The sequence below is a fragment of the Phyllostomus discolor genome, chromosome 2 (assembly GCF_004126475.2).
Source record: "Phyllostomus discolor isolate MPI-MPIP mPhyDis1 chromosome 2, mPhyDis1.pri.v3, whole genome shotgun sequence".
NCBI classification, from domain to species: domain Eukaryota; kingdom Metazoa; phylum Chordata; class Mammalia; order Chiroptera; family Phyllostomidae; genus Phyllostomus; species Phyllostomus discolor.
The window spans coordinates 167,348,409-167,415,764 of NC_040904.2; the positions used below are offsets into that span (position 1 = coordinate 167,348,409).

A 67,356-nucleotide genomic window follows, 5' to 3' on the forward strand; every position below is an offset into this window, starting at 1 on the left:
TGGACCCTGGGTGCGCAAGATGGTGGCTGGCAGACCCTGAGTGTGGGGTGGAAGCGGAAAGACCCAGTGAGGCACACAAAGCAGCTGGCTGACCTGGCGGTCCCACATTCACGCATAGATAAACCAGGTGAAACTGGGGAGCAAGACAGACCACGAAACCCAGGGCTCCAGCTTGAGGAAATAAAGCCTCAAAACACCCACTGAAAACACCTGTGGGAGTTGAGGCACAGGGAGATACTCCCAGCCTCACAGGAGAGCTTGTTGGAGAGACCTACAGGGTCCTAGAATGTACACAAGCCCACCCACCCAGAAATCAGCACCAGAAGGGCCCAGTTTGCTTGGGGGAAGTGGTGGAAGGGACTGAAATCCAACAAAGAGCAGAGCAAACACCATTGTTCCCTCTCTGACCCCTGCCCCACATATAGCGTCACAACCCAGTGACTGGGTTAACCCGCCCTGGTGAACACCTAAGGCTCCACCCCTCATACATAACAAGTGCGACAAGACAAAAAAAAATGGTCCAAATGAAAACAGATCAAAGCTCAGAACAAATACAACTAAGCAGTGAAGAGATAGCCAACCTATCAGATGCACAGTTCAAAGCACTGGTGATCAGGATGTTCACAGAATTGGTTGAATTTGGTCACAAATTAGATGAAAAAAATGAAAGCTACACTAAGTAAAATAAAGGAAAATGTACAGGAAACCAATAGTAATGGGAAGGAAAGTGGGACTCAAATCAATGGAGCGGACCAGAAGGAAGAAAGAAGCATCCAATCAGAAAAGAATGAAGAAACAAGAATTCAAAAAAATGAGGAGAGACTTAGGAATCTCCAGGACAACTTTAAATTTTCCAACATCTGAATTATAGGGGTACCAGAAGGGGAAGAGGAAGAGCAACAAGTGGAAAAGTGATTTGAACAAATAATGAAGGAGAACTTCCCCAAGCTGGCAAAGGAAATAGATTTCTAGGAGGTCCAGGAAGCTCAGAGAGTCCCAAAGAAGCTGGACCCAAGGAGGAACACACCAAGGCACATCATAATTGCATTACCCAAGATTAAAATGAAGGAGAGAATCCTAGAAGCAGCAAGAGATAAGGAGACAGTCACCTACAAAGGAGTTCCCATCAGACTGTCAGCTGATTTCTCAAAAGAGACCTTGCAGGCAAGAAGGGGCTGGAAAGAAGTATTCCAAGTCATGAAAGGCAAGGACCTCCATCCAAGATTGCTCTATCCAGCAAAGCTTTCATTTAGAATGGAAGGGCAGATAAAGTGCTTCTCAGATAAGGCCAAATTAAAGGAGTTCATCATCACCAAGCCCTCATCATATGAAATGTTAAAGGGACTTATCTAAGAAAAAGAAGATAAAAAATATGTATAGTAAAATGACAGCAAACTCACAATTATTAACAACCACCTCTAAAACTAAAACAAAAACAAACTAAGCAAACAACTAGTACAGGAACAGAACCACAGAAATGGAGATCACATGGAGGGTTAGCAACAGGGGAGTGGGAGGAGAGAAAGAGGGAAAAGGTACAGAGAATAAGTAGCATAGATGGTAGGTAGAAAATAGACAGGGGGAGGGCAAGAACAGTATGGGAAATGTAGAAGCTAAAGAACTTATGACACATGGACATGAACTAAAGAGGGAGAATGTGGGTGGGAGAGGGTGTGCAGAGTGGAAGGGAATGAAGGGGGTGGAAATGGGACAACTGTAATAGCATAATCAATAAAATATATTTTAAAAAAAGAAAAAATATATTGCCGGGGGCCCATGATACCGAGCCCATGATGCCTCTCTGGTCAGTGACATCTCTTGCCATTCTCTCTTCACAATTTTCTAGTCACACTCTTCTTTCTTCTCCCAGGGACTTTTTACTTGCTGTTGTCTCTGCCCTGAATACCCTTGTGAGTTCACATACACCTCTCCTTTCCCCAGGCTGGCCCCCACTCAGCCTTCATTTACTTATTTATTCATTTACAAATGCTATCCAGTAGCAGCTTTTAACAAAATTTTTTTAAAAGATTTTATTTATTTATTTGTTTTCAGAGAGGGGAAGGGAGGGAGAAAGAGAGAGAAACAATGTGTGGTTGCCTCTCACGTGGCTCCCACTGGGGACGTGGCCTACAACCCAGGCATGTGCCCTGACTGGGAATTGAACCTGTGATGCTTTGTTTCACAGCCCGCACTCAATCCACTGAGCTATGCCAGCCAGGGGTGCTTTCAACAAATTTTTTATTCATCGATTTTAGACAGAAAGAAAGAGAGAAACATCAATTTTTGTGGGTGTTTTAAAATATTTTATTGTTTATGATGTGACTGGGGTTGCTCAGTGGATTGAGTGCTGACCTGCAAACCAAAGGGTTGCCAGTTTGATTCCTAGTCAGAGCACATGCCTGGGTTGCAGGCCATGTCCCTAGTTGGGGGTGTGCAAGAGGCAACCACACACTGATGTTTCTCTTCCTCTCTTTCTCACTCCCTTACCCTCTCTCTAAAAATAAATAAATAAGGGCCCTGGCTGGTGTAGCTCAGTGGATTGAGCTCGGGCTGCGAACCGAAGTGTCGCAGGTTCGATTCCCAGCCAGGGTACATTCCTGGGTTGCAGGCCATAACCCCCAGCAACCACACATTGATGTCTCTCTGTCTCTGTCTCTCTCTCTCTCTATCTCCCTCCCTTCTCTCTCTAAAAATAAATAAAACTTTAAAAAATAGTTAAAAAAATAAATAAAATCTTTTAAAAAATAAAATAAAATATTTTACTATTTATGCTGTTATAGTTGTCCCAATCCCCCCCCCTTTGCCCTTCTCCACCCAGCCCCCCTCTCCTAAGGAACATCAATTTGCTGTTTTACTTATTGATACATTCACTGGTTGATTCTTGTATGTGCCCTGACCTGGGATCAAACCCATAACCTTGGCATGTCGGGATGGCACTATAACCAACTAAGCTACCCAGCCAGGACTCCCCTTCAGCCTTTAAATCTCAGCCTCACTGTGGGTTCTTAAGAGAGACCCATTTGAATCCAATCTCTGAATTAGATTCCTCTTATTCTCACAGAAGTACCCTATTATTTTCCTTAATCACCTAGCTCATCATTTGAAATTATATATTCAATCGTATTTATTTACTTAAGGCCTGACTCTCCCACTAGAATGTATGCTCCTGAGGGCAAGGGCCCCATCTTATTCTCCACTGTCAGCCTTGCTCCTAGCACAGGGCTGGGCATGTACAGATGCTCCATAGTATTTTGCTAAGTGAGTATATGAATGTAGAGGGATCTCAGAGGTCCACTTGTCCAGTGCTTCTTTCCCTCTTCCGTATGCTCAATAGGAGGTCACGTACCTTGTCCTTGAATACCCAATGGCAGAGAACTCACTACTTTATCAAGAGTCCCGTTCCACTTTTAAAGAGTTTTAATAATTAGAAAGTTATTTTTCACCAAATGAAACTCGGACATGCTGGTACATCTTGGTCCTAGTGTGGCCCTCTGAAGCTCTATGAGGTCCAGGCAGCCCGCACACAGTGGCGGACAGCTGCCGCCCCTCTGTCCTCAGGCCTCTTCTCAGCCACCTGAAACACTCTTCCAGCTCTGGAAGGCTGGCTTCCTTAACCGTTCTCCACCCTCAAGAAACACGTGGCTTTTGTCAGCACCGGGAATGTAGCCTGAATTATGACTTAGTACCACCCCTCCGAGCCACTCCAGAAACTGCAGTACAGGTCTGGGAGGAGAGGGAGGAAAGAAAGCTGTTTCTTCTTCATCAAAGCAACTGGGGAGTGTATTTCTCCGGGAAATAATATTGCTAATGACGGCTGGGCCCCAGGCGAGTCCTGAACCAGATGTGCCATTGTCAGCTGTATTCTGGGTCAAGTGGCTTTTCGGGGCCCATACCTTTTCTCTGGGAAAAAATGTGTTTGGGTTCCAAACAGCCAAGTTATATATAAACCCTTTAGATAACCAGCTTACAAATCGGGAGCTGCTTCTACAGAAGTATTTAGGTAACACCGAGTGGGAGAGCGAAGGGATGAGAACAGAGTGGGCTTGCTGGGAAAAGTTTCCAGAAAGTCTTTGTAGCAAAGGCAGGGAAAGCGGGAAGGCGCACGGGCACCGGGCAGACCCACCCAGGTTCAGTGCCCAGGTCTGCTACTACTGGCTGTGAGGCCTGCTGGCTTTACCTACTTCCCCTCAGATTCCTCTCTCTAGTAGACAGTAATTTTTACTCGCAGAGTCGGAGGGGCTGCCAAACAGAGAGTGTTTGTGATGTCTCTAGCGCAGGGCCTGGCACGTGAGTGTTGCTGGGTGTTGTGTATCATCAGGCCTTCAAAATCGGGTCTTTGTCCTTGACGTGAGGTAACAGGATTCGTGACCTGCTGAAGTGCCACATGGCTGAGCTGATTACATTGTCCTCTGCCTTCCCTACAGAGACGTTTCAAAGGATGGGGATGAAGAGGGACCCCAAGGGTCCCCAAAGACAGGTGCTTCAGCACACAGCGTTTCTGTAGAGGCGTGGGTCTGTGTGGCTCCGGTGTGGCTCTGGCGACTGTGTGTATTAATGTGACAGTATATGGAAATGTTCTGCCTGTCACTGGGATTCAGGAGATTCCCCTCCCTCTCTGGGCTTCATTACTCAGCTCTTCGCGGTCTCAGGCCTTATCGCTTAGCTGTCTGCCCTCTGGCCTCTTCCCTTTGTTTACCAACTTGGCTGGCTTTCTCCTCTGGGAACAAAGGAGGTGTTCAGTTCTGGGCAGTGCCTGGCTCCGGCTGCCCCACCCCCACTCCCTTTTTCTTTCCAGGAGTGTCACCCCCGTCCTGTCTCAGGCGGACCCCCTTGGTTCTGAGAGGCCCCTTCCCACACTTCCAGGGAGAGGGGAGGCTGAGATCCTCGATTGGCACCCCTTTTTTCTCACCCTCCGGCTCCCACTCCTGTCCCCAGTGAGGCCCCTGAAGCCTCACTTGTCTAGGCTGGAGGCAGCTCCTCTCCCCATTGTCTGGCCAGGATTTGGAAGCTCTGGTTTCCATAGCAACCCCTGGGCATTTAATTAAGGGAGGAGGCCTTCATCTCTTCTGGTCCCAGCAGTTCCAAATCTCTACCCGAAAAGCATACCCTGAGGGGGTGAGGGAAGAGCATTGTCCTCTAATTCTGGCTTCTCCACAGAGCCCATTATATAGCTTGCCCAGCCCAGCCCCCTCCCACCTGCCACCCATATCCCCAACTCACATCAGAGCAGGCTGGGAAGACCTCTCAAATCAGCTAGGGCAAATTCAGGGTCCCAGGACAGCAGGGGTTTCGAGGGGTGATAGGTAATTACTGTAAACCCCTGTCATAGACATGGTTGATTTGTTTACTGGATTATCTGTCAGGTTGGAGGTGGGGTGACAGATTATTCAGCACTGGCCTCCCAATTGCTTTACCATGGAATGGGGTTGAGGGAGCTTTTTGAACCCCCTGAAGTTGAATGTCAAATGTTTTCTATAAATTCATTATAAGTTTTTCTTGGATACAAGGTAGGTAACTTTCATCAGATCCACTAAAGGGACGAGTGATCTCAAAAAGGTCCTTATTTCTGCCTCTGCCAGTTGGAAGACTTAAGGCAAATTCCTTAGCCTCTCTGTGCCTCTGAGTCCTCAGCTATAAACTGAGGATGGTGATACTGCATGAGATTGCAGATATCTCAGTAAGGGATTGTCATTGCTACAGTTATTATCGCTGTGAGAAGAGGGCTAAATGGGGGACCCACAGCTCACCCATTCCTCACTGCTGCCCCGCCCCCGCAGGTCTGCTTCACAGTGGGAGGCCTTTCCTTCCTCCCGCCTCTCCGCCCCACCCCAGGCTTCTGGAAAGTGCTCTAGACTTTGATCGGAAGCTGGCACCTTTCAAGAACCTCGTCACGGGGTGTGGAATTTCCAAGCTCCGGTCACGGAGTTTTCCCAGTTCCTGAAATTCCTGTCTCTGATTTCTCATCATGTTGCTATGAGCACTTTTCCCCGTTTCTAGTTATGTTAGTTTGTGTGTGTGTGTGTGTGTGTGTGTGTGTGTTTCCTTTTTATGGTATTTTTAGACTTTGGAAAAAATAAACACAGTTCACACACTAGCACCTTCCTGATCTTTCAGTTTTTCACAGGATGGGGGGGGGGGGGGGCGGGGAGGGGCTCATTTCTTTCCCTGGACTGTCCCCCACATCCCAACTTCTGCTGAAAATTCCCAGACTCACCCCACCCATCTCTCATCACTCTGTCTCTCCCACCCCCTCCGCACTGATAAATGAAGATTGTAACACGATTCTGAATTGGACGTGTCTCTGGGCCTTTTATTCTCTTTATATTTTTATCTTGTTTCCCTCCCGGAAACTTCCCCCACTGTGGCGTTTTTTTCCCTCCCTTCAGAAGAGGCAACTCTAATTTGCAGGTGTTGGCCTGCCCCACTGTGATAGCCCCCAAACTCCAAGGAGGAGCTGAGGAGCCAGAGAAGCCCACCGACTACGTTCAGGTTTTATCATCAGTAAGACAGTACTTAGCTCACAGAGGTGTCAGAGGTGTCAGCGGTGCCAGGGAAACAGTGCGAGGAGAGGAGAGTGCCCAGCACAGCTCCCTGCAGGTGGTGGCGTCAGGAACGGAACGGAGGTGATGCTCTCTGGACCAGAGGGTCCTGAGGACGCAGGGTGATTTCTCAGCCCTTTTTAGCACAACTCTGTTCACGCCCCAGCCAGAGTCAGGAGCTGTACTCGGTGCCCTCAGTGTGAGAAGACACAGGTGGTAAAGGGGACACTGGGCAAAGGGCTGAGAATTATTTTGTGAGGGCAAAGAAAGGGATTTGGGTTATTTAATCTGGAGAAAACGGGAAGGGGGAAGGAAAGGCTCAGTAATCCCAGAGCTCAGGACTCCATCTGGCAACTCTCTTTCCTCTGCCTCAGGAAAGAGGAAGTGTGGGGTTGGAGAGCCTGAGGCTGGCCATCTGAAGACAGACCCAGCCGTGAATGAAACCTTGGCTCAGGAAACCCCAAGTTCTCACTGAAAAAACTGAGGCGGACAAAGGTTGCAGCTTGTTTAAAGTCACAGGTCAGTGAGTGCCGGGCCCTGCACCGGTATCTCAGCCTGCTGAAGGCGAGGAGCCAAGGCTTTCAGAGCCATGCTGTACCTGGAGACCATGAGCTCCATGTGGTCTGATGCCCCACCGGGTCAGGTGGGATGGCAGCCCCAGGGGACACTCCTAATTTGTTTAAGATTCCCAAATCCCAGGAAGTGCTAGCAAGTACCAGAGGTGATGCAATCAATGCCGCCTGAGACGTAAGAAAGCTCAGTGAGAGGCTGAACAATTTTCCCAAGGTTATGCAACTAATAACCGATAGAGCCAAGATCAGACCAGCCTGTGTGGCTCCAGCCTGTACTCTCCACCTGTGCTGCTTCTGGAAGTGTCGGGTTTTGAGTCTGGTCCAGCAGACTCCTGAGCCGGAATGCTGATGTGTTCTGTGCTGGCTCTTCCACCCTCAGAGCACTGAGGAGTGAGTGAGACAGAGCGCAGCAAGCAGGAAGCACACCACCAAGGTTGTTTTCATTATGTCTAGCTGCTCCAGTTCTGCTTTTCCATTGTTTGCTCTGTGCCTGTGTTTATACCCTTGGCCTTCAGAAGACTGGGAACAAAGCTCTTTTTCAGTATTTGTTCTCAGATTGTATGCAGCATTACTGGTAGACAGGTGACTGTCTGACCCTCTGTTTCACTCACTGCTGGACTCTGGTCGTCTGGAGTGCCCTGGAAAATTGCGCTGCAGGTAGAGCTAGAAAGGCACTCAGGCAGCGAAGTCTGACCTCGCATTTTGTAGATGAGAACGCTGGGGCCCAAAGAGGCGAAGAATCTTGAGTAAGGCCATTCCTTTAACCTTCAGACACTGCACAGCTGCCGTGCCCTGGGCACTGTTCTAGGCGCTGAACGTGCAAGGCAGGGCACGACACCAATATGGCCCTGCCCTCACCGAGTTCACCTCTACAGAGTGGAGGGGGACAGTCTACAACGAAATAGGTAAACAGAAAACACAAGTCAGAATAATATCATAGTGGCAAATGGCAGAGAACATGAGAGAGAGTGATCACATTAGTCTAGGGGAACGCTCTGGGCAGGGGACTCTTAACCTGAGCCCTGAGGGGTGAAAAGGTGTCTGATGGGAGGATCCAGGAGAAGGGCATTCCTGGCAGAGGGAAAGCAGTGAAAAGGCTCTGAGTATAATCAGAGGACATTGTTATGTAGTAAAAGCAAATGTTTTGGGAAACTTTAATTTTGGTGTAAATATATGTATATGTGTATATATACTGTATATATGTATGTGTGTGTGTGTGTATAAAACGTGAGTGCATATGTGTTTGGGGTGGTGATATAGCATGTATTCTTGGGGACAGAAAGTTTTGAAAGCCGTTATTGGAGGCATGTGACTGAAGCACGGTGGGAGATAGCAAGAATGTAGGAGCTGGGTCGGCCGGGACAGTGGCAGGGCAGCTATGGCTCTCTGAGCCAGCATAACCAGTCAGATTTTTCCTTAAGTGGACTTGACTATGTAGGAAGACCTAAGCAGAGGATGAGCATAATCTACGTAGTTTCTTGTGCTTGTTTTAATGTTTTCAAAAAGATTTTATGTATTTACTCTTAGAGAGAGGGAAAGGGAAGGAAAAAGAGGGAGAGAAACACTGATGCAAGAGAAACATCATGATAGGTTGCCTTGCGCCCTGACCGGGAACCCAAATGCAACCCAGGTGTGAGCGCTGACTGGGAACTGAGCCGGAGGCTTTTCACTTTGTGGAACGATGCACGCCCAACCAACCAGCTGGACCACACAACCCCAGTCAGGGCTCTTGTCTTTGTTTTTAATCTAGCCATTTAGAAATAGAGAAACTACAGGATCCAGCACAAATAATGCCCTCCTTTTATTATAAAATCATAAGTGTGTAATTTTGTAATATAACAGTATCACACTCAAGCATACCATATGCCATTTTAGGTGAAATGTTCCAATTAAAACTATATATCATCACACCCATATTATTACCCTACCAACCACACTCACACAGGCCTTACTTCTGCCAGACCCTGGATATCTCCTTACAGTCATTTTTCTACTTGAATAGGTTTGCCTCAGTTTCACAGGCAAGAAGTTTGGGACCAGGCAGGGACAGTTATATTTATATCTCCATCTTTGCCAGATCAAGAAGGACCTCCTGGAGGGGCCCAGGGGAGTAGAGGCACAAAGAGCCCCAGGGAGGGTGTAACGAAGGGTGAGCAGAAGGACAGAGCGGAGAGGAGGGTGTAGGAGTCACTACACAAGAGGATAAGGAAGTATCTGGGCTGGGAAACTGGAGAGGAAGTAGGTCTGGCTCCAGGCCCACATCATTTCCCCGCTGACTTCCAAATCCCTGAGGTCCTTTCCTCTCTTAGAATTCCCCTTAGCATGAGGACCCCTCTCACTCACCCTGCAAGTGGCCACCTTGTTCTTGACCAAACCCTGGGTGGTGGCAAGAGAAGGCAGGAAGGCCTATGTGCTGTGGTCTCACTGGACCCCGGCCCTCCAAGTGCCTGCTCCGCACACAGCTGCTGTTGAGTTCCCACTGGCTACGCTTCCACTCCTCTGTTCTCCCCTCTCCCACCCCCCAACTCAGCCTGCACCAGACAGGACGTGGGCTTCTTTGGACCACCATCTTTACTAATGCCTCCCTCTGTTTCCCCTCCTGTCCACTCTCACCTGTCTTCATACTTTCTTTCTAATTCTTAGTCTAGCTCAGGTTGCTTTTTTAATGGTAGAAGTGTTTTCTCTTCCTTTAAACACCTTTACACACACACACACACACACACACACACACACACAGAGGCATTCACTGGTCCTCTTCCCAGGCCTCCATCTCTTGCTTCCATGCCATTCCCTTCCTCAAGAGCACTCCCTATACCCTGGCCCACCTCTCAGCATCCTATTCCTCCAGGAAATTTTCCTGGAAAATTCTCCTCTTTGCTTTTTTTTCTCCTTCCAATTTCTCAGCAGACTCATGTAACAGTACCTAGTTCCCAGGATGAAGAGCAGAAGAAAAGCACAAGAAAGGAAAAGCCCCAGGAACTGGCCTGGCTCTCATAGCTAGACCTTGGTTTTTTTCCTGTGGAGCATAAATAACTTCACAGAACACCACCATCAAGCAAGGCCACTCTGTGACCATGATAATGATAGACCAATAACGAGACCACTCTGCAGTCATGTCCAAACTCAGACAAAAATAAGAACATTATCCAAGCCACAAAAATGACTAAACACCCCCCTCTCTTAGCTAATATGAGTGGCTGCTGCCTCTTTACCTATCAGAGCTTTTATTCTGCTTCATTCCTCTCACCTTCAATATAAAAATATTTTAAAGATTTTATTTATTTATTTTTAGAGAGAGGGTGAGGGAGAGAAACATCAATGTGTGGATGCCTCTCATCTGCCCCTACTGGGGCCTGGCCTGCAACCCAGGCATGTGCCCTGACTGGGAATTGAACTGGTGACCCTTTGGTTTGCAGGCAGGCACTCAATTCACTGAGCCGTACCAGCCAAGGCTATATAAAACTTATTAAGGTACCCAATTGTAGAATTCCCTAGCTTCCTGATAGCATCCTACCTAGAGCAAAGCCTTCTTCTTTGACCACTCCTCAAACCACCAAGTGTAAATCCAAATCCTAAATCCTTTCTAACACTCCACTGGATATTCCAGAGTTCTGTCATGGCATGTGTTCTCCTTGTTGAAATGAGTACACAAACCCAGTCTTGTCCAACTACTAGTATCTGCTGGTGGTCTTTGGCTGGAGGGCATTGACAGTTATAGACAACATATAAGGCCCTGGCTAGTGTGGCTCAGTGGATTGAGCACCGGCCTGTGAACTGAAGGGTTGCTGGTTCCATTCAGTCAGGGCACATGCCTGAATAGCGGGCCAGGCACTTGAGAGGCAACCTCACATAAATGTTTCTCTCTTTCTCCTTCTCTTCCTCTCTCTCTAAAAATAAATAAATACCAAAAGAACCTCTGACCCCAATGTTCATAGCAGCATAATTTACAATAGCCAAGAGCTGGAAGCAGCCTAAGTGCCCATCAGTAAATGAGTGGATCAAAAAATTATGGTACATTTACACAACAGAATACTATGCAGCAGAGAGAAAGAAGGAGGTCCTACCCTTTGTGACAGCATGGATGGAACTGGAGAGCATTATGCTAAGTGAAATAAGCCAGGTGATGAGGGAAAAATACCATATGATCTCACCTTTAACCATAACATAATTAACAAAAGAAAAAAAACAAACAAAATATAACCAGAGACATTGAAATCAAGAACAATCTGACAGTAACCAGAGGGGAGGTGGGAGGGGACAATGTGGGGAGGGGTTTTCAGGAACTGCTATAAAGGACACATGGACAAAATCAAGGGGGAGGGTGGAAGCAAGGGAGGGAGGTGGGTTTGGCTGGGGGGGTTGGGAATGGTGGGGGGGGGGAGGCCGCTATTCGGTGGGGGGTGGGAATGGTGGGGGATGCAGACAACTGTATTGAACAACAATAAAATAATTAAAAACTAGAATCTTAAAAAAAATAAAATAAACAACATATAGGTATACTTGTATGTATTTTTAAAACTTGCTAAAAAACAAAATTCAGCTGAGTACCAGTAATTTCGGGAGATCTAATTGGCTTTATTAAGCAGTTCATGAATCAGACTAAACCCTGTCTAGCAACTAGAAGGCGCTAGGAAAGGTTGTATAAAATAGAAGGTTTTTATAGGAAAAAGGGTTGTGGAAGGCAGCTATTAACAAAAGAAAAGACAGGATTATTTTGGGCTGAGACAGCTTTTTCTGGGGGGGGGGGCAGTGGTGGAGAGAATGGGGAGGGCCTGTAGCATGCAGATTCCCTCTCTTTTCTATGGGGGAGGGGATGGAGAGGGCCCACAGGACAGATTGCTTCATTGGTGTTGACCAGAAAAGTCCAGCCTGGTTGATTATGATACCATTTCTGGGAGAAGCTGAAACTGTAATTAGATCTGATATTAAATCTAGGTTTGGTGTCATGGGGTTTTAGCATGAGTAACACCATTTTGTGCCAATGGTTTTCTCTTAAACTACAAATGCCTGTATTTTGGAATTTAATACTATTTTTGCATTTTATGCTACTATAGTCTCAGATTTCCTTTCCTAAGTATGTTTTCGGGCAAATTGCCCTCCCCATGTCTGTTTCAGCTGATTGGATTGATCCCTTAGCCCTTGGGTGTGCTTAACACTTTCCTGTATTCATACTCTCCCCTAACTAATCTGGTGTCACCAATGGGAACCCAGGTGAAACTACCCTCTTCTCTAAGGCTTCCACAATCCCCTAACCAGATCTGACCTCCTCCCTCCTCAGCATTCCTACTGCCCTTGGTTGTAATTACCCCCAAGGCTTTTGCATTATCTCCCCACATAGCTGTAAATTCCCTGAAGACAGACTGGGCCTTAAAAACTTGGTTAATACTCTAGTAGCTGCTCCAGCTAAAAATGACCAATTAAAATTTCTGGTGCTCTTAAGTGCCAGGGGCCACAGATTCCTGAAATATGAGAAGAGCATGGTTTGGGAGGGAGGAGTGGAGCACCTGAGTCATATTAAGGGAGAATGGGCCTGGCCCTGCCCTGACAGACTCCTGGGAGACACAGGTGGCACAGTGACTGGAAGCTCTTTGTAAGGATCACTAGGGCACAGAAAGTACCAGGCTTGTGTACTCTTTGGTAAGAGTCTGAGTGAATTTGAATTTGCCATCACCCTGAACACCTTTGTGTGCTATGTCACTGTCCCAGATTAGGGCTTTATCAGAGTAATCGGAGTAAAAAATAGATAGGGCAGCCCCGAGTTTTGAACGTGTGGTACTTTCTCTCCATCTCACTCTCTATCTTTCTCTCTCAGTTAGTGGTTTTCTTTCTTTCTTTCTTTCTTCTTTCTTCTTTCTTTCTTTCTTCTTTCTTTCTTTCTTTCTTTCTCTCTCTCTCTCTCTCTCTCTCTCTCTCTCTCTCTCTCTCTCTCTCTTTCTCTCTCTCTTTCTTTCTTTCTCTCTTCTCTCTCTCTCTCTCTTTCTTTCTTTTAAAAGCCTTTCTTTTTTTTTTATTTTAATCATTGTTCAAGTACGGTTTTCTCCCTTTTACTCCCAATCCAGCCCACCCACCCAACCCTCCCCACTTCCCTCCCATTACCACCCTCCCCCTAGTATTTGTCCATATGTCCTTTAAATTTGTTCCTGTAAACCCTACCCATTCTCCCCTGATTCCCTCTTCTCTCCCCTCTGGTCACTATCAGTCTGTCCTCTATTTCAGTGCCTGCCTTTCTTTATTTTTTTTAAAGATTTTATTTATTATTTTTAGAGAGAGAGGAAGAGAAGGTAAAAGGAGGAGAGAACTATCAATGTGTGGTTGCTCCTCATGCTCCCACTACTGGGACCTGGCCTACAAGTCAGGCATGGGCCCTAGCTGGGAATTGAACTGGCAACCCTCTGGTTCACAGCCCACACTCAATCCACTGAGCTACACAAGCTGGGGCTCTTAGCTAGTGGTTTTAAAACTGTGATCCCTGGAGTTTGTTCCATGAGCTGGGGGTTAAGTGAGCCTCTCTCCAAGTCCCTCATTCTGATTCAACCAGAGCAATTTTTTTTTTCAACCAGAGTGATTTTGGTTTGCATCTTTTTCGGTGTGTTTTGAGATTCTGCATAAGGTTTAATTTGTCAAGGACTTTACTACATGTAAACAACATCATGGAAATGTAATCAGCAAAATCCAGAATATGGAATACATCATAGAATAAACAACCTGGTTTCTTTAACAAATAAATTGCAAGAAAAAAAGGAAGGGGTTGGTGGAACTTATGAAATTAAAGACATAAGAGCCATATCAGTCAAATTCAATGTGTGGACCTTGTTTAGATTCTGATTTGAATGAACCAATGGATGACACAATTAGAGACAGTTTAACACTGACTGGATATTTAGGGATATTGAGTTACTTCTTTTTAGTTGTAATAATGGTATTGTGGTTATGTTTAAAAAGAGCCCTTTTCTTTTAGAGATGAGTACTGAAATATCTATGGATTAAATTATATGATGTCTATAATTTGTTTTAAATTCATCCAGTCCAGGAGGTGTAGTGGGGAGAAGTAGGCTGGGGTATAGATGAAGTAAAATTATGTTGATCATTGTTGAAGCTGAATAATAGATACATAGGGGTTCATTGTATTATTCTTTCTACCTTTAAAATGTTTGCTCATTTTAACGCCAAAAATAAAAAGCTTTTTTAAGAAACAAGTTAAAGGGGATTGTATAAAGAAGATTTGGAACTGTAACCTTATTTTTCAAAGTAACAACTCTATCAAGATATAATTCACACAGCAAACAATTTACCAATTTAAACTGGACACTCAGAGGTTTTTAGTAAAGTCACAGGATTTTACAACCATCACCACAATCAAATTTGGAAGACTTTCATCATCCTAAAAAGCAGTCACTCTCCATTCCCCTCAACATCTATAGTCCTAGACAGCCCCTAACCTACTTTCTGCTTCTTTGGATTTGTCTACTCTAGACATTTCATAAAAATGGAATCATACAATATATGTATCTTTTAATTTTATTTATTTTAGAAAGAGGGGAAGGAAGAGAGAGGGAGAGAAACATCAATGTATGAGAGACCCATCTTTTGGTTGCCTCTCACACACCCCCAACTGGGCACCTGGCCTGCAACCCAGGTGTGTGCCCTGACTGGGAATCAAACCAGTGACCTTTCAGTTTGCGAGCCAGCACTCAGTCCACTGAGCCACACCAGCTGGGACACAATAAGTGATCCTTTGTGACTGTGATCTTTCTCTTTACCTTAGGATAATGTTTTTAACTTGTTTTAAACACTTTTGGTCTTGATAGGAAGGAACCATCCTGTAAATTTATTAGTGTGTGTATAGATTCTAAAATAAAGACACTTGAAAGATGTTTAAACAGACTTGGGTGAGGAAGTCTAACTGCTAAAAAAAAAAAGGCTAAAAACCCCTTCTCTAGTCCAAATCCTCTGCATTACATGTATGGAAATGGCTTCCAGAGAAGAGAGTGACTTACCAAATACACAGCCTTTTAAAGGCAGAGCTGGGTCAAATTGAACATTTAGACCTGCTGACCTTTGGCTCCACCATTTTTCTTCTTCTTTTTCTTTCTTTCTTTCTTTCTTTCTTTCTTTCTTTCTTTCTTTCTTTCTTTCTTTCTTTCTTTCTTTCTTTCTTTCTTTCTTTCTTTTGTTTTATTTATTTTTTAGAGAGAGGGGAAGGGAGGGAGAAGGAGAGGGAGAGAAACATTGACTGGTTCCCTCTTGCACATGCCCCCATATGGGGACCTGGTCTGAAACCCAGGCATGTGCCCTGACTGAGAATCAAACTAGTGACCTTTCAGTTCATAAGCCAATACTCAATCTGTTCGCTCACTGAGCCACACCAGCCAGCACTCCATCCCCTTTTCATGTTGCCACACTGCCTTCTGACCTAACACAAACCCATACCACTTTTCCCACACAACTCACAAACATGTGACCCACAAAATATCTTCAGAGATACAACTTGAGAATCAGTGGTGATGGGGGCTGCCTTACCCGGAAATGCAGCCACCCAGGGAAGAGCCAGTGCCAGCACCAGCTCCTGGAATTTCCATCTTAGAGGAGCTCAGGAATGGCAATTTTGTTAGAAGCCAGAAGAAGCTGCTTGCATAAAAAGAACAGTTTTTATTTACGCTGAATGGATTTTTAAAAAAAATTTTCAGGGTGGCTGGAGAAGGGCGTAGGGGGATGCTGGTAGAGAAAATGGGGGAGCCCACTGGAGGCAACCCAGTTCAAGGTTAACAGGATGTATGGGGACCCCAGTGGTGCCTTGAGAACTGAGTCCAGAGGAAACTGAGTCCAGAGGAATGGGAGGAAAGGTCATGCTGAGCGAAAGGACTCAGGATGATGCAGGCTAAGATCTTACAGCTGTTCCTGGAACTCTCCCAAACCATACTTATGGGCAGCTCAGAGAGGCTGTCAGCCTGCTGGAAAAGGGCAAGAAGAGGACAAATTCTATAGATGGAACATTATCTTAGACCTGGGGGGACATAGGGAGGAGAAACTTCCTGAGAGCCTGGGAGGGGACGGTAACCAGCTGATGGCAGCACCTAGATAACTCTCTTTCTACCCAAGAGGCTCTCTTAGCTCATGTCCTGGTCCCTGACAGGGGGGCCTGATGGGTAGAGGACAGTGCAGGCCTTGGCCCCAGAGCTCTCAGACAAACATGGACTGTGAACTTGGCTGCCACGGGATTTGACAGGAGACACACTAACTAAGCTGCATTTTCAAAATACTGTCTATTCTCCTATCTATAGTGGATATTAGAAATCTCACCCTTAGAGGTCTGTTCCTTGGGTCTGGGGAAGGCTTTTAAACATCCTCTATAATGGAAAATATTCCTGGGTGGGACAGCAAGGGTGGTGAGTTAAGACTAAGCTCAGATGGAACAAGATCCAGGGCATGTTCCAGAGGCGGTGGGCTTGCCAAGGTGAAGGGAACTAAGGATGAACTAGGGAACGCTCTCACTTTTGCTTATAGTCAGTCTTACTTTAAATTTTTTTTCTTTTATTGATTCTAATGAGAGAGGGAGGGAGGGATAGAGAGAGAGAGAGAGAGAGAGAGAGAGAGAGAGAAACATTAAGATGAGAGAGAAACATCGATCAGTTTCCTTTTGCATGCGCTAGGGATGGGGACTGAACCTGCTACCCAGACATGTGCCCGGACCAGGAATTGAACCCATGACTTTTCAGTTGGCAGGATGACACCCAACTAAATGAGTCAAATCAGCCAGGGCTGATGACTCTAATCCCCAATCCTCAGAATGCCCTATTTGGGGTGTCTTGGTTCCTGAATAAGCAGCGAGTTATTTTAGCCATGTGCAACCCATGGTTCTGTCTAGTGGTTGGTGCCTTAGGTTGCCAGTGCTGTGAGGGGCAAGTTACATAGGAGGCAGTTATGTAGCTCACCCCAACCTTAGGTTGCCCGCTAGTTTTCTAATCCTAAGGTCCCAGGCCCCGTCTGAACTTTAATCAGGTGACACACGCAATGTCTCAGCATCAGTAAGTGTCACCTAGAACTGGACCGGTGACTGATTCATCCAGGAAGCTGAACCCAGGCCACAGAACAAACACCCCTAAGCAGCTCCTGCCAGGCATGGGTGAGAGGTTGTCTGGCCAAACAAACAGACTCTGTGTGCTTTGTTCTCATCTTTTCTCCAGACTCTCTCATTCCTTTCTTTCCAGCCCATCTCTGGGTCAAGGGCTGTGGGAGGTTTTTCTAGATGAGGTGAGATATTTATTTATTTATTTATTTATTTATTTATTTAATTATTTATTTATTTATTTATTTATTTATTTATTTATTTATGGAGAAGGTGATTCCTGAGTAACAGACTCAGGAATTGAAAGGAGAACAGCAGGAGCTGATAAAGCTGATAAAGGGGTGGAGCAGAAGCTTCTGGGAGGGGAAACCAAAAGTGGGAACTGGTTTGGATGGGGATTAGAGGGAACAAAGAGGTGAGAAATTTCTGTCCCCACCCTGCCTCCTGGGGTGCCACCTGTCTCTAGTTTAAGCAGGTCCTGCTCTTCTGGGACAACTCCAGCTTGACCTCACTTTCTGCGTTCATGGCTAGTTTATTGTTTTTGACACTAATTGGTGGACATTCAAGATCATTAAATTTTGCCTCAAGTCTCCTCCTCCCTCCCTAATACAAATGCAAAACGTGGGAATCCCCCTTTCAGAGGAAGCAAGGGTACCGCTTTAAGAGAAAGGGAAGGGAGGAAGAGGGCGCTGACTCAGATCCTCCTACCATTGGCTGGTGGAGGGGATCCCACCTCAGGCATTGGCCCTGACAGAGGCCGCCTCCTCTTGTGATTGGCTAATCCAGGCTGATATAAAGGGGCTGTGCCGGCCTCCTGATCAGTTGGAGCGAAGCAGGGAATTCGCCTGGGTTTGGTGTGTGAAACGCACCTGGCGCAACCCTCTCATCTCTGAACTAGAGTCCAAGTCCCGCGGAGGCTACAGCCATGAAGGAAAGACGGGCCCCCCAGCCAGTCGTGGCCAGATGTAAACTCGTTCTGGTGGGGGACGTGCAATGCGGGAAGACAGCGATGTTACAGGTGTTAGCGAAGGACTGCTATCCCGAGGTGAGCTGCCCGTCTGCCCCCTGGCCAGCGTTTCTCCTTCTACCGCCTGCCCCTGCCGCCCCCGCTGCCCCCACTGCCCCGCTGCCCCCACTGCCCCGCTGCCCCGCTGTAGATCCCCACCTGCCCAGGGGGGAACGGAGCTGTATCTCCGTTCCCCACCTCACCCCATCCTCAGCCTCTTTCTGGCTGGAGGACCGCCCTGCCTTAGCGTCCCCCTGAGACCTGTTCCACTTCTGCCGCCCCGCTGGCTCCTCCTCACCTCTTCACCCATAGGCCCCGATTAAATCCCCTCCTACCTCCCTTCATCCTGGAGTCAGCTATCTGGAGAGGGACCTGAAGGCATTTGAGAATCTGGGGTTTCTTGACGCAATACCTGCTCACCCCGTCACCCCAACCTCAAAGATATTGTGAGCATGGCTCCAGGCAGTCTTCCACTGCCCGGCTCTGCTGTTCTGCTGGTCCAGGGGGCTTGTCGGGAGAAGATCAAAGAGCTGGAATTGGTTGTGGCTCTAACATTGGGAGACAGACAAATCAGGAGATGACAGCAATACGTGTGTGAACATCCCTGATCATCTGAAACATGGGGGGCTTGTCCCTCACTGGAAGTCATTCCCGTTTCTTAATTTGGTAGAGCAAAGTACCTGTGCCTCTGCATACCCCTGCCTCCTGCTCCGTGTGGTCCTTCCCGCCTGAAGTATCCCCTCCTCGGGCCACTTTAGTATCTCACTAGGATGTGTAGTTTCTTGTGTAGGCAGTACTAACCAGAGGCCAGGGGGAGCCAGGGTGTGAATAGTTCCTTCCTGTTCACAGACCTATGTGCCCACCGTGTTTGAGAATTACACAGCCTGCTTGGAGACAGAGGAACAGAGAGTGGAGCTTAGTCTCTGGGATACCTCAGGTAAGACTGCTGTTCCCAAATGTCCCCTTCCCAGTGCCACTGAGCTGCTGCAGCTGCTATTTTTTAGAAATTGCTTTCCTGTTTGATGGGGAGAAACAGGATGCTTGCCAGAAACTGAAAGAAGGGTACCTGAAGATTCCTTGGTTGGGTGTAGGGCGAGGAGCCTGGTCAACGCAGTTGGCTGGCCCAGGGGTGCAGAATGGATGGACCCCAGAAGCCACTCGTTTCTCTGGGTCTAGCTCCATCCTTCAGAGGGCTGGATGGTGAGGTGAATGAACCCCTGAATACTTATTGGGGGCAGACAAGGCCCCTCCATTTTCACTCCCTGCCACCACATACATAGCCTTTAGGGCCCCAGAGCAAAGCCAAATAAAGCAGAAGGCAGTGCTGCTGGAGGCAGTGTGGTTGAGGCAGGGAGACAAGCCTGCCTCCGGGGAAATACTGCTCCTGATTCCGTTTTCTCTCCTGCATTCCATCTCGGGCCACTGCTGTCTGCCTGCCGCAGCTCAGCTCAGCTCGGCTCCACTCGTCATATCGCTGCGGCTCAGGGCTGAAGTGATGCATCATCCGTGCTTTGGAGGGTGGGGGAGACGGCTTAATGTGGGGCAGAGGGACGTCGTCATAGTGGCAGGAAGAGGGGGCGTTGGCTCTGACCATTCCCCCCTGCATGGGTCTGGCGTGGAAGTGCCCTGTCTTTCTGGAACATAGGAAGCAATATTTTCCCAGCCTCTCAGCCCTAAACCCTCAGCGTTAGGCTGTCCCTTGCTTGCGTTGATTCTGACCTCTTATCATGATCTCTTTCCCCTAGTCCATTTTAAATAGACTGGGTTCAGAGTCGTAATTATTTTCTTTCTTAGGAGAAAGAAAATAAAATCTGCTCTGCTCTGAATATGCATGCATATTCAGGCTGAGTTTAAAGAGGAACTCTATAAATCACTGGAGGTTTCCTGTTACATGCAATGAATATGCTGTCCTACTCCTCCAAAGAGCTGTTGTTCCCATGATCCAATTTTGAAAAGATTTGGGGTAGGGGATGGGATGGATGAATAGAAAATGAGATTCCCCCTTGATCCCACCTCCCCCAAACAAAACAAAGCAAAACAAAAATCCCTCAGCCTGCTATGCTTTCCGGCTGCAGTTCCAAGGGTGGGGAGGCAGGGCTCTGGTTATCCCAGACTCGGCTGTGCTGGCCCGATGCGAATGAACGCAGTTGGCTGCACAATGTATGCTTTTGCGTCTGCTGTACCCTGCCCACCTTTCAGCCTGCCCAGAATCTTACTGCAGCTCATCCCTTTTCACTACCACTGCCCCAAAGTGCCACTCCCCTACCACCACCACTTCCCGCCGTTTCCCCCTTCCTCCCACAGTCAGGATGGAATGGAGCCCTTGAATCCTAATCCAGATAATGGAAAATCAGCAAGGTGCTTTCTTCTTCCCATGTCGCAACCACAGCCCCCCAATTTCCAAAAGGATGCAGGCTATCAGTCATTCTCAAACTCCTTCTTTCAAATTCAATGCCCATAAGGAAGGAGCAAGTGGCAGCCAAGTGTGGGATGGGGCTTCCCAACATTGGGGCCAGGATGGAACCTGTTCTCATTATTCACTTGTGAGTCTTAGGGGAGGGGGGTTGCTTGGAGCCAGAATGGTGGCCTCCTCCCCTCCCCCTTCCCAGTGCTGCAGTGCCTCCTCTGCTTAGTGCTGCAGCAGCAGCAGCAGCGATGGTGGTGGCGAGACCCCACCTGTGAGAGGGGAAGGGGACAGATTGTTGAAGGAGCACACAGCTATCCCGATTCCCCTTTACTTTTTTTTAACAACCAACCCCCTCCCCACTTGGATTCCCCCCAGTTTCCATGGCGATTGTGGTGCAGGGAGAGGGGCTGCTTGCTATTCTGAGCACAGATTGTCTGGGTTCCAAATCTGCTACTGTTCCTTCCCAGGGTGGAGGGGGCTAGGCTCAGCCCCTAGCATTCTCCCCCATTAGACCACCTGGGCCTGTGTGGCCTGCTGCCCTCCCCCCCCCCCCCCCCCCCCCCCCCCCCCCCCCCCCCCCCCCCCCCCCCCCGTGAAAGACCCTTACTGGAGCCCCAAATCCCCCAGCTAGTGGTGCTGCTGCCTTGAAGATGGCCTTCCTGAGAGTTGGGGGCGCAGGGGCTGCAGCTTTCTTCTTGCCCTTTTCTGTATGAGCTGATCTGGGTGGAGGAGGAGCAGGGAGCTGAATCTCCACCAGCCTCTTAGAGTTCTGACCCCATGGCAAAGAAGCAGGGCGGCCAGTTACATAACAGGCAGGTTTATTTCTCCGTTAGAGAGAACCTTGGAGCAGAGGTTGGGCAGCAGGCAGACTCTAGCGAAGAGGAGACCTTCAACAAGCCTTGGTCTCTGCAGGGGTGCGAGCATGCTCCTCTGGGACTCCAAACTGGCAGATCTTAAATGAAACCCACAGTAGGAGGCCAAGACAGGGTCAGATTATGCTCCACCCCTCTTTTATTTTGCCCCCTTTGCCTTTTTCAGGGCTAAGGAAGATGATATTCTGGCAGGTGGTCAGGTCTCATGCTTCCATGCTGCAGCAGGTTCCTCTGGGAGATGGGTGGGGCCAACTAACCTAAGGGGCCAAGAATGGTATTCCCAGGGCTCTCTGGGCTCAGGCCTGCTGGACATGGAAAATGCCATGGCCTAGCTTCAGCTCTTCCTCCCCTCTAACAGGGTCTCCCTACTACGACAACGTCCGCCCGCTCTGCTACAGTGACTCCGACGCAGTGTTACTCTGCTTCGACATCAGTCGTCCAGAGACAGTGGACAGTGCACTCAAGAAGGTGACTCTGGGTACACTCTATGATCTTCAGCTCAGTTTGAGAACAGAAAGGAGTCTTGGGGACTTGACCATCTAACCCCCTCTTGTGTAACAGAAAGTAACAGAGTCCAGGGAAAGGAGATATTTGCCCATGGCCACACCATTAGCTACAGCACTGGGACTAGAACCCAGATCTTCTTCCCCTGTCCCATACTGTTCTTCCAGAGGCCCAGCCAGGGAGGGTGGCATTGAAGACTCTGGAAGCGAAGGATTAAGGGTCAGAGAACTTTTTGGTGATCTGGTTTGAAGGTCAGGGATGCGGTCTTTTGGAGGCAGCTTCTACAGACCCCGATCCCAGGCCCATTGGGGCTGGGCAAGGTGGGCAAGCTGGAGCAGAGCCACTGGGAGGGAATGCCTAGGTCCGACTGGCAGGGTCTGACCAGACTGAGGCGTCTGCGGATATGCTGTGGAACTAGCCTAGTTTCCGAGAAGTCTCTGGGACTATCTCCCTCTCTCGGAAAGAGACTGGTTGGCTTCCTCCTGGAGTTCTAGGCCTGTGGAGCCCTTTGACCGGATGGAGGGGCAGGTCCAGGCCCCATATGTGTGGCAGAGGGTGGGAGGAGATTTACCCCAGTGCTTCCTCTGGTGCCTGGGCTGTTGAATGAGGGGATGGGCTCTTGGGTCAGCATTCCTGTGACCCCAAAGGCCTCATGGCAGGAAGATGATGTAATTAATGCAGTGGTGACTCTGTGACTCAGAGGGATGGCTGGGCTGGTGACAAGCTGTATGGTGCGTGTGATGTTGCCAACTGGGCTTCTCTGGGTATCTGTTAGTCACTGACTGTCCTTTGTTCCTCCTTCCTCCAATATTCTTGCATGGCTCTTCAGTGGAGGACGGAAATCCTAGATTATTGTCCCAGTACCCGTGTTTTGCTTATCGGCTGCAAGACAGACCTGCGAACAGACCTGAGCACCCTGATGGAGCTGTCCCACCAGAAGCAGGCACCCATCTCATACGAGCAGGTGTGTGCACGCCACTGTGTGTAGGGGTGGGGTGGAGATGGCTAGGGGCAAAGGACGTGGAACGTGGCCCTTATTCAAATTCTCTCACTGTGGCAAGAGAGAATTGGTATTCTGCGGGGGCCATCTATAATCAGCAACCAGTTACCTGGATAGAAGCGGTCCTATTTACCCCGATTTATGCTATAGGTTGGCAGGGGCGCTATTCCCGGGTGTGCCGCTGTTTCTCATAGTTTTTGTGCAGCACCTGCATGAGAATCACCAAAGGTGCTGATTGGGATTCCTCACTCCATGTCTGTAGAGCCACTCTGGGAGACAGGTATGGGAAGTGCATTTATAATGAAATTACTGGATAATTTCTTATGCACATGGGAGTAAAGGTTCATTTCTTTTAAACTAGTATTTCATAATAGATTCATTTGGGGAGCTTTCAAAAATACTAATGGCCTACTGCTGGAAATTCTCACTGACTTACTCTGGTGTCAAATGTCCCAGGTGATTCTAAGGTGCTGTCAGGCTTCACCTTCAGAATATAATCAGTAGGGGGCGGTGTTGGGAGACTGGCAGGTGGGTCCCACAGAGTAGCCCCAGGAGTACCACCAACTGTAGGGGTAGTGTTTCAGAGCCATTTCGGACCGTTGCATTGGTGACCTTGCTCCCCTCTCCCCCTGCAGGGCTGTGCAATAGCCAAGCAGCTGGGTGCAGAAATCTACCTGGAAGGTTCAGCTTTCACCTCAGAGAAGAGCATCCACAGCATCTTCCGGACGGCATCCACAGTGTGTCTGAACAAGCCCAGCCCTGTACCCCCGAAGAGCCCTGTCCGAAGCCTCTCCAAGCGACTGCTCCACCTGCCCAGTCGTTCTGAACTCATCTCTTCTACCTTCAAGAAGGAAAAGGCCAAAAGCTGTTCCATTATGTGAAGTGGGGGTTGGAGAGGGGAGATGACCTCCCACTTCCTCCCTTGGGTTGCAGAGGCCCGGGGAGAGGGAGGATGAGATAATTTAGGACACTGGACAATGAGTTTTTCAGACGGCCATGGTGGGGGCTTGGAAGGAGACAAGAATGGGACGAGGAAAGAGCCAGGCCCGGCTTGAGGACCTGACACTGAGAAAGAACCATCACACCCTAAGCCAGGCCCTAGGTGGTGGAGAGGCGGTGGCCCCAGTGCCCCCCTCTCCAGAGGGAGGAAAGGTGTGGGGGGCATGCTGGCCTCATGGGCTCAGGGGCCTATAGGAGCCTCACCTTCAACATCATGCCTCTTCTACCCAGCGTTTCCATGCAGGCCAGGGGGTGGGAGGGGTGTCTGAGCCCTTCCCTTCCCCTCTGAGGAGGCCACCAAGGAGTGGAGAGTGGGGAAGCCATGAGGCAGCTCCCTTGGGAGCTGAGCCCAGGTGCTTCACAACTGAAACCAGAAGGGCAGGAGCTGGTCAGAGCCAATGAGAAGGAAACCTCATCTTTGCATAGCCCATGCCTCACGGAGAGGTGACATCACACATTCACATGCTTCTCGCCTCAGTCCCCAGGGTCCAAGGGAGAAGCCCCAGACCCCCTTCTCTTGCAGTGTGGGGGTGGTGGTGCTGCAGGAGGCAGGGCTGGGTGGGGGTCACCAGACTTTTTCTGCCCTTAGGGCAGTACAGCTGGCATTTGTTTTATAGACTCTTGTCTTTGGAATGGGGGGAGGGGGGAGTGTTTCAATCTGTTACATGTTCTGTGTTTAAAGAAGAAAACCTATTTATTAATGAAAAATATAACACGTATAAAGAAGTTGGCTCTGTTTTCTTAGTTTTTTCCCCATTTCCTCTAGCCATTGGTAATGAGGAAAAAGCTGCTCCGGGGCCCATTCTGTCAGTTGCAAGAGTGGTTGCCCCTACTGTTCCCTGGCCCCTCCAACAAGGGTCTGCTCCCTCTACTCCCAACCCCACCTAAGTCCTACTAAGCCAATGAAGATCTCCTTAGCCCAAGAGCAGGGTTTCTCAAACTTGCAACTAACAGCAAGTTAGACTAGACCATGTTTTGTTGTGGGAGCTGTCCTATGCATTGAAGGTTCAGCAACACTCCTTTCCTCTACCTCCTAGATGTCAGTAGCTCTACCCACCCCAGTTGTCACAATCAGCATGTTTATAAGTATCGTTAAATGTCCCCTGGGGCAAAACCACTTCTGGTTGAGAACCATTGCCCTAGAAAGTCTAGAGGAGAGAGACAGATTTGGTGAAATCAGAGGATCCAGGCTGCTGAGATCCCAACCCCTGCAGGTGGACAGGCTGAAGCCAACTTGGGGAGGTTCCTGGAGTTCCGGTCTCTGAGCTCAGAGAGGGATGTCTTCTTTTTTCTTTTTTCTTTTCTTTTCTTTTCTTTTCTCTTCTCTTCTCTTCTCTTCTCTTCTTTTCTTTTCTTTCTTTCGATTTTATTGATTTATTTTTTTAGAGAGGGTAAGGGAAGGAGAAAGAGAGGGAGGAAAACATCAATGTGTGGTCACCTCTCGCCCACCCACTACTAGAGACCTGGCCAGCAACCCAGGCATGTGCCCTGCCTGGGAATTGAACCAATGACCCTTTGGTTTGCAGGCCAGCACTCAACCACTGAGCCATACCAGCCAGAGCTCTTCTGCTTTCTTTTTTTAAAGAAGATTTTTATTTATTCATTTTTAGAGAGGGAAAGAGAAGGAGAAAGAGAGGGAGAGATATATCAGTGTGTGGTTGCCTCTCAGTGCCCTGTACTGGGGACCTGGCCAGAGACCCAGGCATATGCCCTGACTAGGAATCAACCTGTCTACCCTTTGGTTCACAGCCTGTGCTCAATCCATTGAGCTATATCAGTCAAGGCTCTTCTGCTTTCTTGACCTTCCAATTCCATTGCCTGTTGGTGGCAACTGAGGGGCCTTAACTTCCCTTCTCTTCAGTGACTTATAGCTCTTTTTTCAAAGTTTCATAGTGTGCTGGAAATAGCGACCTACTAGGTTTTTAGTATTCACTGTGTGCTCAGCACCATTAGCTTTACCAACACTTTTATATTTAACCTCATGAATGATAATAGATAATGTTTGTTAAATGTTTACTCTGAGGCAGAGATGTTTATGAGTTCTTTATGTTATTTATTCCTATGGAGTAGGAATAATAACTATCTGCCTCATTTTACAGACAAGAAAACTGAGATTTGGAGAGATTAGTTAACGTGCCCAAGGTCACAACCAGAAAGTAGTAGAACCTGAATGGAAATCCAGGCAACCTGGTTCTAGAACATGCACTTTTCACTGCTCTGCTATCCTACCCTGTGAGGCAAGTCACATTATTATCCCTATTTTATAAATGAGGAGATAGAAAAGCCAGAGATGCCACATAACTTTGCACTAGATCATACTGCTTGTATATAGTGGAATCAAGATTCAAACTTGGTCTCAAAAACAAACACAAATCTTTAATTAAAAAAAGAAATATTGTCCTGGCTGGTGTGTCTCAGTGGGTTGGGCATCTTCCTGCAGACTGACGTGTCCCTGATTTGATTTCCAGGCGGGGCACATGCCTGGGTTGCAGGCCAGGTCCCCAGTAGGGGGTGTGTGAGAGGCAACCACACTTTGGTGTTTCTCTCCCTCTCTTTCTCTCTCCCTCCCCCTCTCTCTATAAGTAAAGATAAACAAATAGATAAAGAAACAAACAAATAAAATCTTTCACAAAATAGACATCAACATTAACTATAATTCCATGGGTCCATTACTGCTAGTCATGTTGTACCTAAAAAGAAGACTTTACCTCTGGTTTTTACTAGAACATAGTCCTGCTGTCTCCATCTTCAAAGATGCATGTTTGCAAAAAAAACCAAAAACCCAAATCCCCAAAAACAAACGAACAAACAAACAAAAAAACCCTAGCAGGCTAAGACAAAGAGTGAGTATCTTTTATGTTCAGTGCTTTACATGTGTCATTCATGAGAGCGGTGTGTACAAGTACTAGGGGAACTCTGCCATTATGAACTTGAACAAGCTTCACCACTACTTTGGGTTCCAATCTACCCATTCTTAAAGATGATGATGGCGCTGACCCAATAGCTTAGTTGGTAAGAGTGTTGGCCCATGCCAAGGTTGTGGGTGGGATCCCTGGTCAGGCCACATGCAAGTTGTAACCAATGAATGCATACATGGGTGGAAGAAAGAATTGATGTTTCTCCTTCTCTCTCTTTAAAAAACAATCAATAAAAAATTAAAAGATTATGATGAATGGTAATCTGAAAATAGGGAAAGAGCATGGACTCTGAAGGTGGATCCTGGTTTCATTCTTTTAACTCCCGGTATGTGGCCTTTGAGGCATAATCAACTTTTCTGGGACACAATCTTATCAGTAAAATGGAGATAACGCCCACCTCATACTGTTATTAGAACCCAGTAAAATAAGTAACGGAAGTTAAGTGTCCATCTCAGAGTTGGGCACTTAGAAGATATTCAGTAAATAGTAACTGCAGCTCGTAAAGGTTCCAGTCTACAGCTTTGATGTTAGTTGGGGTTCCATTCTGTGAGTGGAGAGCCCTCCAGTGTTCACTGGGTGAATTACACATAGTGGAGCTACGACTACTTTCCCTTCCGTTGTGTCTTTGGGTTAGAAGCGGAGTCAAAGGTTGCAGAATCAGAACAGAAGGGTGGGTACCTCTCCCGGGAGCGCTTTGGGCATAGTACGTGGTGTTCAGGGATTTACGATTATTTGGGTTTATCTGAAGCTCTGAGGGGAACTGAACATATATTCAGAAAAAAAAAAAGGCAGACTTACAGACATATGGGATTGAAATAAAAAAGTTGATGATGGAAAAATGGGAAGGAAGGAGGCATTGCTACTTACGGGTATCTATTGAAACCCATCCTAGAAGTTGCAACATTTTTGTTTTGGCGCGGGGTTGAGGGGAGAACTATGAATGATAAGACCAAAGAAAAACAAAGTGAACACACAATTTGGGGTAAAAAAAGAAAAGGCCCAGTGGAGGACTGAAGAGGGGGAAAATATGAGGAAAAAAGAAGCTACTATATGAAGGTAGTCCAATACACACCAGATTCCAAAGGGCAAGAAAATGAGGACGCCAGGGTCCTAACTGGAGTGCTGAGAAAACGGGTGCAACTGCCTAGGAGACACCATCGTTCCTGGAAGCTTTTGGAATCCGTTGTATGGCCTCATTTTGAGTTGTTACAATAACTGGGGATTGTTATCGTGGGTTGCTAGAATGTCCTCCTAAACCTCGGATAGTCCTGCACAATGAATAGTCCCACCTTCATTGTGAAATACTCGGCTACGCCTGTAACAACCAATAAAAAAAGAACTAATAACTCACTCCCCCCCAAGTGGTTTTTTTGTAAAAACGTTTTTCCACAAAATGGATGTAAGTCACAGCCATTACAGTCGTTAATTGCAATTTCTAGGAAGACCAGCATATTCCGAGGTGATTGCACCGGGAGAGTACTTTTTGCAAGAAGTCTACCCACGGAAAACGCCTCCTCCGCCAGAGTCAAATGTTTTGCGAACTACATTGCCCAGCAGACCTCCCGGCCCGGGGTTGGCGCTTGCACCATGAATTCTGGGATTGGTAGTTCTCAGGCTCTGCTTGTTGGCCAGGGCAGCCCGGCATCAGGAACTCGCTTTCCCAGCTCGCCGCGCGGTCCAGGGAGTTGCATCTCGGCGACCAGGAAAAGGGAAAGATGGCGACTGCTCGGCGACGTTGAGGCCGCGTTGGGCGGTTCAGACTCAGAGTGGTGAGTGTTGGGCGACGGAGGCGGTTCCCACAAGTTTGTTTAGAGGGGGAGAGTGTAAGCAGGCGGTGGCCCCTGCCTCCGGGACCAGGCGGGGAAGAACGCCTCCGGGAAGGGGCACGAGCCCGGAAAGCTCTAGCCGTCAGGAGCGAAGGGCAGTGGGCCCCAGCGGGTGGTATTGGCTCTTGGGAGCACAGGCCAGGTCTCTGGAAGATGTTACAGAGCAAACCTTTCCCTCTGGCACAGCACCTGTGATATCCCCAGTCTGACCTTATTCTTTCTTGTTTTCGGTAGCCCTTGCTCCAACCAAACTAGAACTCAGGCTTGTCTTCCAGAACCAGTCATGCTTTCCCGCCTCTGCCCCTCCTCCTCTATTACTATGCTGGGAATGACTTATTTTCCGCACTCTCAGTTACACATCTTTAAATTCTACTGTACTTAAGCGCGCAAGAGCCACTTCCTCTGCAGATCTCACAAATGAAAGGGAACTTCTTTGAACTGATGTAAGAAATACTTCATCTGAGTCTTCATCTTGGTATGTGTGTCATACCCTCTCCTGTTCTGTAAACGTCCTGTGGACAGAAGTCAGAGTCTTCCTGACTTCCTTCTGTAACTCACGCAGTACCTAGCACGGTTCCTTGCAAATAGTGGATGTTTGACACAAACTTCAAAAAATGAATGTGCCCCTGCCTAACAAGAACTGAGGAGCTCGAAGATCTGGAGACTTGCAAGGAAGGTTGCTGGGAAGCAATGTCTGGGGTGTGCCTGTGATGAGTAGAACTTAAAATAAAAGTTGCCTCTGTTTACTGTATTCTCATTTCTCATTCTCTTCTCAACTCACTCCACTCAGACTTTAAATAGCTCTTATCAAGGTTACCAACCATCTCCATTGTCCCAAAAGCAAGGATCACTACACCTCTGGCTCCTAGTCTTAATCCATGGACACAGTGAACCACTCCCTCCCTGAAATGCGTTTTGGCTTCTGTGATTTCCAGATCATGGAAATCACATTTTTCCTCCTTTCTTTTACTTTACTTTTTTCCTTTTTCTTCTTCTTTCCCACTTGGCTTTAGCTTCTTTCCATCTTTCCCTGTGGCTCCTCCTGTGCTTGACCTCTAAATGTCACAACGTTCCAGAGCTCAGTCGTGCATTCTGTTCATTCTTTTCTTGATTGTTTTCTTTTTTAACCATACTGCCTACCTAAGTAATATCACTTCGTGTCCTATGGCTTTAAAAGCTTTCTCTGTATTGATGACTCAAATTTTTGTCTCCAGGGTCTCTCTTCTGAATTCCAGAATTGCATTTTCAACTGTCTTCCTGCAGTCTCCACTTGGTTTTCTTATTGACATGGCCAAAATGAAACTTGATTTCCTCCCAAATCTCTTTTCCCCCAGTCTTCTTCAGTCACTAATGGCACCATGAACCACTAGGTTGCTCAAGCCATAAATTTAGGAGCTGTCTTTGTGTCCCCTCTCCTTTTTTCCCTTTATAGTAAGTTTTGTCAGCCCTGCTTCCAAAGTGTACCCTGAAGCTATCTACTTCTTTCCATCTCCATTGCTACTTTCCCAGAACAGGCCACTGTCACCTCTTGCCCAGACTACTATAATAGCATTCTCAGTGGCTCTGTTTCCATTCTTGACCTCCCTACTATGGAGTTTCTTGCAAGTCACCAAAGTAATTCTTTAAAAATGTAAAAGTAGATCACATCACTTCCTGTTTAACACTCTAATGTTCCCATGGTGGTTAGATTAAAATCCAAATTCCTTTACCCTGGCCTAAAACATATTTTCCTGATTAACTCCTACCTACCTCCTTGAAATCTTGAATCAGTCTTCTCCCCTGGTCACTGCCCCTCAGCCACACAAGTCTGTTTTTAATTGGCAAACACAGTAAGCTAGTTCCTGCCCAGTGCCTTAGTACTTGCTTCTACCTAGTAAGTTCTTTTCCCTGATTTTTGCAGGCTCTCTTTCCCATTCTTCAAATCGCAGCTTATACGTTGTCTAAAATTTTCTTTCCTGAGCTTTCTTGTCTCTTGTTCATACTCCTCTCCATTATATTACTCTTTCTTTTTTTATTTTTAAAAAGTTTTTTAAAGATTTTATTTATTTTTAAAGAGGGGGAAGGGAGAGAGAAAGAAGGGGAAACATCGATGTGCAAGAGAAATCTATTGGTCACCTCTTGCACACCCCCAGCTGGGGACCTGACCTGCACCCAGACATTGGCCCTGACTGGGAATTAAACCAGAAACCTTTCTGTTTGCAGGCTGGTGCTCAGTCCACTGAGCCACACAGCTAGGGCTCACTCTGTTTTATTCATTAGTTCTAATTACTATTTGAAATTCTCCTCTTACTGCTTAGCTGTTGTCTCCTTCATTGGAATGTAAATGTTGGAGACCTGAGACTTTGTTTTGTTTACAGGTACATCTCCAGTACACAGAACAGTTTCTGGCACCTACCAGGTGCTCAATGAATATTTATTGAAAGAATTCATGATGTCTGGGATGCTTTACAGAGAAAATAGCCTTTCTTCTAGAGTGTCTTCTTTTTTTATATAAGTTTTTAATTTTTATTTTATTTATTTATTTCTAGAGAGAGGGTAAGGGAGGGAGGAAGAGAGAGAGAGAAACATCAATGTGTGAGAGATACCATACACCGATTGGTTGCCTCTCACACGCTCCCCCAGCTGGGGACCTGGCCCGCAACCCAGGCATGTGCCCTGACTGGGAATTGAACCAGAGACTTTCCGGCTCGAAGACTGGCACCAAATCTACTGAGCCACACCAGCCAGAGCTAGTGTGTTTTCTTAGGGCTGCACACGGAAGAGACATCAGTATAATCTCCATGTGACAATGCATGATATACTGATACAGAACATTATTCAGTCATTTCTCAGGCAATTGTGAGATAAAATGTGTTGTTTCTCTACCTTTTGAAAGTGCTACTTGTTTCTTTTGATTACAAGTTCTCCTTTCTTAAAGATATATGGCAGGAAATGACATGGGAAAGGGGGATTGCAAAGTAAAGCTTAGTGTAGTGATACTCTAGCTGAACCACTTGGGGATAAAATAAGTTCTGAGAAATGTATCCCAGGCGATAGGGATGGTGATGACAATGATGATGATGCCAGAGAGGCAGACTCAGACTTGCTGCTGTTTCAGCAAATGAAACTGAGTAGATTCTGTGGTCTGAAAGATAGCTGACAGTGTGTTCAATCTTTCCCAGGCAAGAGGGAGCAGGACAAGTTCCTGCTCACACCTGTCATGGGACTGAGTGATGATTAAGACGGTGAAAATCTGAATGGGGAGTGTTGGTCTGAATGTGTGCACACTGCAGTTGTTGGCATCTACCTTTCTTTTTCTGAAATGATTATAGATTCACAGGGAGTTGCAAAAAAAGAAAAATGTTCAAGGAGGTCCTGTGTGCCCTTCACCAGTTTTTTCCCGTTGCATGACCAGTGGTGCCTTTCTGTTTGTCCCTTTTAGTTTTTCTTGGAGTACAGATTATAATACCAAGTCTCAAAGTACCCCTGCCCCCACCCTTGAGCTTTCTTTATGAGTTTCAGAGACTTTATCTCGCCTCAGTGTGTGCGCGCGCTGACTGACCCGGGGGCCGGCAGACCTGGCAGACTCCTCAGATGCACGGCGCAGGCTGTTTCTAGAGATGGGTAGCGCGCTATTCACTCACTAACATATCTTTTCATACTTTTGCAGGCTAATTAGAAAAATAAGGAATATTCATTGTATACTTTTTTTTTTAAAGATTTTATTTATTTATTTTCAGAGAGGGAGAAAGAGAGAGAGAGAGAGAAACATCAATGTGCGGTTGCTGGGGTTCATGGCCTGCAACCCAGGCATGTACCCTGACTGGAAATCGAACCTGCGACACTTTGGTTTGCAGCCCGTGCTCAATCCACTGAGCTATGCCAGCCAGGGCTTCATTGTATACTTTTAGAACTGAGAATATATAAAAAGTAATCACAGAAGGGCAGTGTTGTATAATGAGGAAGAGTGGGCCTCTGGAGCCAGGCCGCCTGGAACTCTGCCACTTACCACCGCCATGTCCTTAGGAAGTTACTTTATATACCTGCACTTCAGTTTCCACATCTATAAAGGAGCCATAGTAAAGTATCTACCTCATAGGGTCGTTTTGAGATTAAGTCCATTATATATGAACAGTTTAGAGTAGCATCTAGTACATAATAATTACTCCTCTTACCCGTGACAGATGGCAGGAGAGCTAGCTGATAAGAAGGACCGTGATGCGTCACCTTCCAAGGAGGAAAGGAAGCGGTCTCGGACACCTGAGAGAGAGCGGGACAGAGACCGGGACCGGAAACCTTCCCCATCCAAAGACAGGAAGCGGCATCGCTCAAGGGATCGGCGTCGAGGCGGCAGCCGGTCTCGCTCCCGCTCCCGTTCCAAGTCCACGGAAAGGTGAAGTGATGACTGTGTGTCTGTTATGCAGGAAGGGGGTGTGTTTCAGACTTCCTCATTCTTGGTTCCTCTCATACCTTCAGGACTAAGACATCGGTGTTCCCCACATATCTCTACACCTAGTGATTTTTAGCTTAAACAGTTAAGAGTGAATTTACAAGATGAAGGTCCAGTGATGATCGATTATTGCCGTTAATACTTAGCAGTACAACTCTGAGCTGTAAGATCTTAGGATCTCCTCATACTTCCCCCAAGAAACATATTCCCCAACTTTAAAATTCATTTTGGGGAGAAAAGGTCAGACCCTGGCTGGGTGGCTCAGTTAGTTGGTTAGAGCATCGTCCTGATAAGCAGTTCACTCTCTGGTCAGGGCACATACATGCATCAGCCAGTGAGTGCATAAGTAAGTGGGACAACAAATTGATGTCTCTTTCTCTATAAAAACTAATAAGTTAAAAAAAAAAAAACAAGATCATGAGAACCTCCTTAGGGCTGCAGTGAAGTGGGTTACTGTGGAATATCAAGAGATTTCTTAAATCCATTGCCTTCAGAGAACGACGGCACAGAGAACGAGATAAGGAGCGGGATCGGAATAAGAAGGACCGAGATCGGGACAAGGACGGGCACAGGCGGGACAAGGACCGGAAACGATCCAGGTACCTGAGGAAGTGAGGGGGGCTTTGGGGAAGTGCTCCTGTCTCCTCCTCTCTGCACCTGAGCTGGTTCAGCTTTGTAGGAAAGAATTGTCTGGGTGGACCCAAGTGGTACTTAGCTGTCTTTTTTAGGGGGCATGTGCCTTTAGAAAGTATATTCAGTTAGCGAGGTCACAACCCCTGAGGGCTGGCTTGTTCTTAGAATTTAGAAATTAGTGTGGAAAGGTTGCCAGCCTACACGCCAATCCTTTAGGTCCACTGAACCATTTAGTTTTCTACCCAGAATATGGAAGTGTTTATTTGTTGGGAGAGCTTAATGCCTCAGTATTGGGATGTTTTTCTTCTGGAAATTTTCTATTCAACTTTTTATTTGGCCCCGAGTGTGTAGTTGAAATTCAGGACAAAGGGCAGAATTCATATGACAAACACAGGTGGAGTTGTTGAGATCCATTGGAGGTTAGGCTTACAGCAGGTGTGAGCAGAGGATCGATGGGAACTCGCAGGGAGGAGAACGAGGAGGGGACAGACACAGCAGTATCTAGGGAGTGGGTGTGTGGGTGGCCGTGCAGGCTAAATTCATTGTGTGTTACAGAGCTGGATTTTTTTCCTTCGATGTGCAATTGCTGTCTGGAGAAAATACTTCTGATGTCAATAGTGAAGACCCACTTGCTACGAGAAATTAGTTTTAGAAAAGGAGATTCAGGTAGATTGGGGCCAAGACAGGGCTGTTGTGAGGTTTCCGAGCAGGCAGAGCGACCCTGCCTGCAAAGGGAGCTCTGGCCCTGACGGGTAACTGTGGGCCAGTCTTGCTGAGTCATGGGGAATCGTCCCTCCTCTTTTTCGGGTCAGCCTGAACATCATTTAGGGGTTGGGGTGAGACAGTAGCAATATGGACCCTTTCTGTTCCTTTGTCTTAAAGTTTATCTCCTGGACGAGGGAAAGATTTTAAATCCCGAAAAGACAGAGACTCTAAGAAGGATGAAGAGGATGAACATGGCGATAAAAAGCCTAAGGTAAGCAAGAGGAATTGTTTTCTCATCTTCCTCTTGAATTCAAGCCCCAGTTTGTGATCTTCAAAGGGTGAGAGCCTTCATGGAATGAAGTCCTGTGTTTGATCTGCAGGCCCAGCCGTTATCCCTGGAGGAACTTCTGGCCAAGAAAAAGGCTGAGGAAGAAGCTGAGGCAAAAGTAAGCATTTGAGGGTCTGTACTAGCCGGCTTGGGCCGCCCTAAGAAAACAGCAGCCTGGGTGACTTAAACAACAGATGTAGTTTCTCACCATTCTGGAGGCCCATTGTCTGAGATCAAGGTGACAGTAGGGTCATCTCTCCTGAAGCCTTTCTCCTTGGTTTGTAGATGGACGTCTTCTCCATCTTCACATGGTCTTCCCCCGTGCGTGCACATCCCCACTGTTTATCTGTGTCCAAGTTTTTTCTTACAAGGACACCAGTCAGGTTGGATTAGGGCCTATTCTGAGAGCCTCGTTTTACCTTAAATACCTCTTTAAAGGCCCTGTCTCCAAATTCAGTCACATTTTGAGGTACTGGGGGTTAGGGCTTTCATATATGCATTTTGAAGGGGACACAGTTCAGCCCATAACGGGATCCTAGGCCTGTTTGTGGTTTTCTTAGCAGGTTTAATGCCTAAGCAAGTATTTTTGGGCTCCCTGCTGCCTCGCATCAGTGATGTGATTATATCCTGCTTCCAGATCCTCTGTTTACAGTGTCCATCTATTTTGTAGCCCAAGTTCCTCTCCAAAGCAGAGCGAGAGGCTGAGGCCCTGAAGCGACGGCAGCAGGAGGTGGAAGAGCGGCAGAGGATGCTTGAAGAAGAGAGGAAGAAGAGGAAACAGTTTCAGGACTTGGGCAGGAAAATGCTGGGTTCGTTTTCCTACCTGCTATAGCCCATAGGTGGAATGTGAAAGGGTGGGATGGCATTACAGTGTCACTCAGGAGAGCTAGAAACCGGTTTGTTCTGGAGTTTGGGAAAGGAAAGAATGGGGGAAGTTTATGAGAAAAGCATCTTTCCGTTACAATTCCATTTCCCTTGTACCATAAATCTCCTTTTTTTTCTCATTTGGTGCTCATTGTCTGGATCGCTCCATGCTCTCTTTTTTCTTGTGCTGAGCTCTTCTGCAGCTTTGTTTTCTTTGGTCTGCAGAAGACCCTCAGGAACGGGAACGTCGGGAACGCAGGGAGAGGATGGAGCGGGAGACCAATGGAAATGAGGATGAGGAAGGGCGGCAGAAGATCCGAGAGGAGAAGGACAAGAGCAAGGAACTGCATGCCATTAAGGTGCAGGCCTTGGCTCTGTCTTCACTTGCCCCACATGCAAAGATGAGGTTCATTACGTTGCCATTCTCATCTCTGCATTTGAGCTTTGGGCCTTGAGCTTGACAGACCCTGTGTTCTGTTTGTGGACAGGAGCGTTACCTGGGTGGCATTAAGAAGCGTCGCCGAACGAGGCACCTTAATGACCGCAAGTTTGTCTTTGAATGGGATGCCTCTGAGGACACATCCATTGACTACAACCCGCTGTGAGTGGCTTCAGGCCTAAACTAGATCTTTTTTTTAATTACAGTTGACATTCAATATTGTATAGTTATCAGGTGTACAGCAAAGTGTTAGCCATTTATATAACTTACGAAGTGATCCCCCAATAAGTCTAGTACCCCACTGACATCAAACATAGTCGTTACAATAATATTGACTGTGTTCCCGTGCTGTACTGTACATCCCGTGACTCTCTGGTGACCACCGGTCTGTACTTCTCAGTCCCTTCACCTCCCATACCGTCCCTCCCAACCCCTTCCATCCGGCAGTCACCACTTTGTTCTCTGTGTCTGTGAGTCTGTGGCTGTTTTGTTCATTTATTTTGTTTTTTAGATTCCACACATAAATGAAATCATATGGTATTTGTCTTTCTCTGTCTGATTTTGCTTAGCCTAACACCTTCTCAGTCCATCCATGTTTTGCAAATGGTATGATTTCATTCTTTTTTTACAGCTGAGTAATATCCCATTGCATAAATGTCCCCCGTCGTCTTTACACAGTCATCTGTTGGTGGACACTTAGGTTGCTTGCGTATGTTGGCTGTTGTAATTAATGCTGCAGTGAAGATAGGGTTGTGTGTATCTCTTCCATTTAGTGTTTTGTATGTCTTTGGGTGCATACTCAGAGGTGGGATTGCTGGGTCATATGGTAGTTTTATTTTTAATTTTTTGAGGAACCTTCAAACTGTTTTCCATAGTGGCTACATCAATTTGTAATACCACCAACAGTGCGTGAGGGTTTCCTTTTGTCTACATCTTCCCCGATACTTGTTTATTTTTTTATCATAGCCATCCTGACAGGTGTGAGGTGATAGCTCATTGTGGTTTTGATTTGCATCTCTCTGATTAGTGACGTTGAGCATCTTTCCGTATGTCTGTTGGCCGTCTCTGTGTCCTCTTTGGAGAAGTCTAGTCAGGTCCTCCCTCTGCCCTTTTTTTAACTCACATTGATGGGATTTTTTGGGTGTTAAGTTATATGAGTTTTTTAATATATTTTGGATATTAACCCCTTATTGGATATCTTGTTGATGAATATCTTCTTCCATTCAGTAGGTTGTCTAAACTAGGTCTTTTAAACTAGGCAGTTCCTAGAGAGAACCAATGACTACCGAAATAAAAGTAAGATAAGCTGGGATGGGGAAATTGATAAACTGGTAGTCAGCCAGTCCTCTGGGTGGGGGAAACTGATACACATTGGTAGTCTGCCCTTCCCTCCTGCTGTAACAGCTCCTTTTTAAAAAAAAAGTTTATTTATTTTTAGAGAGAAGGGGAGGGAGGGAGAAACAGGGAAGGAAACATTGATCGGTTGCCTCTCACATGCCTCCAGTGGGGGACCTGGCCTGCAATCCAGGCATGTGCCCTGACCGGGAATTGAACCGGTGGCCTTCAGGTTTGCAGGCTGGCACTGAATCCACTGAGCCACATGAGCCAGGGCTATAGCTCCATTTTTTTTTTCCTTCCTCTGTCTCAATCTCAGGTACAAAGAGCGGCACCAGGTACAGTTGCTGGGGCGAGGCTTCATTGCAGGCATTGACTTAAAGCAGCAGAAACGAGAGCAGTCACGTTTCTACGGAGATCTAATGGAGAAGAGGCGGACACTGGAAGAAAAGGAGCAGGAGGAGTGAGTGGTCAGGGTGAGGTGGTTGGGTAGAGCCCAGAGTGTGTGGAAAGGAACTGGGAATTCCTTATTTCTGCGATCCTGCTCCAGGGCAAGACTCCGCAAACTTCGTAAGAAGGAAGCCAAGCAGCGCTGGGATGATCGTCACTGGTCCCAGAAGAAGCTAGATGAGATGACAGATAGGGACTGGCGGATATTCCGGGAAGACTACAGCATCACCACCAAAGGCGGCAAGATCCCTAATCCCATCCGATCCTGGAAAGACTCTTCTCTGCCCCCACATATCTTGGAGGTCATCGATAAGTGTGGCTACAAGGTAAGGGGGTTCAGGTTGGTCCACAAGACCAGACTTGGTTCCTTGACTGTTGGTACCTTCTCTGCCAGGGGCACCAAGGTGACATTGTCTGTTCCTTTGTGGTGGCAGTATTGGCCTTTGGCGATTGTGTTTCTTCTTATTCCTGTGAACAGTGATTGGGGTCTTCCCACTGTGCTAGCACATGTACCCACTCCGTCAGTGGTGGCCCAGGTGGTCTATAATTCTGCCTTTACCCATTGCTCTCTCTGGGCCACTGCAGGAGCCAACACCTATCCAGCGTCAGGCAATTCCCATTGGGCTGCAGAATCGTGACATCATTGGCGTGGCTGAGACTGGCAGTGGCAAGACAGCAGCCTTCCTCATCCCGTTGCTTGTCTGGATCACCACTCTTCCCAAAATTGACAGGTGGGGTCACCTGATACAGGTTGGAGTGGGTTTGACTAGGTAGGAATATTGAAAGTGGCAAATGAGTGTTTGGTTTTCTTTTGAAGTCTGTAATCAGGAGCCCTTCTGTAGTCGGGGTCAGATATTAGAGAATAACTGGATCATAATATCAAAGAAGTGTATGATTTTGTTGCTTGCAGGGACCACTCCCTGGGGAACTTGGCTCTCCTGGAGTCTCTGATTTTTAAGGGAGATCGTTGCACCCTCTTCCCACCACCCTCTGCGTTCCCATGGCCGTCCTTAAGTGTGACTTGGTCTTGCTCCTGTTTGCGGTCGGATGGGAAGCAAAGCTCATGAAACTGTGGGATGCCCCATTTACCACAGGATCGAAGAGTCAGACCAGGGCCCGTATGCCATCATCCTGGCCCCCACCCGTGAGCTGGCTCAGCAGATTGAGGAAGAGACCATCAAGTTTGGGAAGCCACTAGGCATCCGCACTGTGGCTGTCATTGGCGGCATCTCCAGAGAGGACCAGGGTTTCAGGCTGCGCATGGGTTGTGAGGTTTGTTCACCTGGCCAGCAGCCAGCCCGCCGTTTGGGCTGTTCTGTTTTGGGGCTGTGTTTCTAGTTTCTGCCTCAGACATTCAGTCAGCTGAAGAAAAGGGCTGGTTTATGCAGATGAGCTATTGTTATTGAGAACTTTTACACCAGGGATTATACTGTGCACATCATTAGTCCTCACAGTTATATGAGTGGACAGGGGACTCTCCACTTTACAGGTGGAGCTGAGGACCAGGTTGATGACTTGTCCGGGGTCGGACACAGCTGGCAGTGGGCAGGACTGAGATCGTATTCACACCCTGTGCTCTCCATCCCTCTGCCAGTCCGAATCATTGACTTTGTGTGTCACTGCCTTTCCAGGGTGGGGGAGGAGAGCTTTGTATAAGAAGTCTAATACAGGGGTTGGGTTTTCTGCAGCCTTCTTAGTGTAATCATTTTATACAGCTCCCTCCACAATATTCTTTCGTCCGTCTTCTAAGAAAGTTCTTTTTCATTTGCCTCCTCCTCTAAGTCCTGTATCATATTCAGAGACCCCATTTATTCCTGAAAAAAAAAAATCCAAGATAGCAACAAGTGATTTTGTGTCAGTTCTTGGGACCCTTTACTGCCAAATGTAACTAGATACTGGGATCCGAGCTCCTTAGCATCAGGGTTCTGTTGTCCAAGTGGGTGGATCGTCCACAGAAGAGAGAAGAAGGGGGTACCTGCTGGGGCTACATATAATTCCACTGTACCTCCAGATTGTGATCGCTACCCCAGGACGTCTGATTGATGTGCTGGAGAACCGCTATCTGGTGCTGAGCCGCTGTACCTACGTGGTTCTGGATGAGGCAGATAGAATGATTGACATGGGCTTTGAGCCAGACGTCCAGAAGATCCTGGAGCACATGCCTGTCAGCAACCAGAAGCCGGACACGGATGAGGCCGAGGACCCTGAGAAGATGTTGGCCAACTTTGAGTCAGGAAAACATAAGTACCGCCAAGTAAGGCTGCTTCCCTGGGCCGGGAAGAATCGTGCAGGCTGGCAAACCTGCTTCAGGGTCCCCCTTGCCATAGGTGGTCCCAAAGTATGTGCTTGCAGAATAGTGGGGCCTGCCTAGGTACAATCTTCTGACATCCCTAACAGTGTAACCATTTAGCTTAGCCCTGGAAGAGTGGTCCCAGACAGTCACAGTACTGCCTATCGCAGATGCTAATGAGTGCTCAGCCCTTCCTCTTGTCACGAGATGTCAGGTACAGGTACTGAGGAAAGTGGGACAGCAAAGGACACATTCCCAGGTGATGGCTGTGAGAGTTCACACTGTGGCTCACTGTAGATTCTCAGTTTGGGCTGTGCTGCCTATGGTGGTGGGGGGACGTGTGAGTGTGTCTTCCTGGGCCCGAGGCTGAGCCTCCTGTTTTCACAGACGGTCATGTTCACGGCCACCATGCCCCCCGCCGTGGAGCGCCTGGCCCGGAGTTACCTGCGGCGGCCTGCTGTGGTGTACATTGGCTCTGCGGGCAAGCCCCATGAGCGTGTGGAGCAGAAGGTCTTCCTCATGTCAGAGTCAGAGAAGAGGTATGGGGGCAGCTGAGCCGGGGAGGCGGCGGAGAGGGAGCTTTTTCAGGGTGAGTGGCTGCTGGAGGGCGATTGTTCTGCCTTGTTGAAGAGCTGCTGTTTCCTTTCTCTCCTCTCCCCAGGAAAAAGCTGCTGGCAATCTTGGAGCAAGGCTTTGATCCACCCATCATCATTTTTGTCAACCAGAAGAAGGGTTGTGATGTTTTGGCCAAATCCCTGGAGAAGATGGGGGTGCGTCTGGCAGGGAAGGGCAGAGTCTGTTCTCTTTGGCACTGCTTTCTGAAATTAGAGGGGGCTCTTAGGTCCCTGCTTTAAATTTTCACCCATTTTTGAACTCTAGTGTTGAACAAGTCAGGCTGGAGGGAAAAGGGAGATTTGGTGGAGATGAGGAGGACTGGGTCGGTCCCTATGACTGTCTGTCCCAGCAGTGGCAGCTGGAGCTCTGCCCTTGGGTCTTCCTCCGAGTGGCCTGGGGCCAGGGAGAGGTTTGGGACTCGCATCCTGGCAGGATCTGAGGATGAGGAATAGAATGGGTCGGAGTTTGTTGTGTTTGTGTATGTTTGGGAGGGGATGTTGTGGTCGGGAGGGAGATGTGGATCAGTATCCTTGACTCCTGACTGGTGTTTGAGGGTCCTCTCTACCCAGTGCTTAAACTTCCTTGAACTTCCTGGTTCTTGCTTTCCACCCTCATCCTCTCTGACGACTTCTCATGTGTCTGGCTCCACATCTCACCCCTCATTTACCTTTGACCTTGCCCTGGCTCTCTCTGCCATGCCACCTCTGGTCTCCCACCCTTTCTTCAGCTCACCTGTTCTCCCCATACCTTCATTGCACTCATTGTTTCTCCTGCCTCCTCCCCCTTCTCCCCTGTTGCTCTCTGAAACTTGCCCTCTCTGTCCCTGCTTCCTCTTAACTTCTGTGTCTTTCCGCAATCCCATTGCACTTTCTCCGTCTCACCATTCTCCCAACAGTACAATGCTTGTACGCTGCATGGTGGGAAAGGCCAGGAACAGCGAGAGTTCGCGCTGTCCAACCTCAAGGCTGGGGCCAAAGACATCTTGGTGGCTACAGATGTGGCGGGCCGTGGTATCGACATCCAAGATGTGTCTATGGTGGTCAACTATGATATGGCCAAAAACATTGAAGGTAAGTGGGAGGAAAGCTGCTGCAGTCTGGGTGAAGGGAGACTCCCTGTCTCTCTCCACGTGAAGTCGGGGTGCTGTGCCAAGGAGGCTGCTGCCGCCACGGCTCACAGCTCTGAGTCTAGGATCGCTTGTCCCAGTGAGAAGAGCTCCCGCTCTCTCATAGGGTGTGTTGTCCTGAACCTGGGATAGCTCTCTAGTTTTCAGAATGTGGGAAAGAATGGAAGTGGGCCCCTCTCAGTCTTTGTGGTAGGGGGACCCCATTAGTAGTGGTCATGGGGAGAGCACTGTGGGCACTGCAGGCTCAGGCAGCAGGGGTTCTATCTGCTGCCCGTGGAGGGGTGAGGAAGGAAGAGGATGCCTTCAAAGTAGAGGCTTCATACACTGCTCACCAAGCCGTCTGGCCGGGTCCCCTGAGTGACATCGCTCCCCTACCCCTTGCCCAGATTACATCCACCGCATTGGCCGCACGGGACGAGCTGGCAAGAGTGGTGTGGCCATCACCTTCCTCACCAAAGAGGATTCTGCTGTGTTCTATGAACTGAAGCAAGCCATCCTGGAGAGCCCAGTGTCCTCCTGCCCCCCAGAGCTAGCCAACCACCCAGATGCCCAGCACAAGCCAGGCACTATCCTCACCAAGAAGCGCCGGGAAGAGACCATCTTTGCCTGACACAGGACTCATTCCACGGGTTTAAGGGCAGGCTCCGAAGCCTGTTCTTCAGGACCCTCACAGCCCTCTTTCCAGGTCCTCACTCTGATGGGGGCTTAGGAAACAGACTTCTTGACCTGGACCCTCCGGTTTGAAGGTGTGAGTGTGGGGCTGCGAGAGGAGGGAAGCCCTGCGGGAGGCAGGGAGAACAAATTACCACGGATTTTGGCCCATCTCTGCCCCTCTGGCAGGCACCGGGATTGCATTGGGTCATTGGCTCTTGCCAGTTACGGGGCAGCCAACTGGCATTGCCCCCTCGGCTGAAGAGAAGCCAGCCGCCAGGCGAGCACCGCTGCAGCACAGGCTGGACTGCGTGAGCCGCAGCAGCGCTCTCACCCTGGGTGACCCAGGGGCTCCGGCACTGTGGGGGTCGTGGACCTTGGACCCTTACTGCCATTTTGATAGCATTTGCCTTTTGGGATTATAAGACAAATCGAGAGCCTTGTTTATAGAGCTGTGCACGGCCCCCATGCCAAGGGGTGCTATGCACTCCAGGCATCCCTCACCCAGGAGTATTTTTTAGTAGATGTGGGACAGGGTGAGCTGGCTGTGTCTGTCTTGAAGTCGCTGAGTGGAACTTGTTTTCTATTCTCTGAAAAGATGAGTTTGTATGTTCTGAGAATAAATACATGAATATTAAGGCTGTGTCTAGTTCTAGCTAAACTTATCTCTCGTGTGCTCCCTGGAACCACAGAAAACAGGTTTAGGAATGAAAAAAGCCCATCCAGAGCAGAGCCTAGGGTCTCAGCTGATGGTCCTAGGAGGCCCTTGGCAGGAGGCAGAAAAACCATGGAGAATAGCACCCTAATGCTTTCTCCCTCCCCTTCTCCAGCCTCATGTAACTGTAGCTCTGACCTGCACACCCTCTGGGGAGCTTTGCACGGGTGAGGAAGGAAAGCAGTTGTGAAACTGGTGGGGTGCAGCACCGTTGGGACCACTCTCATGCCCTGGTGCTCTGTGCCTGACCCCAGTCTCCAGTCCCTTCGCTTCTGGCTCCCCAGTGCGGAGGGTGGAGATGGGGTGTCAGTTGCATTAGGGAGTGGTGAGCTGGGCTGGCCGAGGTAGGTTGTGGGGAGAAGGCTGCAGGCCAGGTCTCCCACGAGCTCCCATCTTTAGGTTCTTCCTTACCCCGTGATGTGGTGGGCAAGTAGCAATTTGTTGGGCAAGTATGTGGAGTTTAAGTTGCAACTACTAGGGCCTGATGCGGGGACAGTAGAAAGCCAAGGTTAAGCCTCTTCCCCACCTCTTAGAACAGATCTTTTCTGTGTAGCTGAATGTTGCCCTCCAGGTACCTGGGCGTGAGGGGTACTCCTGGGGGTGCCCGGGAGCATGGTTTCTTCCCCAGCTCTCCCGTTGCCCTTTCCACTCGGTGGGTCCTTTGTGAGAGAATGGAGGCCAGGAGACTTCTTAGCCTCCTCCAGACTTGGGCCACACAGTGAGGAACCAGCCACCGGAGCCAGCAGACAGAACAGAAGCCTGAGGGACTGTGCATGGTGTTTATTAGTGATGACAGTGAATGGGGCAGGGTCTCGTGGAGCATGCTCTGTAGGTCACACACTAGAGCCATAAGGCAAGGGTAGCTGGGTAGACAGGGCTTCTGAGGGCTGTCCACTGTGTCCTGTCTCTCCCCATCTAACCCTAACGTAACAAGCAGCAATGAATGAGGGAGTAAATCTGGGGCTCATGCCCCAGGAGGCATGAGGGCCAAGAAATGACAAGATGCAAGAGCAAAAGGATGAGAGGGGCAAAGAGGCCCCAAAGCTGTTCCATACAGTCTCTGCTACACATGCCCTCCCCAAACCCCAACTCAGGTGGGCTGCTGTCCACCATTTGGCTTGACCATGCTCCTGGGTCCCGGTCTTCTGAGATGTTAGGAACATTCCTGGCAGGGTGAGGAGAGCCCTTCCTTTCCAGAGGTTCAGCTGCCAGGCCTTTGGCCCCAGCCCAGCCTGCCTGCTGCTCCAGCCTTGCACGCGGTGCCCCGCCCAGCTGAAGGACAGGCGTGACACGCAGTTGGGCTTTGATTGTCTCTTCTCTGGTGTGTGGCAGTGAGGTGAGCGGAGGCCCTCGGACCCCGAAGCATAACCCCTGAGTCCATTGACTGTTAGGATTTGTGTCTACCTCGGGCCTTGTTTCTTCCTCAGGCCCTGTTGCCCACACTGCAGCCTCTTTTCACTTTGAGGGGACATCCCTTCCCTGAGTCTGGTGGGAAGGTCCCTGCTAAGGGGATCCTGGCCTGAGGGCACTGCCCAGTGGGGCAGCTTCTTGTGCAGGAGGAGAGGAAGGTGCCAGGGGAGCAGCACACACAGCTAGTACCTGGAATGGGAGCCTAGGGGAGTCACTGCCCAGGAGGTAAGGGGGCCCCCAGCTTTTCCCAGAACCTTGGAACCACAGGCAGCTCTGGGGCTGGGCAGGGGGCTGTGGGGGCTGAGCCTAGTGCCAGCCTAATGCCAGTCTAACGCCAGCCTGCCTGAAGTGGGTGCCCCAGGCAGCTGTGCCTGTGCCTTCCAGGGTAGGGCAGCAGGAGGTGGTCAGTAGCTATCCTTGGCCCAGGGCCGGTTGCGCTGCCAGTTCCGGTCATTGTGGTTGTGCTCCGAGTCCTGGGCGAGGAGCCGGTCTTGGGGGTCATGCCCATTAGCACTAGGCAGCCCAGAGGTGTGTTGGCGGTGAGGCTGGTACAGGTCCTGGTAGGCGTCTGCATAGTCCTCCTCCAGGTGGTGGGAGCTGCGCTGCGAGGATTCTGTCCAGGCTTGGCGGGAGCTCTCGCTGGCCTCGTCAGAGGGCATCAAGCTGTCCCGCTCGAGGGGGGAGTGCTCCTCACCACGCTCCCCCAACAGCTGCTGGTTCTGGGTTAACACAGCAGCTCTCAGTGAGGCAGTATGGACCCCACCTTGGCCTCCCTCCCACCTCTACTAGGATGGGGGATTCTTCTCCTCAACCCTCAGTTCCTGGGTAGAGGAAACAGTGCAAGAAAGGGAATTATATTGGCATATTCTTCCTCTTAAAATAAAACTATTGCTTTCAACTCCTGCAAAATTCAGGCTCTGCCTTCAAGACAGAGCAGAGAAAAGTTTGAGAGTGTGTTTGTTTTCAGCTCTGGAAAGGTAGCCTCTGATAGCCCATCGTAAGGATCTACCCCCTCTCTCATCAGGAAGTTCCTTAGCCCATCTGCCCAGCTCTGTAAAGCAGAGCTGAGTTCTCCCGTCCTCTGGCCTTCAAACTGGAGGCCAAGTACAGCCTTTGGGCAGGGTTAGGGTTAAGCTGGCTTAGCCTAAGCAGCAGTGGCCAGTGGAAATGATTACCTGAAGTCCAGGGATGGCGCTGGGAGGGCCCAGACGCCCAGGGCTGGGGGCCGGGTGGTGTGTGGCCCGCCAGTAAACCTCCAAGTACTCAGCCAGGTGCTCGCAGGCATCCTCCAGCTGGTTCTCATCCAGAATCACATCGAATGACTCCTGGGCAGGGAAGGAACGGGGGAATGTGGGCTTCCTCCAAGCAGCAGTAGCCCATGCCTTCACTGCCCCAGCACTGGGAAAGCAAGAGCAGGCACAGGAGCACCCGACCCAGGAACTCACCGGCGGGCACTGAACCAGCTTATCATAAGCCATCATCTGCACAGTCAGGTGCTTCATCTGTGACTTTCCGCGGGAGCGGATGAGTCTCTGGAGTACCTGAGGGGGGAAGGGCGGGGCTGGGCCTGGAGTCTTGGGGACTCCGGCAGAGCTGAACTTAACAAGAACAGGGCACGTCCCCCATCTGTGATCTGGCACCAGGAAAAGGGAACACAGGGGCTCCGGGGCGGGGGCCACGCTGAGTGGGGGCACATTCTGGGAGGGCAGCCCTGGGGACCTCGTCTGCCCACCTTCGGTGAGGATACTTTGACGAACACGATGATGGGGGCCAGCGAGGTCTTGGCCAGCTGTGCCGGGTGGTTGATGGTGTCGGCATCCAACACTACCAGCTGCAGAGATTTGGCCAGCTCGAATATGCGCTCGATCTCACTCTGTACTTCGGCTAGGGAGGGAGCAAGCGGGCCACAGTGCTCACCAGTAGCTCCACCCACTTCCTCCTCCAATGGGGCTTGGGGGGCTCCCCAATGGTGGAAGGGAAGGAAATAAAAAGAGGGTGTTCATCAAGGCCCAGGGAGGCAGGAGAACAGGGAACTGAGGAGATGGGGTGCGTTCCTGCCAATCCTGGGGCGGCAGAGCAAGTGTCCGGGAAGGGGGAGGGAGGACGGAGGTGCTCACGAAGGCCTGGGTGAGCAGAGAAGCAGGAGCTGGGGACTTCTCACCAATGCTGGAGCGGGCGGAGGAGCGCTCAATGATGGTCCTCTTGCCAGGATTGTTGAGCACAGACCGCTTGGCCAGTGAGAGGTCTGCTGTGACCCGGGTGATGGAGATCCTGGGGTAGTGGCGGAGAATCACAGCTCACTTCCAAATTTCAAGCTCTAGGCCCAGGACTTCCTAACTTCTAACTGTTCCTTTAGAAAAGACCTTGCTACAGACACCTGGTAGGAGACAGCGATGTTCTCCTTGGTCCTCACGCCACCTCGTGCCAATGCAGCTTACCTGCCATCAAACCTATGTTTGAGGAAGTCGAAGAGAGCCTTCTGCATCATGTCTGTGACCTGGGTGGGCGGAAGGGAATGGAACTGACTGAGGGCTCTCTTGGAGAGGGGCAGCATCTGCATCCCCAGGTACAGCCCCGGAGCCCACCCCCTCCACACACGGGGGTAGTGTGGGGGAGAACAGCCCCTGTCCCTGGGGCCTTCCCATGGCAGGCTTGGTAGATGGGACTCTTTGAGGTCAAAAACTTCCTCTCACCTCATAACCTTTCAGAGAGGGCCCCACCAGCACCACAGGCCGCATGGAGGGCACCACATCATATGGGGGAACGTGTTCTGCCTGCAGAATGGACCTGAGGTCAGGCAAAGCCATGGCCCTGTGGCTTGCCCGATGCGTGACGGGTGTGGGGCAGGTTCAGAAGTTCTGCGCCCCCTCCCCCGTGCTGCTGCCCCTCCACAATGACTGCCGAGAAGCCTGTTCCCACAGCCATGAGCCGAGAGCCCCCAAGCCCCGGTCCCTTCCTTGACTCACCTGCTTTTGCTTCTGCTTGGCTTTTAGAAAAGGAAATAAAAGATTAAAGTTGGTGAAGGGGGAAGAGGCCCTGTGGGCATGTATTCCCTTCCCTGGGGGAGACGCTGGGCTTCTCTCCACTCTTCTGACCCTTCCCCTTCCACCGACCTCTTCCCACACGGTTCACCTGGGGACACTCCCTGCCCCTGTGTCGTAGTGACCCAGCTACCCAAGACAGGTGGGTTAGGGGGAGGCTACCTAGAGATGGAGGAGGGGAGCGTCGGTTGCCAATGTCGCTGAGGCTGGAGGGGTTCCCGGATCTCCTGAGAGCAGAAAGGGAGGTCAGTACGTGCCTTTGTGTGTCTGTGTTCTACATGTTACTTAACAGTTGTGTCTTCTTACATTTTAGCAAGTGAGGAAGGTGTGACAAGTGCATTTGTAAATGTGTGTGTGTGCAGTATAAATGTGTGTACCTGGTATGAGTGTATTTGGGGGGTGGCACATGCGTGCATGCACAGTGAACTATGGGTAAAGTGCCCACGTTTGGGGGGCATGTTTATTGAGTCACAGCCCTGCTCTCACCTGGCCTTCTGCTCCTGCTTGACTCGGATGCTCTCCAGGCGCTGGGGGCTGGGGATGAAGGCGATGTCCCCACCCTCTTTCACTAGCCTACCGATCCACCAGTCATTGCTGTACTTCTGCAGGTGGGGAGGAGCAGGAAGGGGCGGTGAGCGGAGGTGGCCCAGGCCTCCGTCCTGGCTCTCCAGTGTGAAAAGGGCCGGGGAGGCAGGCCCAGAGCCAGTCTGACAAAGGCAGCACAAGGGGAGGGGGCAGGGGCAGGGACCAGAGGGGTGGGCAGCCAGGTTTGAGCCACCCCCAAGATTTCCTGGGAGGCATCACAGCTGTCACAGGGGACCTGAGAGGCAGCTAATCTAACTGCTCACTTTACACATATGGAGACTGGGGCCCAAGCCAGGTCTCAGAGGGTGGAGATCCTGGGGACTGGGTTTTGGATATGAGGGGTGTACAGGTGTGTGTTGGGGACAAGAGCTGAGGAGTTCAGGGACTTGTTTATAGACTGAGGACCAAACTAAGAGGTGTGGGAACCAGGGAAAGAGAAGGGAAATTAAATGGCTTCTCTGTGGTGGGGAGGCGGGGAGGGTTGGTCACCTCTTTAATGTGCAGAAAATCTTTGGCCTCAAAGTTGACTCCAGAGCCCTGGACTGGGCACTCCTCATCCAGTACGCCACAGTAGCTGACATTGGTCCTCACAGCAAATGCCACAGGTTTGTGCTGGAGAATTTGGCCATCAGCGCCAATGAGGGGAGCCTCAAAGCACCCCTTCCAGTTTCACTGCCCCATCGCTCACCCATCACACACACAACCTTTCACACTCACAGAGATCCTGCTCATCATCCTCCAGAGACTCAGGACAGAGCAAAGGTTTCCACCCAGCCTGGCCTGTTTTGCCCCCAGCCCACAAACAAGAGGATACCTTGGCCCTCTCCAGCTGCTGCTGAGCCTGGCTCTCCACTTCTCGCCGGGCACTCTCCCGGTCCTCCTCCAGGGAGACGTCTGAGTCCAGAGATGGGCGGCTGGTGTAGGAGTCGGCCGAACCCTGGTGTGGGGAAGAGGCTATGATCAGGTAGGGCTCAGGTAGGAAGTAGAGCGGCACCATCCAAACCCTACAGCTGTGCCTCCACAGACCCCAGCCTCTCCCTGTCCACAGGGGTGGCTGGACTCCAACAGTCCCTCCATTCCACCCCCCCCCCCCCAAGGGCCCTAGTGCCTCTGGGGCTTTAGGAATGCCACCCAACCGACCCACCAGTGCTAAGATCTGGGCCCCTCCCCCCAAGCCTATTAATACTGCAGCTTTGAATAGAGCCTTGGCTTCCCTCCTCCCTTCTCTCCCCTCTACCACGTCCTCCTCTGAGGCAGAGGGAAGGGAGATGTACTTGAAGATGATATATTGAAAATGATTGTGAATGCAGGTGACCTAGCCCTCTTGTTCACATCAGCCTTCAAAAGGGCCTAGACATTACCCCTTTAAAATGCCTGGCAGACGTGCAGCCGGCTGGGAATGGGCAACAGCTGCCATTTGGCACGGCACTGGTCCTGAGGGTCAGAATACAGCCATGCACCCCTTAGACCTCATCTCCAGTCCCTACCCCTCCGGGATGAAGAGGACACAGACCTGCCAACTCCTGGAAGTTACGTCCTCTCTACTCCCCCACCCCACTTTCCTCTCATAGTGCTGGGGCAACTGGCCAGGCATGGGCAGCAAAAAGACACAGACTGAGGACAACACAAAACTATTTCCATGGGCCTGTGAGGCCGGGCCATGCCCACCACCTCTCCTCACCCCTTCCGCAATGGGGTATCAGCTCTGGAGGAAGGCGTTATCGGGGCCAGGCAACCCAGCAGCGGAGGAGCAGGACTCTGGGCTTCTAAGGAGGGGGTCTTTGTAACCTGGGCTGGGAGAGTATCTGTATTCTGCCCAGAATGGGGGTCTCTGGGCAACATGGATGCATTTCGAGGGCTGTGGAGCTCACCTTCCCTGCCTTCAGGAAGATGCCCAAATGAGCAAGGGAAGTTGGGCCTTAGGACAGGACAGATGTCAGGATGGCTGAGGTCCCCATCAGTCGAGGGAAAAGGGAATCTTTTGTTTTTTTTTGGGGGGGGGCGCCTCAATTTTTCCTGTTTATGATCAGAGGCCTGAAGTGGTACTTCTGCCAGTTCTGAGGTGCAGGTGGCAGAGGTAAGGTAGGAGCCTAGATAAGGAGCCCGTGTGGGAGTGAGTGTGTTGTGTGTGTGTCTTCGGAAGGGATTTTAGGATATTCTCGGACTGAGGAAGACTCCCACAAGCCCACAGTGCGCAACCACCTACAGAAGGCAGCAGAGGCCAGACTCTCCATGGGGGCGACAGATTCATACACCTGCTGTCCACCACGCCTTCTGCCCCAGCCCCACCAGGGGCAAGAGGGCTGGTCAGCATGATGTTGGCCCAGGCCCTAGAGCCTGGGCTAAAGTCCTATCTGTGGAAGACAGGAGGCATGAAGACACCACAGGGGGGAAGGTCTTTCATTTTACAGAGGAGCAGTGTCTCATGCTCTTTCTTGTCTCTCTGGAGAACACATGAGGCTGGCTTGGCAGTAGGAGAAAGAGCAGCTGAGCCCCGGGAAGAACCTTTGCACTGTCTGTAGAGTCGGGGGCTTCCTCCCAGGGGTCTCAGATACAGATTATACCTCTGTGGGAGGCGGCCGAGCACAGGGAACGGAGGCCAGCAGGCTGGGAAGCAGCAGGCGAGGCGGGATAAGTGCCCATCAGTTGCCTCCTAGATGCCCAGCCTTTACTTTCTGCTCTCCGGGGTCTCAGCCTAATTCAGTCATCTTAATAATATCCCTGGCTGGATTACCTGGCCTCCTGCCCTAGGATGGGAATGACAGGATCTCTCCTTAAATGGCTAATGAGTCAGGCTCAGAATGGAGCCCCCTCTCCATTACTCCCAAGTCCTTAGGGCTCACCTGTCTCTCATGCTCTGGTATCGCTTGGGAGGCCAGGATGCCCTTGCCAAGCCTAACCTGGGGTCTTGCCTCCGCTACCCTGTTATGCCAAGACAGCCAGAGGCTCAATACTTTGGAGCTGCCAGGAGTTGGCACAGTGCCCTAGTGGTGCCCCCCTTGCTTGGTGAGTGTGTGGGCAGGATGCAGCTCCACTCTTGCCTGGCACGGGGGAAGGAGAGGAGGGAGATGAGCCGGTGGATTTATTTAGAGCCTGATCTCCCTCCTACTGCTTCAGAGGGGGCCTCAGAGAGAGCAAGGAGCCAGTCAAGAGAAAGCAAAGTGGGGGAGGGTGACCCAGGCACCAGAGAGGGCTAGGGAGCATGTGGTGGGTTAGCAGACTGCCCCCAAAGCTGTCCCCATGTCACCCTTCATCTTGCAGCAGCTCTTGCCTTCTCACCAGGGACAGGAAGAACCTCCTAAGGACCTCCAGCCCGGCAGGAAGGTTTGTGCTCAAGCTCACCTTGGCACCCTGGGCTATGCCAGCTGTCCCTTCAACTGTCGAAAAGAGGTGTCCACCAGAGCCTTGAAAATCATCTGCTCTTGCTGCCATGTAATTAGCCCCAGAGGCCTAATGGGGAATTTGGCCCAGCAGGAGCCCAGTCCCAGAAAAGGACTGATAGCTGCCTGTTCTGAACCCTAGAACCCATCTATCCTGGGCTTGGCAGCAAGAGGTGGGAGAAGACTCCACCACTCCATTTTCGACCCTGGAGTGCTCTCCCTTTCCCACCTATGAAGGACCCCTTCCAACCACTTAGTGGTTCTCTCCTACGGAGGCCTTCTTACAGGATGCGTGAGAGAAGCTGTTCCCTATCCTTGCCCCCTCTTTCCAGGCACTCTCCCTGCTCTCTGAGCTCCGGGAATCACTGCCTAATGAGCTGATTTGTCTCAGTGGGTCAGCAGATAAAAGCAAAGAGGAGAATTAAATATTTATCCGTTGCCTGGTTGTCTGAGCAAAGAGCTTCCTCTCCATCCCCAGGCCCTCAGCTCCTCTGGCTTCACCTCCAGGTCCTCCATGCTGAGCAGGCGCTCAGGATGCCCGCTGCTCTGAGGGCACCTCAGCAGGAGGCATGGACTGGATGGGGTCAGACAGCTGGCCCACCCATGTGCTGGGTGCCCAGCTTCTAGCCTTGGAGCGAGGGTGAGAAGATCAGGCGAGCTCAGGTTGGACAGGGGAAGGGAATAATAGAGGTCTTCGAGTTTTGTGATCTTTCTGTTTGAAGAGGCTGGTACCTGACTCTCTGGTGTTCTCCCAGGCTCCCTAAATTTGTCCTTTACTTGAGGCTCGGGATGTCTGAATTGTCCCCCTGGGACCCAAGAGACCCAGCTTCTCTGGAGCTGTTGTGTTCAGACCCCATAAGTGCTCCTGTGGGAACTCCAGGCGTTGAGTGTGCCCTTTCCAAAGCCCCTGTGCCCTCAGCCTCCAGCCCTTCCTCCCTCTACCCTTCTGTCCTGGGCTTTGGAGACACCTGCTCAGCCAGCCATTCCCCGCACTCCCCGCTCCCTGTACACAGCCTATGTCTTTTGGTCTAGGACTGGGGAACCGAGTGGCACCTGGCACGAAAATCCATCTTCCTACTTTCCTGGAGCGCCCCCCCACCCCGACACTCCCTGCCCCGACGCTGAGGCGCCCTTTCAAAGTATTGAACTGGCAGTAGGGTCCAAGGGAGAGGAGGTGTCACCCCAACTTCCCCACCCCCACCCTCGCAGCGGGCACTCACCGCCTCCGAGTCCTCAAACCCGGGCACGTAGGAGTCGTCATACATGGGGAGTCCGGGCGGGGGGAAGCGAGCGGCGCCGGGGGGCGGGAGTGGCCCCGAGGCAGGGGCGAGGACTGCGGGCCGCGCCCGGGAGATGCCACTGAGCCCCGCGGCCCTGCGGACGGCGGCGCAGAGCGAGAGAGCGCGAAGGAGGGAGCGAGCGGCGAAGACCAGCTGCTCGGAGCTCAAATCACGGCTCCCCCCACCCCACCCCCCAAACCCTGCCGGTCCCACCCCGAGCGCGGCTGAAGAATCCGGCGCCGGCTCCTAAAACAATAGTGCCCGCCCACCTGACCCCCACCCCCCGCCGGCAGCTGGCGGGGGCGGCCGCGGGGGCGGCGGCCACCAGGGGAGCCCGGGACCCGGCCGGGAGAGGGTGGCGGACCGGGGCTGCGCGGAAGGTGGGTCTCCCGGCACCTCGGGGCCGGAGGTGCGGCGGGGAGGAAGGGGAGGAGAGACTGCGGGCGGGCGGGCGGGCGGACCCGGGCCGGGAGGAGGCGGGGCGAGGGGAGATGCGGAGACAGGGACGCTCGGCAACCCAGGAAATACTCCGCCGGGAAACAAAGGGCCGGGGCGGGGGAGGGGCGCGGGCCGGCTGCCGCGGCGGGGACGAGACCCGAGCCGCGAACGCGCGCGCAGGTTACGGGGAGGCTGGAAAGAGAGAAAGGAAGGATAGAGGCGCAGGGAGGGAGACTGGAAAATAGGGAGACAGAAGGGGCGGGGCGGGCGGCGGAGGCATCCCAGGTGAGCGGAGGCGCGGCTGCGCCCTGAGGGTCCCAAAAGCGAACCCCGCAATGGTACTAAGGAGGAACGGGTCTGGCTGCTACAGGCTAATGCAGTGGAAGTAGCCCCTGCTCCCACCAGGTGATCGGCCCCCTCTGTGCTGAGACCCCGCAACAAAGGGCGGGGCCGCCCAACCCGCGAGTAGGGGTAGGTTTTGGGTCCGCCAGCCCCACACCTGTTGCGCAGGCAGATTTCATCCTAGTCTGGCCAGGATGGGGCTTCCCCTCCTCATTTCCTTGCCAAGGGCTGTGCCAGGCAGGCATTGCCAAGGTATCCGTGGGAACCAGGACAGAAGGGGCTGTTTTAGGAGAGCCTAAAGCGATGGGAGAGAAGCCAGAGGATGGAGGTGGGGGGGTGTTGTGGCTGGGATAGATGGTGGCAATCTGGCCACACTGGGGTTAGTAGGGGGACGGGCAAGTCTCCCCAGAGCCGGTAGCTTAAGGCCAGATTCCCTCCTTAGTAAAAGGATGCGGGGACGGGGGGCGGGGGGCTGGTACCCTGGTTGGAACCGCAGGTACCACACTGCCCTAGTCTGTCTCCTTCAAAGGAGCACTGAGATTTAAGGCTAGAAACCAAACAGCAGCCTTTATTTTGAGCAAGCTTCCCCAAAGATCCACCCGTTTGAGTCCCCTCCTTTTTTTCCCCATCTCCTGAGCAAAAACATTCCTTTGAATTTTGATTGCCTTCCTGCCCCTCCAACCCCACCCCTCACCCCCAGAGGGCGATGTGAGAGGGACAGAGGGTTATACCTGGAGGGTTGAGGTCTTTCTCCATACCCCGTTGCTCACCCGGGGAGGGTAAATCAAGAATCAGCCTTCTGGGGCTACAGGGGAATTAGAAAACCAAAGCCCTGAAAGGGTCTGATGAGATCTAGGGGAGAAAGCGCTGTGTATGACAGAGAAAGACCACCCAAACCAAGTAGCTCCCACTTATATCAGCCACTTGCTCATGTTCCCTTGGCAAGAAAAAGGAAGAGCCTCATCCTAAGACCGTCTTAAGCCTGCCTTTAGCCTGTCTAGCTCTGTGAGTGGTCCAGCCCTGCCCAACCTCTTCCTCTTGCTGGATTTGGGAATTTGGTCAGATCTCCCGCTATGGCTGAGGGGACTGAGCACTACTAGGGGCGGCAGTCGGCTTTCACAGTTCCCTCTCCTGAGTCCAGCACCTTTCGGGGGTGGTTTTTATATTGACTTTTTCTGTACTGGAAGTCCCCAGACACTCTTCTCACTTTTGTGCCCTCTCCTAGTTCCTCAGTGTTCCCATATCCTCCTTTTATTCTGTGCCTTATCAGTCCCTTCTGTTTTTTCAGAGGGCAGAAATGAGGCATGAGGCATGAAAGAAAATGACCCTCCTGGTCCTGGGAGATAGCGCTAATAAGACAGCTGCTGCCCTGACCAGTGTGGCTCGGTTGGTTGGTCATCACCTCCCCAAGCGAAGAGTCACTGGTTGATTCCTGGTTGGAGTGCATGCCTGGGTTGTGGGTTTGGCCCCTGGTCAGATGCATACAAGAGGGGCAACTAATCCATGTTTATCTCCTCCCTCTTTTTCTCCCTCCTTCCCCTCTCTCTAAAAATAAATAAATAAAATCTTAACAAAAAAATAAATAAATAAAGGAAGAAGACAGCTGCTGAGGCATCTGCTTCTCTCCTAATCCCTGAGTCTATTCCCCAGACCTCTCCTTTTGGAACCCTCCCCACTGCCAGGGGGTCCTGGATATTGTAGGTAACAGTGGGTCTACCATCAACCTCATGCCTTCCTCACATACCTTGTTGTCTTCATCCTCAGCTGGGACAATGGTGTCTAAGTGTGCTTCTGAAGCCTGAGTTGCCATGACAACCAGCCTCAGGAGACAGGTTCAAGTTCTTCATACCTGGGCCCATCCCCTGGGTCTTTCAGGTGCTTCAGAGCCTCTCTCTCTTTCCCTTATCTCTGAATTGCAACTCAATGTCTCCCCCACTGTTTCTCACCTCACCCATACCTGCCTAGTCCTTCTTGTGCCAACCCAGTGACTGCCAGTCCTGCAAGACATGTGCCTGTCATTGCCCATGTTCCCCAACCCCTTTGCTTTTCTGTGAGCATAAGGGGAGAGAGTTGAGGGTATAAAAGGATTTGAGGAGAGGTTCCTCCTGCCCTCTTCTAAGGAGAGAGCTGTTAGTCTGGCAGCTGGCAGGCACCCAAGGCATGGAAGCAGGATATAAGGGGCCCAGCCCGAACCAGGTTTGGGAGTTGGAGTTCTTGGGAGCCTCCAGGATACCTAGCTGCTCCTGTAAATGTACCAGGAAGCTGGGCAGATCCCGATCCCTGAGCACTGAGTGGGGAAACTGAGGCAGGAGCTAGGACCTCAGGGAAATCTTCCTCCTCAGCAGCCTCTAAGAGCTGGACTAAGCCCAAACCCCTAGCATTTTAGCTGCCCCCAGGGAACACAGGGAGAGGACCTGGGGAGTCTGGCTGAGCCCTCCTCTTTTCCTAGCCCCTTTTCTGGCTCCCCGGCAGTTGTCCCTTCCCATCCCATTCCAAAAGCTTGGGAACTGCCAGCTCCAGCTGCTCCCTCTTTCTTACTGCCTCTTCCACCCTTAGCTCCACCTCTGGTCTCCCTCTCCATCACTGCAGTCTCTCCCGAATTCGAGCCCACTTCCTAGCTTGGAATGGGGCTCTCCTCCCACCCACTGCAGAGGGACCCCCGCCTTTACCTCATTCAGCAGGAAGGTTGCACTGGAGTCAGAAAAAGACATAGACCAACCTAGTGGTCTCGCCTCCTCCCCCGAGCCCAGGGGCTCCGAGGCGGGAGCAGGACCCGGCCGTGGCTCTGCATACGGGCTCCCGCCTGCACGTCTGGCCTCGCCCCACGCCCTCCAGGCTCCACCGCCTGCTCCCTTCCTCTCTCTGGGTTCCCTCCCCCTTTCCTTCTTCCCTCCCTGCCTCCCTCCCTCTCCCTTTCACGCCTTCCCTTGTCACTCTCGCCCTCTCCTGTCGCCTTTCAGTCCTGCTCTCTCCATTTCCGTCTCTTCTTCCTCCTCTTTACGGTCCCTGGTCTGTTTATCAGGGTTCCTCCCACAGTCCTTCCATTCCCAGAGCTCGTCTCCCGTCTCTGCCCCCTCCCCCTCCGTTTCTCCCTGTGCCTCCTCCCCAGAAAAGGGGCTCCGGAACTCCCACCACCACAGTCAGAAGGGCAGGAGTAGCTCAAGGGCCGCCTAACTCCGGCGCTTCGGGCAGAAGGTTCTGCTCTCCGCGGCTCCAGCTCCGTGCGCCACCGCCCAGCCTCCAGCGTCTGAGGAAGGAGAGCGCGGCGGTCCCAGCGGCGGCTCCAGCCAACCTCAGCAGGGGAACGGACCGAAACAGAGCGCTCGTGTACAGCTTGCTAGCCTCTGCGTCAAGGCTCTCCCTCTGGGAGCCGGGGAAGCCACGTCCATCCCCCGGTCCCACGTCCACACCCTGAGGCTTTTGCGGGATCCAGTTGGAGATAGCCCGGCGGAATGAGCCGGCGGCCCGGGGGATGCCCGGGGGAGTCTCTGTCACTCCTCTCTCCTGGGTGCTGGCGTCCCGGGACTCAGCCCGCGAACGCGAAAAGCGGAGGCGAAGTGTCTCCTCTGGACCGGCTGCAGCGTCCCCTGGAGTCACTCGCCCTCCAGGTGGCGGCGCCCTCCCCGGGGTCCCGTCTGTTGGTCCGCAGGGGCGGGCCCTGCCAGCAGGCGGCGCTGCCCAGGCTCGCGCAGAGGGGCCCGAAGCGCTGAGCCAGACCCCCACTAAACCCAGGACGGACGCCCCCTCTCTTTTCCAGGAACTGCAGTCTCATCTCCAGACCCCTCGTTTGGGACTCCAGGCTGTACTCTATACCCACCCCAAGTATCCTTTTAGATACTTGGCCCCTCTGGAGACCGAGAGCGCTCCTACCTCCATCCTGGTCTCCTGGGGCGACTCCGCTGAGCCCGGCAGCGACCTGGCAAGGCCTGGGCAGTAGGGAGTTCAGAGTCGCGGGACCGAACCTCGGGTCAGTACCCCTCCCGCCCCTTTCCGCGGGCACGTCAAAGAGGACAAGCCCAAGTTCTGGCGGGGGAAAGGGGGAGCAGGGGTGTAGCCCCAGCCAGCGCTCTCCCTGCACCCCCTGAGCGGATCTGCCTCTCATTGGTCCCTCCACTCCCCCAGCACCCACCAGGCTGGACTCTTCTCCATACCAAAGACAGCGGCCGGGGGTGGGGTGGGGTGGGCAGGAGGGGGCAGCAGACCCTTGTGGAGACCCGGACACGCTCTGAGGCTGAATGACTGGGGTCCCCAGCTTCTCCGTACTAGCTAGAACTCTTTCCCTCAGGGCGCTCGACTGCCCTCGTGCTTCTTTTTCACTCCCTCCGCCCCCACCTCCGGGGGCTCCCTTAGCCCTCCCACCCCCTGGGGATCTCGGAAGATTTCTCTCCCTCTCTGTTTAGCTGACCCTCCACTTGCCCTCATTCCAGAGGGAGCTAAATTGGGAGAGAATTAATTCTCTCCACTCTCAGCTCCTCCTCAGGCTGGACTTAACCTGGAAAGCACATGGGGAGGGCATCTCCCCCCTCTCTGTGTGGTCTAGTCCAGCAGGCCCAAGGGTTCCTTCTCCACCCACCTACCCCCAAGTCACTCAACTTGAACTATTCAGAGGCTATAAAGGGGTTGTGTGTGTGTTTTAAAATGTGCACAGAGATTTTTTTGTTTTGTTTTGATTTTGTTTTTGGCTCTAATGGAGCAGAAGCTTTGCCTTTCATTTGGCAGTAAGACCTGGAGGAAGAGAACCACCCCCCACTCCACACACCCCTGCTGACCACGGCTAATGGACTAGCTCCTCTGGGCCTTGGGGCAGCTTTAATTTCCATAGGAGAAGGGGGGTGGAGGGTGCTGGCCAAGGCAAGCAATTGTCCCTGGTTTTCCCCTCTCTCCCTTCTCCCCTCCCTCCAACCTCCCAGAACCTACAGTCTAGAACACCATCTCTCGCCAGTCCTTACTTTAGAATGGAAATATCAATGACTTCTCGCTTAGCCTATCAGAGGGAATCTGAGGTGCATAGGGCAGTTCTGCAGCCTTCACTTTTTCTCGTGTCCACTCCAGCTGCCGGACCACACACCCCTCTCCCTTTCCCCACAGAGAGAAGTTAGGAACCTCAGAGCTAGAGTGGGGAGCCCAACCCCCAGGTCCCCAGAACTGTCCTCTCCCAGTCCCCTCAATGTGAGATGACCGGCAGGATTAACCCTCTCTGGACCCTGTCTGGGACCCACACCCTCTCCCCCACTGCTCACCCTTCCTTGGGTCCCTGTCTCTGGCTCTAACCTCACAGGACCTTTCACTCCGCTGACAGGTGCCTGTAGCCTGGACACACTCCTGGGAGCCATGCCTTTGCTTGGCTCCTTCAGGTCAGCGCCAGTGTGCAGCCCTCAGGGATCCCCAGACAGCCTTCATCCCTTCTCCCTGGGGCCAGCTCACCCTGTTCTCTAATGGGCCAGGTCCCCAGGCTGTCAGGAACTCAGGACAAAGGGCAGGGCCTCTGCTTGCCCTTTCGTCCAGTCTTTGTGCAGCTGCAGCCCTGCGCTAGGGGATTGTCCTGCTGACCTAGAGCTGGGTTCCTGTCCCCTCTTACCTCCTCAGCCAGGCATAACCTGTGCAATGGCACTTAGTGGCCTTATTTGAAAACTTGTGAACCATAAGGACAGAGAACAGAGACCACCATGTTCATCATTTTGTATTTATCCCACCGAGACCAAAAAGGGCTACCTGTCTCTTCTGAGAAATCTCAGAAGTAACTTCCACAGGGAATCCCCATTGCCAACTTCAGATATTAATCTGAGGAAGTTCTTCCAACATCAAACCTCAGTCACTCCTGCTGTGATCTCTGTCTTCTTTTGCTGGGCTGGGCTCTGGGCTCATGGTGATATTTGATGCTTCGAGGCACTTTCAGGCTCCATCCCCTGACACAGCATTTGCTATAAATATGCTGAAGAGTTTCTTGCTGACAGTGCCCAGTAAGGTTGCACCTTCCTCCTCACACCAGGACTCTCTGGAGGCGCTGGGCTCTCAGCTGTGGCTCGAAGACACAACTCTTGCCCACTCTGGGGTAGGCAGAGCGACTGCTCTGTGGATTGGGAGGTCTCTGGTACCTGACAAGGAGGGAAGGTGAGCGGGCTGAGATGCTTGGCTCTCATTCTTTTGCTTCAGAGTCTGGCTCAGTCTGGCACATAGTAGGGGCTTGATATATGTTTACTTCAGTCTTATATCTCAGTTTCCCCTCCGGGTCAATGTGACGGGTGATTCCAATTGCACAGAAGGGGTTAGAGTGAGGAATGAGGCTGGGGTAGGAGCAGAACTTTAGGGCTGGCCCAGGTTGGGGCAAGGGTATTAGCAGCAAGATCCTGGGAAGGTCTGGGGAAGGGAGTTGGCCTAGACTTGACTGCCTGCTCTCTCTCCTTCATCTTGCCAAAGTCTGAAGGCTTGAAGACTCTGGATCACAGGAGGGGGTCAGTTTCAGTCTCTCCTCCTCTCTCACATGTTTACGAGCCAGGGAAGCTGGGGTTGAAAAGAGGCAGGGTGGGGTGGTGCAGGGTGAGGGTGCAGGTGAGGGTGAGGGTTTCTGAAATGTTTGACTCAGGTGATAGACCTAAGGGGTATAGCTTTTGGGGGAAATTGTTCCCCTAGTAGGGCTTTCCAGAGCTCCCAAAAGTCTGGGGCAGAAGGGACTTGGGACTCCTTTAGGTTGGGGGTTGAGGGGCTGCTGACAAGAGGCTGAGGTTGGCCCCAGGAGACTCACCTGACCCTGGATGCACAACCCGAGTGAGTCCGGGTTTTCTGTATTTGGGTCCTTCCTCCCTACCCCTCCGGCTCACTGTAGTTCCTGGGCTCCTTTATCTGTCACCGAATCCCTGATCTCAGCCCAGATCAGAGACCCCCTCTAATAAAGAGTGGAGGGTAAGGTGCTGATGCTGACAGGGTGCTGGAGGCCACCCCTCTGCTCGCTCCTACTCAATCCCTGGCCTGTCCCCGACTCCCACCACTTTCAGTTTGAGGGTCTGAGCTGTGGTAGCCACCTCCAGTTCAGAACGAGGACATGGTGCCTTCAACCTCCCTGGCAATGAATTATTGAAGAGAGCATAGTGCTAGCTGCTCACAGCTGCTGCCCCTTGGGCCTACTGTCGCCTCTTCTTGCTCTGCTTCTCACTGCTCCTTCACTAGCTGTGAGGGGCAGGGGAGGGAGGAAGAGGTTGGTGAGCCCCAGGGGCCTGGGAGGAGGAGGTGTTAGGGAGAGGCAGGGCCTGGATGGGGAAGTACAGGCCTTGGTGAGAAGCCTCCTTTGGCAGGAGGGAAGTGGGCTGGTGAAGAGTCCTTGTTCCTTGTCGTGGGTCAGGAGGGCAGGGGGAGCTGGCGGCTGCCCTGAAGCCAGGTTGGGAATTGAGACTGAAAGGCCCTTGATCCCAGTGACTCCCCAGCATTGGAGGTCTAGACTCCCAAATGCCCCTGGGGTTACACAGAGCCAGGAGAGGCCTGGGGCCTCTTCTGACCTGGAGTCAGTGCCAGTGAGCCATTCGGTCATTCAGGCATGCTGTGTGCAGAGGCCTCTGTCCCTCCGGGAACCAGTGTCTTGCTGACAGTGGAGAGCTACAGACCTTCTGGGAGCAAGTGCAGTCAAGGAGAGTGTGGGTCAGTGTCAGGACAGGCCTGGAGAAAGAACCAAGGATTGGGAGTCTGATACCAGAAGGCAAGTCCTAATTCTATCACTGGTTGTGGGCAAATCACTTATCTCAGCAAATGAGTTTCTTACCTTTAATAAGGGGAAAGAGCAGTGATTGCTTAACAGAGGATCTGTGAGAATTCAACAGGAACATTTGTTTCAGAAAACGGAATGGTCACGTTAAGGTTAATTGTCACTGCTGAGGGTGAGAGTCTCGTAAACAGGAGAGCAACATGTGGTGGAAACTGTAGGGTCATGGCCCGGGTGTCAGCAGGTGCCCTGTGACTGACCCTTAGTCCTTCCTCTTCTGAGGTTCAAAGGCCACAGTCAGTCCACGGTGCATCTGGATTCAGACCAAGATCTTCAGATTCTACCTCCTGGGTTCTTTCCATTATACCACGTGGGCCAGAAACTCGGGTGTGCTCTGCCCTTCCGCATGCTCAGCGCTGGGGACTTGCCCTGGGAAGTCCCCTCACCTGGAGGCCACAGGGATCAGCACTTCATTCCTTCCTGTTATCCTTGGCCACGCCCCACCTCCTTCGGGAGGGGCTCAGCAAGTACGCTTCTTGACTCTCTCCCAGGCAGCAGGAATAATATTATCAAGTAGTTGGAATGCAGTTTAAAAAAATAACCTTTTACTGCAGAAGCCGTACTTACAGACTGAGAAAATTAGAAAATATAGACAAACAACAAGACAAAACAAATGAAAATATAGTATTCCCATCATCCAGGTATGATCACTATTAACACTTTAAGTGTAATCCTTATGGATGTTTTGTTCTTAAATTTTTGTTTAAAATTTTTATTTATTTAAGAGAGGGGAAGGGAGGGAGAAAGAGAGGGAGAGAAACATCTATGTGTGGTCACCTCTCATGCTCCCCCTACTGGGGGCCTGGCCTGCAACCCAGGCATGTGCCCTAATGAGGAATCAAACTGGTGACCTTTGGTTCACAGGCCAGTGCTCAATCCACTAAGCCACACCAGCCAGGGCTGTTCTTAAAATTTTTAAAAACTTGAGGTACAACTCAATGATATAAAGTATACAAATATTAAAAGTACAACTTCGGAACATAGATATCTACATCTGTGTAACCACATCCAAATCAGGGTCTATGCCAGTGATTTTCAATCTGGCTGTTTTGTCAGGGGCGCTGACCTCTGTCCCCTTAGATGGTCAAATAAAACAGTGACAATGGCCAACACAACAACAGCTGTCCGGTGTGAATGCTGTGTCTTGAACCTTAAGTATATAGGTCATGTGACAGAGCTGCAATTTATTTGTCATGTCACATAATAAAGTTGTGTCTGATTGGTTAATTCTTGGTACCGGAAATCCTTGTCTATAAGTATAGTCACCTGATTTTTTTTTTTAAAGTCACTTTGGAGCAAAAAGGGTAGGTTATTATGATTATTATTACTTTTTTGTAAATCAATCAGAATTATACCTATGTTTTTGTCAGATAGGCAAAAAACATATAACTTTCTGGTGGGCCACCAAATTTTAGTAATTAGTTCACACATGCCACGAGATGATAAAGGTTGAACATCGCTGGCCTGCAATGTCCTCCCCCAGAAATTTCCCTCAGGCCCCTTCACCCTCAGGATCCAGCCTGCAGTGGTCATGGCTCTTATCACCACGGGTCAGAGCTGCCCACTCTCGAACTTCACCTGAAAGGGTTGTGCACAGTGTGCCCTGTTGCATCTGGCTGCTGGCCCACAGTGGTCTGTTTTTGAGAGTCATCCTCGTTGCATTTATTAGCAGTTTGCTCTTTCTTATTGCTGTGTAGTATTCCACTGTTGGAATACACCGTAATTTATTTATCTGTTCTCCTGTTGATGAACATTCAGGATGATTCCAATTTTGTCTATAATGAATAAAATTGCTATGAACATTCTTAAACATGAGCCTTTTGGCAGACATAGGAACTCATTTCTCTTGGACACATATGCCTAGAAATGGAATTACTGGGCAATAGGGTAGGTTGTATCCTTTAAAATGCACATGCACACACAAATGATTTCCTTTAGCAAAATGATAGCATAATGAGCATGCTACTTTGAACCTACTTTTTCTCTGTCAACAACCTTCAGCTTTCTGTTTCATTAATTTTCATCTTCTCTAATCCCAGTCAACATTCGGACCTCCTCCATTGACCCAACTATGTCTTTTGCTGCTGATTTGTCCAATCGGTACCCCGTCCAGGAGCGGCATTGCACCTAGCAGTTACACCTGTAAGTCCTCACCGTGCAGATCCTTGCCGGGGTGCCTGGACACATCGCTTCCTCTACATAGGGTCACACACAGCAGGCAGCCTACTTCTGAGAGAGAGGGGAAAGACACTGCAGTCTTTCTGAGACTTTGGAAGTAGCTTTTCATCACGCTTGCTACATTTTATTCCTTAGAGGCAAGTCACCAGACCCAGCCCTGAGTCAGCAGGTGCGTATTAAACAAGCACTTGCACACCAGAAGGCAGGGGGCACGGGGAGCCTTGTCAGAGCACTGGCAGGTGTTGTTGCAGACTTTGCCACATGGGAAGAGACATGACCATTTGGAGAGCACTTTCATGTGCGTATGACGGCGAATACTCCTACTTCCATTTTGTAGCTGAGGAAACAGCCTCAGAGAGGCTTTCTTTTCACCCTGTCTAAAGCAGGGCCCTCCCGTTTCCTTTGATCACATGTTAATTTTCCACAAAAAGGTGTCCCACAGACACCTTGTTAGAAAACAGACTTTATTTTGTAGAGCAGTTTTAGGTTTCCAGCAGAACTGAGCATGAAGTACCGAGTTCCCACATGCCCCCTGGCCCCTCCCATGCACAGCCTCCCCCACTATCCACTCCCCCCACCAGAGGGCACTTCTGTGCCAGTCGGCAAACCCGGTCCACACGGTACAGTCACCCCAAGTCCAGAGTTATGTCAGGGCTCACTCTGGGTGTTGCGCATTCCGTGGGTCCTGACAAATGTGTAATGACATACCCCATCGTCACGGCAGCACACAGAACAGGTTCGCTGCCCTAAAACCCTGTGTGCTCTCCTATTCACCCCTCCCCGCCACGGCCCTGGGAACCACCACGCCGTCTCCCCAGTTTCACCTCTTCCGGAATGGCGTAGAGCTGAATGCATACAGTGTGCAGCGAGATTCTACAACACACTTTTCATGGCATTTACTTTTCTTATTCATTTGTCTTCGTGTTCATCATCTGCCTCCCTGGACCAGAACGCAAGCTGCACGAGGGCAGGAACTTTGTCTGCCCTCTTGACTTGCCACGCTGTCCCCTGGACCCAGAGTGGTGCCTGCTACCTCTGTGGCATTACTGGATATTTGCTGAAAGGAAGCATAGGTTTTGAGGTCTGTCCCTGTCACAACTGGTTTGAATTGGGTGTCCTGGGCTTCCCAGCTCAACCGCTTCCACTCACCCTTCCACGCTGGGAAGGAAAACAGGCGGCGCGGGTGGGGCGGAGAAGGGGCTGGCAGGAGGAGAGCAGGAGGGCAGGAGGCCAGCAGCTTTTCTCCGAGACACATGGGGCCAAGCGGGCAGCGCTGGAAGTCTCTGCCTCCCCCTCAGAGCTCTGCCCCAGGCTGGGGGAGGGCGTTTGCCTAGTCCCCTCGTCTGGGTTCTTCTCAGCGTGGCTGAGAGAGGCTCCTGTTTGTTTCAAGCAAACAAAAATCTTTGCCTAATATTAAGGAAGAACAAAAAGAAAATAAACAAACATCCCAGCCTCTAAAACAGCCCAAGATAGACTGAAGTATAAAGTTTCCGTTCTCACTACAGCTAGCTTTCTCGCTGGGTTCCCAGACTGTGGCCACCCAATTCCAAAGGGCTTTTAATAACTGCGCTGTCCCTGCACGCCTCCCGTTCCCCAGCTGCCAGCTCCCAGCCCATTCGCCTCGGCAGGTGGCTGGAGGCACACGAAGACTTTAAACGTCTTAAGCATGAAAATGATTGTGACAGTCCCTTCTCCGTGAAAAACAAGTCAACTGTAAAAAAATTTTTAAGAAGTCTAATAAAATTCTAAAAAATTTCCATGACAAATTGGATGTTTTTGGAACAATACCAAATATCACATTATTTCTAAATAAATGTTTTCCCAGTGTTCCCGCTTTGCTGGCAGCTAGCACTCCGTGTGCCTACTGGGCCCGCGCCCACGGGGGCGCCCCGCCCCCACCTCTGCGGGACATTTAGGGGAACTGCCTGCCCTGTCGCTTTCCTCATTTGGAGTATTTTTCAGCTGACATTAAAACTCTGAAGGTTTGGCATTTCCCCAAATATTTTTATCTTGAAAAATTTTAAACCTTTTTGTGGGCTTAAAGTTACAGGAATCGTACAAAATACGCAGGGACCTTTCCCCCAGACTCCCCGGTTGGCGGCGTTTGCCCGTGTTTGCTCTGACCCCGGGCAGATGTGTGTTTTTTTCCTGAACCGCTTCGTGACATCGACTTCATTCCTAAATATTTCCTCATGTATTTACCCAGAACAGAGGCATTTCCACATAATCACAAAACATCATCACACTCAGGGACTTTAGCATTTATGCAACGTTTCTGACATATTTCAAATTTCGAATTTCCCCAATTGTCCCAACAGTGTCTTTATGGCTTAAAGACAAATCTGGGAACCAGTCGAGCATATCACATTTAGTCGTCTCTCCAGCTTCCTTAACACTGTTGTCAGTTCCCCAGCTGGGTTTTTTTTTTCTTCCATAATATTGATGTTTTTGAAGAGTGCAGACCAATTGTTTTAGAAATGTACCTCAATTTGTTTCCCTGTGATTAGATTCAGTTTAAAGATTTTTTTTGTAAGATTAGTACAGTCCTTCCCAGCACATGTGAGTGGGGGTATATGATTGTCAATTTGTCCCATTTTTAGTGTGGTTAAATTTGATAATTTGATTAAGGTGGCATTCATGACAATTTTCTTTTTTTAATAAAGATTTTATCAATTTTATTTTTAGAGAAAGGGAAAGGGAGAGAGAAAGAGAGGAATAGAAACATCAATGCACTAGAGATATATTGATTAGTTGCCTTTTGCACACCCCCAACCAAGGACCCAGCCCACAACCCAGGCATGTGTCCTGACTGGGAATCGAACTGGCGATCTTTTGGTCTGTCGGCCAGCACTCAGTGCACAGAGTCACACCAGCCAGAACACTCTAAGATATTTTAAAGACAAGCGTGAGCATCATGATATTCTACCACCAGTATTTCTTGCAAAGAACATCTTATAGTGCCAAAATAACATCATTCCTCCCAACACAAAAACAATCCCATCTAATAACTAGTATATCTTCAAATTTCCCCTTTTGTAAGAGGTGTTAATTTTGATAGGTTTGGGTTGAAGAGGGACTTGAAAAGCCCTCGAGAAGGAAGTGGGATTTTGAGCGAGGACTTGAATGATCATTAACAGCTATATCACGTGGCAGGCTGACTCCCAGACAGCCCCAGAGGATCCCTATCTCTAGGTATTCGTGGCCTTGGGTGATCCCCTCCTCTCACTTAATTGCTGGCCTTGTGACTTGCTTTTAGTTTATAGAACACAGCATTAAGTGACGGGATGACACTTCTGTGATTAGACTACCAGAGACTGTGACTTTCATCTTGCTAGCCGACTCTCCCTTGCTGGCTTTGATGAAGCAAACAGCTGTGTTGGAGAGACCCAGGTGGGAGGGAGCAGAGATCCTCAGTCCAATGAGCTGCAGGAACTGAGTCCTGTCAACAACCACCTGGGAATGACTCTTCCTCACGTGAGCCTCAGATGAGACTTCGTCCTGTGCCAACACCTTGATGGCAGCTTTGTAAGATCCTGAAGCAGAGCACCCAGCCAAGCCAGGCCCAGACTCCTAACCCACAGAAACTGGAGATGGTAAATGTGTGCTGCTTTAAGCTGGTAACTTGCTATGCAGCAATAGATGATGAATACACTCTTCTAATCA

General features: G+C 50.4%; 3 protein-coding genes across 6 annotated transcripts; 2 read left to right on the forward strand and 1 right to left on the reverse strand.

Moving 5' to 3' along the window:
- The first annotated feature begins 17,987 nt into the window (after positions 1 to 17,987).
- Positions 17,988 to 24,039, forward strand: RND1 (Rho family GTPase 1). The gene is made up of 5 exons (XM_028533163.2): positions 17,988 to 18,222; positions 19,033 to 19,120; positions 21,821 to 21,930; positions 22,796 to 22,930; positions 23,602 to 24,039. Exons 1-5 carry the CDS (start codon positions 18,103 to 18,105, stop codon positions 23,845 to 23,847), a joined length of 699 nt encoding a protein of 232 aa, XP_028388964.1. The 5' UTR covers positions 17,988 to 18,102; the 3' UTR covers positions 23,848 to 24,039.
- A 4,471-nt stretch (positions 24,040 to 28,510) lies between these two features.
- On the forward strand, positions 28,511 to 57,533 carry DDX23 (DEAD-box helicase 23). 2 transcript variants are annotated; one of them, XM_028531864.2, is made up of 17 exons: positions 28,511 to 28,652; positions 32,873 to 33,081; positions 33,633 to 33,737; positions 34,654 to 34,747; positions 34,857 to 34,922; positions 35,475 to 35,613; positions 35,894 to 36,027; positions 36,157 to 36,269; positions 37,762 to 37,905; positions 37,993 to 38,218; positions 38,478 to 38,623; positions 38,987 to 39,164; positions 39,904 to 40,146; positions 40,570 to 40,721; positions 40,844 to 40,952; positions 41,693 to 41,867; positions 42,310 to 43,216. In XM_028531864.2, exons 2-17 carry the CDS (start codon positions 32,873 to 32,875, stop codon positions 42,531 to 42,533), a joined length of 2,457 nt encoding a protein of 818 aa, XP_028387665.1. In that variant the 5' UTR covers positions 28,511 to 28,652; the 3' UTR covers positions 42,534 to 43,216. The 2 variants fall into 2 exon arrangements, with proteins under 2 accessions (XP_028387665.1, XP_035874997.1); XM_036019104.1 differs by lacking the exons at positions 41,693 to 41,867; positions 42,310 to 43,216 and adding an exon at positions 57,523 to 57,533 and having other exon boundaries at positions 40,844 to 40,980.
- On the reverse strand, positions 44,055 to 57,728 carry CACNB3 (calcium voltage-gated channel auxiliary subunit beta 3). 3 transcript variants are annotated; one of them, XM_036019105.1, is made up of 13 exons: positions 57,636 to 57,728; positions 49,140 to 49,262; positions 48,815 to 48,937; positions 48,227 to 48,342; positions 47,903 to 47,967; positions 47,666 to 47,685; positions 47,393 to 47,473; positions 47,138 to 47,196; positions 46,861 to 46,970; positions 46,432 to 46,583; positions 46,145 to 46,240; positions 45,875 to 46,024; positions 44,055 to 45,418 (listed from the first exon to the last, which is right to left on the reverse strand). In XM_036019105.1, the coding sequence occupies exons 1-13, from the start codon at positions 57,639 to 57,641 to the stop codon at positions 45,104 to 45,106; spliced, it is 1,416 nt and encodes a 471-aa protein (XP_035874998.1). In that variant the 5' UTR covers positions 57,642 to 57,728; the 3' UTR covers positions 44,055 to 45,103. The 3 variants fall into 3 exon arrangements, with proteins under 3 accessions (XP_035874998.1, XP_028387842.1, XP_028387841.1); XM_028532041.2 differs by lacking the exon at positions 57,636 to 57,728 and adding an exon at positions 56,435 to 56,592; XM_028532040.2 differs by lacking the exon at positions 57,636 to 57,728 and adding an exon at positions 52,926 to 53,145.
- Between the last annotated feature and the right edge of the window lie 9,628 nt (positions 57,729 to 67,356).

Excerpts from the sequence above, each read along its gene's own strand:
- RND1 (XM_028533163.2), top strand. The coding sequence starts at position 18,103 with ATGAAGGAAAGACGGGCCCCCCAGCCAGTCGTGGCCAGATGTAAACTC. Across the intron at positions 21,931-22,795 it reads TGGACAGTGCACTCAAGAAG|TGGAGGACGGAAATCCTAGA; the intron begins GTGACTCTGGGT and ends ATGGCTCTTCAG. Across the intron at positions 22,931-23,601 it reads CACCCATCTCATACGAGCAG|GGCTGTGCAATAGCCAAGCA; the intron begins GTGTGTGCACGC and ends CTCCCCCTGCAG.
- DDX23 (XM_028531864.2), top strand. The coding sequence starts at position 32,873 with ATGGCAGGAGAGCTAGCTGATAAGAAGGACCGTGATGCGTCACCTTCC. Across the intron at positions 36,028-36,156 it reads AGGAACTGCATGCCATTAAG|GAGCGTTACCTGGGTGGCAT; the intron begins GTGCAGGCCTTG and ends GTTTGTGGACAG. Across the intron at positions 39,165-39,903 it reads GGCTGCGCATGGGTTGTGAG|ATTGTGATCGCTACCCCAGG; the intron begins GTTTGTTCACCT and ends CTGTACCTCCAG.
- CACNB3 (XM_028532040.2), bottom strand. The coding sequence starts at position 52,970 with ATGTATGACGACTCCTACGTGCCCGGGTTTGAGGACTCGGAGGCG. Across the intron at positions 47,686-47,902 it reads CTCCCCTCCTCCATCTCTAG|CCAAGCAGAAGCAAAAGCAG; the intron begins GTAGCCTCCCCC and ends CTTTTCTAAAAG. Across the intron at positions 47,197-47,392 it reads CCTCTCTGAAAGGTTATGAG|GTCACAGACATGATGCAGAA; the intron begins GTGAGAGGAAGT and ends CCGCCCACCCAG.